The sequence below is a fragment of the Sander vitreus genome, unplaced genomic scaffold (assembly GCF_031162955.1).
Source record: "Sander vitreus isolate 19-12246 unplaced genomic scaffold, sanVit1 ctg270_0, whole genome shotgun sequence".
NCBI classification, from domain to species: Eukaryota; Metazoa; Chordata; class Actinopteri; order Perciformes; family Percidae; genus Sander; species Sander vitreus.
The window spans coordinates 6,227-78,315 of record NW_027595434.1 but is presented as its reverse complement, the minus strand read 5'-3'; the positions used below and the strand labels follow the sequence as shown (position 1 = coordinate 78,315).

Sequence of the window (72,089 nt, the reverse complement as noted above, 5' to 3'; positions counted from 1 at the left end):
TCTGGATGATTTCAGGAACTCACCAAAAGTCTTTTCACGCTACATTACATTTCCATGGACGCACCACCCTCTGAGAGCAACTGCTCGGCCGCGGCGCTGTAAGATGACATAGTATGAAAGGGAGCACAGGATGAGAAAGTCAGTGTAAAGAGGAAGGTTGGGGTGGTGAATGGCTCAAACAAACAGGACTTCCACCCGGTGTTCGTGTCCCAGGTTAAACTAAGCGTTATGTTGACTTTTTCTAAGTTAATTACTGTACGTAAGTTAACAGTCCCTATGCAAAGTTGGTAACTAACGCCATGAACGTAAGTTAATAAGTTAATTTAGTTATTTCAACCCAAACAATGGCCTTTTCCTAAACCTAACCAAGAAGTTTTGTTTCAATTTGTCATTGTTGCTCCACATTACCTTGCAGCCTAAAACAGTGCAGTAATTTTCAACTGCACCAGTTTACCACATGAGAGTGTGAACATAAGTTGTTATGGGCTTAACCCTGTTTAATTTACATTATGACTCATTTGGAATAATATTGTAGAGAGAGGTAACACAGCACATCTGTGACGGCAGTCTCATGATTTGGACTGTTTTTGTAATGAGGCTCAATTGCAAATAAAGGGGACAAATTTGCACCATATTACCTGTGCAAATAGCACAAGAGCACCGAGACGCCCTTTGCTTGGCAGAGCAGTTTGGGGTGAATGCAGCAGTCCAGAAGAAGCTCAGTCCTCCAAGTCAGGAAGTAAGCTGAGGGAGTCAACGAGTTCTAGGAAAGGGTTCCATGTCTCTAGGAATGTCAAGATAGAGCCTTTCAAAGAAGATCTAAGCTTCTCAAGCTTCAAATTACCGAGCACCTCTTTAATCCATCGGTTATGTGTGTGTGTGTGTGGGGGGGGGGGGAGCTTCCAGTTGAGCAAGATCAGTCTCCGAGCTAGCAAAGTAAACGCTAGGGCCCGCCTTAGTGCAACAGGGAGGTCAGCGTCAGGGGAAATGCAAAAAATGGCTGAGAAAGGGTTAGGGGGGATAATGTGCCCGTCATGGTGTCAAAAATCCACATCCAAAAAGTTGTTAATTTAGGGCAAGACCCGTGTGGGTTTTTTTCTGAATCTTAGAATCTTTTATATTTGAAGTTTTACTCTGGAAACATTTAATGTAGGATTTCATCAGGAATTCTGTTGGTACAGTGGAGACATCTCTGGGTTGGTCCTCTTGAAGTACCCTCATTAATGGTTTCTCCCAAAGCACTTTAAGTTATTTTTACATATTAATTAGGAAATTGGAGCACCATTCTTTCTTTCTTGTTTTTTAGATGTCAAAAAAAGAATCCATATACCAGAAATTGTTTCTCATCAAGGTCACAGCCCTATTTTTTTGGGGTTATTTCTTTGTAAAATTAGGAAGCAGCCCAGTGGGAAACCTGTACATGGCCAATCCTCCATCACCTCTCCCTCAACTAGACAAGTCAAGTCAATGTTATTTCTGTAGCCCAAAATCACCAATCACACATTGCTTGAGGGGTGAGTCTCCACTTTTAGAATAACTAATAACTAACTGAGATAAATAAATAGAAAACATGTAATAGTAAAATAAATAATGGAGAAACCTTAAACTTTATTAAAAAGTTTTTTCAAGGACACACATGACAAATAATCCCTAAACGCTATATGGACGGTAATATTTCCAGAACACTCTGGAGATACAGCTGTATGATGAGGACACCCTGTAGTGTGATGACATCATCTCCTCCCTGAAGAATGACATCAGCATCAGCATCAGCAGTCTGCCAGCATAGACCATGAGGTAAAATACTCCCACAGAACCTGTAGACATGTGCATGGTAACGCAGCTAAACATGTTGGTTGATTGGAAGTCTGCCAGACAACAACAGAGACGCGACCAGGATTACCAATCTGAAGTAAATTTGTCAATGTCGAGCTGAAACTATTAGTCAATGAATCAATTATTCGACGGACAGAAAATGAATCCGTCAGTCATCAAAAGCCAATTATTCTCAGGTTTGAGGATTTGCTGCTTTAGTCTTTGTTAAATCATGTTGATAGGTTGGATATTTCAGCATACATGTTTCAGATGTATTTCATATCTTGTATGTAGTGTACTACACAAGAAGGTTAGTCTGGGGACAACCTTCACCCACAGGAATAGATTGGAATGTGTGAATCTATTAGAGGCATAGGCCATAAAAGGTGTAGTTTGAAGTAACTGTTCCACTGAAATAGCTTGGATTGTGTGAGGAAAAAAAGTATATAAAGGAGGAGTTATTTTGATGTTTGTTGAGACACTATGGGTAGATGCTCTTAGGAGTGTGTACACAGGGTTATCTCCCTTTCTAGGAGAGAAACCTTGGCATATACATTTGGTGCATGTCAACTGTTCTCCTTTCATGACAGTTTGTTTGTTTGTTGTGTGGATAAAGCTGCATTAGTCTGAACTCATTGTACTCAGCATTTGTTAAAGTCTTCATCTCCTTTCCAGATAATGCCCCATATCAGCTGCTTTACTCTTTGTTAAAGCATGTAAATTCTGATTCTGTAAAGTCTGACATAAACAAATCATAAGTCATCACTAGGACAGTCATTTCCCCCAATTTTCTTACATTCTGTAGACTAAACCATTAATAGAAGTGAACTTAAAGTAAGGTGGCCAGATTTCTGAGACAAAATCCAGGGACATTTTCAGCTCAGAAGCGTAAATACTTCCAAAACAGGTATTCAATCAGGAGAGACTTATGCAGATACATATACTGCATATACTGATGCATATACTTTTGTTGCAGATATGCAAAGGTTTATTTGTACATATGCATAATATGAACTGTACAGAGTCTTTGGAGATTAGACTCCATCGTTATAAAATAATAATAACTTTTAAAGGGGTAGAGAAGCCAAGACATATTCCCCCTATGGAGTCTAGACACTGGTGGTGATGAAGGAGCCCAAAGACTGGTTTCTATGTGTGGAGTAGTTTTGGAGACATGCCTCTTTGTAATAATGACATATATTACATTTTTATTATGGCAAAAAATATTCCCAAAAATTATGCATATGCCTATTTTTGAAAAGTAAGTGGAGTACAACCAGCAGAACACTAATTATGTGTAGGTAAGTTCAGAGACACAACTCTATTTAATTATTAAAATATTAAATGTTTTTGGCAAAAAATAATCCCCAAAATTAGGCATATGCCTATTTTTGAAAAGTAAGTTATGTAGTATAACCAGCAGAAGACTAATTATATGTGAGTTAAGTTTAGAGACACATCTCTATTTAATTAATAAAATATTAAATGTTTTTGGCAAAAAATATTTACAGACTTTTTCTTTGACTCTGTATGCTCCCGCGAGGTAAATGCATGCCACAGATGAGACTGGGCATGTGCACAGCAGAACAGGAAAACAGAATTTTTGGTTTTGGTTTTCTTGTTTATTAGATTAGCCATTTCCAAACAAAAAAACAGAAATGTTTTTTTTTATAAGCCTCCTCTAAATATCATCACTATCTATTGTGAATGCTTCAGTTTTACAGGATTTTAACTTTTAACCACTCAGTCCCACATTGACATTTTTTTAAATCTTTGTTGTTCATGTGAAGTGAGTCAGTCCACTGCAGCTGGGTCAGTGTTAAAATAATGTTAAAGATACTTCCACAAAAACAATTCTATCAAGTCCTCTTCCATTAAGCAAAGAGTTCTGCTGCACTTTCAGCGAACACGGTCGACCCTGATAGGAGAGCGAGCTGTGCACGCCGCCGGTTTAGAAGGAAATCATTTGTGCTGTGCACGTTTCAGAATTACATTCAATCACTTTTCAAAATAATTCTCACCTGCTTTATTTTAAAGGTTTCACATTAAACTGACACATACAGTGCTTTATCATTGCATAGCTGAACGTGATACTGTAATGTTCCTGTCTCTGTGTTTCAGGGTCTGAATCAGACTGCTATGTCATTCTCTCTCTCCCCACGGCAACGGCAATAACATACCGCACAGCGACTGTGTCAAACACCAACAACCCGGAGTGGGATGAAACCTTTACCTTCAGGGTCCCCACCAATGTCAAAGTGAGTCAATGACGACTGCATCGCTGTTGTTCAGTTCACCCTCGAAAGAACCACTTCGCCCAATCTATCCTTTAATATTTAAATAATAATACAATCTATACTCACTGCTGTAGCAAGAACTTTAATATTCAAATATAATATACAAGCTGTCTCTTTTTCCTACATTTGTAACAGCCAACAGTTACAGTATAAACCATTGTGTGATGTCTTTTTGTTTTTACAGTTTATTTTTGATTGCTAAATGACAGTGGGCACAACTGAAGTCACATGTGCAAAACTCTAACTACAGTCTGCACAGCAGCAGTTCATGTGGACCAAACTCTAGTTTGTTTTTCGCTTGTACCCTGGATCTCGTTCTTTCGGTCATGACCCAGCCTTCATGACCATAGGTGAGGGTAGGAACGAAAATTGACCGGTAGAGAGCTCTCTTTTCGTCACAACGGTGCGATAAATTGAATGTAATACCGCCCCCGCTGCGCCGATTCGCCGACCAATCTCCTGCTCCATTGTTCCCTCACTCGCGAACAAGACCCCAAGGTACTTGAACTCCTTCACTTGGGGTAAGGACTCATTCCCTACCTGGAGAAGGCACTCCATCGGTTTCCTGCTGAGAACCATGGCCTCCGATTTAGAGGTGCTGATCCTCATCCCAGCCGCTTCACACTCAGCTGCGAACCGATCCAGTGAGTGCTGAAGGTCACAGGCCGATGATGCCATCAGGACCACATCATCAGCAAAAAGCAGCGATGAGATCTCCAGCCCACCAAACTGCAACCCCAGGGGTCTAAGGACTTAGTGAAAAGAAATGTTTTGAGGTGCTTTTTGGACATGGGCAGGGATGGGGCAGAGCGGACGTGGAGTGGTAGATTGTTCCAGAGTGTGGGAGCATTGGCAGAGAAAGCCCTGTCCCCAAAAGTCCGCAACCTGGTGCAAGGTTGTCCAGCAGGTCCTTGTCAGAGGACCGCAGGGAACATGATTGAGTGTAAGGGTGGAGGAGATCTGTGAGGTATTGTGGTGAGAGTCCATTGAGAGATTTGTAGGTGAGCAGGAGGATCTTGTAGGTGATGCGTGACTTGACTGGCAACCAGTGGAGCTGTTATGGTTGTGACAGTAGCAGTGTCCAACAATATAAACAAGTTTAAGAGAAAATAGCAAACTTACGGGAGCTTGAGTGATCTTGAAGCATGCATTAGAGCTGAAAGTTTGAAAATGTGGTCCTCAGGAATGTAGTTGACCTTTTAGTTGCCTGATTGTATTTCTTTTTATAAATATCTGACGAATGGTGACGAATATGTGGGACACATTTAAAAATGCCCTGTTTTCCTATTACAGTACCAACTGTACCTGGCCATAATCCTCTATGATACCATGATATCACTTCTTCTAATATTATGAATATCCAGTTTCATTTTCATTCTTATTCTGCCTCAAACTTGATTATGACTGATTGATTATGATGTCTGTTTTTGTTTGTTTTTTGTTGTTGTGTTTTAGTTGTTTTTTGTTTGTTTATTGTGTCTGTTTTCGTTTTGTATCTAATTATGATAGTACTGTTTATTTATTTATTTATTTATTGTTAAGGACCCCCTTGAAAACGAGATGCTGCATCTCAAGGGGTTACTCATAATAAAGAAATTTTCAACACATTTTCAACACATTTTGAGGAACCACAAAATAATAGTAAATATTGTTCAAAACTCACTGGTTGTAGTTTTTAATACATTCACAATACATTACCAGTGGCGGTTCTACATTGAATTACAGGCCGGGCGAGACCCCCTTCTTGGGGTAGATCTCTGATAGATCCTTAGCATGCATAACAGTGATAAGCTCAAGGAGGCTCATGGTCCCCCGTTCCCCCCCTTGTCCGGATTGTTCCATTTGGGAGACCAAGCAAAATAGGCGCCGATTTATGTTTTCCTCTGTGGGTGCTCACGGGCGCACGCCCTTTAAAAAAAAATAGTAAAAAAAGGTTTGCATTTCAGATGACCGACACAAACACACACGCCTATCAACTCAATAATAAAGCCGTGAAGTAGGCTCTCTTTCAACTCAGGATAGGATTGGAGATGAAAAGTTTAACTGACACATAACCATGATCAGCTTCGTGGGTGCTCAGTATTAGTGGAGCACCAACGGTATCAGCGCCTATGCCCAGCAACCCATTCGACCCGGAGGTCAACTGTCCCCCGCTCCCCCTTCTCACAGCTTCTCTGTGCAGTGTGCACGGTACCTTCTCAGCAAGCAGGGGTGCCAATTTGTCAATTGCCCACACGATAGGTAACACAGTAGAAAACCAGTTTGAGGATGGTGCTCGAAGTGCTCGTACCGCCCCCCATATGTCATGAAAAAATGCCGCCCCGGGCGGCTGCCCGCTTTGCCCATGCCAAAAACCGCTACTGCATGTTACAATGTACTCTTTCATGTGGTAAAGATTATTATTATAATTATTCAATTCAATTATTACGTTTAGTTTTTTTAATCAAGTTGAAATGAGGAATATCCGAGGACAACTGATTTTGTAGGCAATGGGCCAGCATATAATCATTAAATTAATAATAATTAAAAATAAACCTATAAAAGAACCGTACATATGTGCAAAGGACTAGTACCCGACGGGTTCGGTCGGGTTCGGTCTTAATTTCTATCATTTTACACGGGCTCGGGCTTGCGCTCTGGGTTGCGCGGTAAGGTAAGCGGTCAGGTGATGCGTTTCGATTAGCGTGAAAATGGATGCTGAGGAAGTGAAACAGAGGCTGGCCATGTGCATAATGAGAATAATGAGCCAGTGGGTGTGTGCGTGCGCACATTTGAATAATGTCAGGGCTGTAAACGGGTTCAGGCTTTTAAACAGCTGTCAATCATAATGTACTTGTCGGGCCCGGGCCGAATTCTGTCAGGCTCGGTCCTTTTCGGGCCTAATAACAGCTCTACAAAGAACCCCTGATTATAACCTTGATTCTTTTTTTTTCATGAAAATGTTACTAATTTCCAACAGAATTTGCACTTTTCTTAGTGGGACATGTTTTTACCAAAGTTTCAAGAATCAGTTTTGAACATTTTGATATGAAACACACGGGGATCAGTTATATGCAAATATCCTTAAAAGGAGAATTCAAGAAGATGTGTAAATATACCGTTAGACCTCAGAGAGTTAATGTGTTGATCAAATGATCATGGTTAAAGGTTATTCCATTCAGTGGTGGAAGAAGAAGTCAACTTACTTTTAACTGAGTAAAAGTAACAGCAGTGTAGAAAGAAAAAGTCCTGCATTCAAGTTGAAGTACAAAAGTACTCAGTACTCACTGTCTTTCCTCACGGCTCTGACTCTGTATATAAGAGATAATAGTTATTATTATTATAATAGTGTTTTAGGTAAACAAGAAGGAATATATGTTTTTATTTATGTATATGTTTTTATTTTGTATCTAGTAATTTATAGCATCACTGGAAAAACTAAAGGTACAGAACAGAATCAAAGAATTGTGTGACTAATACTGCCTCTCTACAGCATCATGAGGCAGGTTTTCTTCACCACATTGGATGTCTGCATCATCTCTAAATACAAATGAATGTTGCGTTTCCATTGCTTTCATCTCCATTACTTTCTGAAAAGTGTGCAGTTTTACAGTGTTTTCACATTTATTTTTTAGCTGTGTATGTAACCTCAGCCATCATACCTGGACACATTGGCATCGTAGCTCTTTTACCTCTTCCATGTGTAGTGGTGTGTGCAGTAAGCTTTGCACCCTGTTGGTTCTTGAACGCACCTCAACTAGATCAAATTAGCTCCAGCCCAGGCCAAACCCCCTTGTTAGCTGAGCTTATATAAAGCACCTGTATCATCATGGCTGCCTCTTGGCTTTGTCTCTGGCTGTTGGTTGCCACATGGGACCATCTCTGTGACTTTTAGGTAGGTAATTGTGTTAAGTCTGTTTTATGCTTTCAATCCATCCATCCATCCATCTTCATCCGCTTATCCGGGGTCGGGTCGCGGGGGTAGCAGCTCCAGCAGGGGACCCCAAACTTCCCTTTCCCGGGCCACATTAACCAGCTCCGACTGGGGGATCCCGAGGCGTTCCCAGGCCAGGTTAGAGATGTAATCCCTCCACCTAGTCCTGGGTCTCCCCCGAGGCCTCCTCCCAGCTGGACGTGCCTGGAAGACCTCCCTAGGGAGGCGCCCAGGGGGCATCCTTACCAGATGCCCGAACCACCTCAACTGGCTCCTTTCGACGCAAAGGAGCAGCGGCTCTACTCCGAGCTCCTCACGGATAACTGAGCTTCTCACCCTATCTCTAAGGGAGACGCCAGCTACCCTCCTGAGGAAACCCATTTCGGCCGCTTGTACCCTGGATCTTGTTCTTTCGGTCATGACCCAGCCTTCATGACCATAGGTGAGGGTAGGAACAAAACTGACCGGTAGATTGAGAGCTTTGCCTTCTGGCTCAGCTCTCTTTTCGTCACAACGGTGCGATAAATTGAATGTAATACCGCACCTGCTGTGCCGATTCTCCGACCAATCTCCCGCTCCATTGTCCCCTCACTCGCGAACAAGACCCCAAGGTACTTGAACTCCTTCACTTGGGGTAAGGACTCATTCCCTACCTGGAGAAGGCACTCCATCGGTTTCCTGCTGAGAACCATGGCCTCCGATTTAGAGGTGCTGATCCTCATCCCAGCCGCTCACACTCGGCTGCGAACCGATCCAGTGAGTGCTGAAGGTCACAGGCCGATGATGCCATCAGGACCACATCATCTGCAAAAGCAGCGATGAGATCCCCAGCCCACCGAACTGCAACCCCTCTCCACCCCGACTACGCCGATATCCTGTCCATAAATACTACAAACAGGATTGGTGACAAAGCTTTAGCCCTGGCGGAGGCCAACTCTCACCTGAAACGAGTCCGACTTACTGCCGAGAACCCGGACACAGCTCTCGCTTTGGTCGTACAGAGATTGGATGGCCCTGAGAAGGGACCCTCACCCCGTACTCCCGCAGCACCTCCCACAGTATCTCCCGGGCACCCGGTCATACGCCTTCTCCAGATCCACAAAACACATGTAGACTGGTTAGGGCATACTCCCAGGCTCCCTCCAGGATCCTTGCGAGAGTAAAGATCTGGTCCGTTGTTCCACGACCAGGACGGAATCCGCATTGTTCCTCTTCAACCTGAGATTCGACTATCGACCGAACCCTCCTTTCCAGCACCTTGGAGTAGACTTTACCGGGGAGGCTGAGAAGTGTGATACCCCTGTAATTGGCACACACCCTCTGGTCCCCCCTTTTTAAAAAGGGGAACCACCACCCCGGTCTGCCACTCCTAGGCACCGTCCCAGACTTCCACGCAATGTTGAAGAGGCGTGTCAACCAAGACAACCCCTCCACACCCAGAGCTTTAAGCATTTCTGGACGGATCTCATCAATTCCTGGGGCTTTGCCACTGTGGAGTTGTTTAACTACCTCAGCAACCTCCACCAGGGAAATTGATGCCAATCCCCCTCATCCTCCAGCTCTGCCTCTACCATAGAGGGCGTATTAGTCGGATTTAGGAGTTCCTCAAAGTGCTCCTTCCACCGCCTCTATTACCTCCTCAGTTGAGGTCAACAGCGTCCCATCCTTACTGTACACAGCTTGATGGTTCCACGCTTCCCTCCTGAGGTGGCGAACGGTTTTCCAGAAGTACCTTGGTGCTGACCGAAAGTCCTTCTCCATGTCTTCTCCGAACTTCTCCCACACACGCTGCTTTGCCTCTTTCACGGCAGAGGCTGCAGCCCTTCGGGCCCTTCGGTACCTTGCAACTGCCTCCGGAGTCGTCTGGGATAACATATCCCGGAAAGACTCCTTCTTCAGTCGGACGGCTTCCCTGACCACCGGTGTCCACCACGGTGTTCGTGGGTTACCGCCCCTTGAGGCACCTAAGACCCTAAGACCACAGCTCCTCACCGCAGCTTCAGCAATGGAAACTTTGAACATTGTCCACTCGGGTTCAATGCCCCCAGCCTCCACAGGGATGCACGAAAAAGCTCCGCCGGAGGTGTGAGTTGAAAGTCTGTCGGACAGGGGCCTCCTCCAGACGTTCCCACTTTACCCGCACTACCCGTTTGGGCTTACCAGGTCTATCCAGAGTCTTCCCCCCACCCCCTGACCCAACTCACCACCAGATGGTGATCGGTTGACAGCTCCGCCCCTCTCTTCACCCGAGTGTCCAAAACATATGGCCTCAGATCAGATGAAACGATTATAAAATCGATCATTGACCTTGGCCTAGGGTGCTCTGGTACCAAGTACACTTATGAGCATCCCTATGTTCGAACATGGTGTTCGTTATAGACAATCCATGACTAGCACAGAAGTCCAACAACAAACAACCACTCTGGTTTAGATCAGGGGGGCCGTTCCTCCCAATCACGCCTCTCCATGTGTCTCCATCATTACCCACGTGCGCGTTGAAGTCCCCCAGCAGAACTATGGAGTCCCCGACTGGAGCCCCATGCAGGACTCCACTCAAGGTCTCCAAGAAGGCCGAATACTCGGAACTCTTGTTTGGTGCATATGCACAAACAACAGTCAGAGTTTTCCCCCCCACAACCCGCAGGCGTAGGGAGGCGACCCTCTCGTCCACCGGGTTAAACTCCAACGTAGCAGCGCTCAGCCGGGGGCTTGTGAGTATCCCCACACCTGCCCGGCGCCTCACACCCTGGGCAACTCCGGAGAAGAAAAGAGTCCAAACCCCTATCCAGGAGTATGGTTCCAGAACCAAGACTGTGCGTAGAGGTAAGCCCCACCAGATCTAACCGGTAGCGCTCCACCTCCCGCACACGTTGCGGCTCCTTCCACCACAGAGAGGTGACATTCCACGTTCCCAGAGCCAGCCTCTGCTGCCCGGGTCTGGTCTGTCGAGGCCCCTGACCTTCACTGCCACCCATGTGGCAGCGCACCCGACCCCATCCTGGCCGTGGACTTTACCTTGCTGGAGCCATCCAAGAATGGTCAGGAACACGTGCTTGTTATGACAGATGTCTTCTCAAAGTATACCCAGGCAGTACCCAGTCATATCCACTCGGACCAGGGAAGAAATTTTGAGGGTGCACTGATCCAACAGCTTTGCAGCTTGTACGGCGTTGAAAAGTCCCATACTACTCCCTACCACCCTGCTGGGAATGGCCAGTGTGAACGATTCAATCGCACCTTACACAACCTTTTATGTACGTTTCCCACAACAAAGAAAAGAGATTGGTCATCCTGTCTACCTCAAGTAATCTTTTCATACAACACCACACCCCATCAATCTACTGGTGAGTCCCCTTTCTTCTTGATGTTTGGACAAGATCCCCTTTTACCGGTTGACTTCCTCCTAGGAAAGATCCAAGTCCCAGAAGCAGGCAGTACTCATGACTGGATTGTGGAGCACCAGGCCCAGCTCCAGATGGCATTTGAGGGAGCCACCAGACACCTGCAAGCAGCAGCCAACCGCCGAAAGGTAAATCATGATCAAAAGGTGAAGGACACTCCCCTGCAGGATGGACAGCTGGTTTACCTCAAACATGGGAGTGAGAGGCCGCAACAAAATACCAGATGTTTGGCGCTCAGAGGTATATAGGGTTCTTAGAGCCCCCGAAGGAGGATTTGTGTACAGGATCGCGCCGGTGGATGATCCTGGTAAAGCGAGGCATGTTCACCGCTTGCTTCTGAAAGGCCAGCCTGGTCGTATGGACCTGAATGCGACCATGGAAGCCTGCGCCCAACAACATGAAGAACCCTTTATTGGGGAGGAAGACTCGTTCGATGGTGATTTGTGTGTGGTATGCCCTGAAATTATCCAGACTGATGTGCCTGTAAATCCTCTATGCCCACAGATCAACACTTCTTCACACCCTGTCCAACTCCAACTGGCTCCTGCCACAGACACCACAGCTGAAGGGGCAGTAAGGAGGACTAGCCGTCCCACAGCAGGGAAGCACACAAACATTCACCATCTTCCCCAGGCAATGGGGAGCAGGGCGATTGGGGCTACTGTCTCCCAGGTACCTGTAGCTGAGACAGCTGTTTTTAGACCTTGGCAGTAAGTTAACCGTCAGGCCGACGATTAAAAAAAAAAAGTGGGTGGATTGTAGTGGTGTGTGTGCAGTAAGCTTTGCACCCTGTTGATTCTTGAACGCACCTCAACTAGATCAAATTAGCTCCACACAGGCCAAACCCCCTCGTCAGCTGAGCTTATATTAAGCACCTGTATCATCATGGCTGCCTCTTGGCTTTGTCTCTGGCTGTTGGTTGCCACATGGGACCATCTCTGTGACTTTTAGGTAGGTAATTGTGTTAAGTCTGTTTTATGCTTTCAATGTGTTTTTAAATACTTGGGTTGTATATTTTGCAGCAGTCTGCTGCCTGCCTGACTGTTGGGCCTGGAAGGGATTCCAAGCTCCCCTGCCTGCAGTGGTGTGATGAACTCTCCCTTAGCCTACTGAGTACATTTGAGTGAAGGTATGAGTAATTTAAAGCAGCAAGTCTGGTATGATCACTACCTGAGCTAAATGTTATCACACACAGCTTTTAAACTATACTTATAACTATACTGGAGTAATTTTTTTACAGCATACTTTTTACGTTGAAATGCTGACAGCTAAATGGTGTAAATGTGATTGTATTTCACTGTAGAGGATTGTAACACCAGACTGTAGCTGCCGTTGTGTCACCTTTTTCAGCCCTTCTGAGTTTGCAGGTATGATTTTAATATGACATTGTTATAGTCATTATGGCCTTTAGAAAAATGTTTTTTTGTGGAGGTGGGGTAGTGCACTATAAGCCCCTGTGGGGCCGCCTAAGCTTCTATCCTAATGGCATTTTTTCCTCCCTTACATTACTTTTACTTTTATACTTTAAGTAGTTTTGAAACCAGTACTTTTACACTTTTACTTGAGTAAGCTTGAGTTGATACTTCAACTTCTACAGAAGTCTTTTCAAACCCTAGTATCTATACTTCTACTTGAGTAATGAATGTGAATACTTTTGACACCTCTGGTTATAAGGAGCTGGAAACCTCACCCTGATCAGCACTGTGTCAACACTTGTCTTGTTTCTTTAGACCTTGTACCTGGTGCATGTGTGTGGACGTGTGTTCCGCTGTGAGATAGCTCTATGTTTTCACTCTGCATCTGTAGTCAGTGTCCCAAGAAGGACTGACATATTCTGGGTTTTCTTTATTTACTAAAACAAAAAAGGCTGAAAGACTAAAATCCATTCTGTTTTTGAGTGTGTGGTTAACCGTTTTGCCTGCAGTGTGTTAGCATTTGAACAAAGTGCTGTATGTCCAGTGTGTACATACTGTACTTACAGTTTTGCTTGAGGCCTCTTGAAGAGCACTTAGAGATGTTGTTAGAGCAGCTTCTTATACTTACAGATAACAGTAAAGATGTTATACTGTCAGCTATTCCATCAATCAATAGATAATCTCTCTAAGTTAATAAAAAAAAGTATTGGTCATGCATAATTCCTAAAATAATACTATAATAGTGATGTTGGGTTCTAAACATTTGAATTAGTTTTTTATTAAACTAATGCTGCACCACTGTAATGTCTAAGTATGATGCCCAACTGTTCTATGATTGTTTAAATCACATATTTGCATCCTTGGTTCCTCCACTTGCCTCCCTTCCTTGCGGGAAATCATGGGAGGAGACGAGGAAATGTGTTTTTAAAGAGATGAGACGTCCTTTCCTCTGAAGCGTCACATGAATTCGTCAGCTGTTTGGGCGGAGTTAGTAACTCCTTCAGCTGCACAGCTTCCAGGAAGGCTGCTCTCTGTATCCTTGCTTATAGTTCCTCAGAGATCCCTCCTCGATCGAGAAATAAGAGCTTTCAGACGGCCTTCACGGGGAAGGGACAACATAACTTCTGGTTCAGTCGAGGACTGAGGAGCTATCGGGAAAGGAACATGGGCTGCAGCCCAGAGCCTGGAGAGAGAGCTCGACACCAACAACACCAAAGACACGTGGCAGGCCATCCAGCAGCAGTGTCACACATACTCTCCTCCCATCTGGCAGACGCTATAGAGCCAGTAGGTGCAAAACTTTCATTTGTCCCCACATCTATAGCACTACTGAACAAGTAACCAGTCCAGTCCCCATCACTATAACACTGGGCTGGCTTTAACCTATGAAACTCACCATGTTCAATCTCTTATATCAGCAATTAGCATTCTTTTATTTGTGCAATTCCCTTTTTATGCATAATTTATTTGATAATAGGTCACGTACATTGTTGTCTTGTTATATATTGTCATGTACTGTACTGTCTGTGACAAACTGTGTGACTGATGACTAATGCATGTGTTTGTACGCAGCTGTTGTCAGCGCTTCTCGGCCAAGACAAATTCCCTACGGGACAATAAAGTTGATCTTATTTTATCTTATCTTAACTTATCTTATCTTTTCATGTGTGTTGCCAGATGAGCTCAACCAGGCACGTGCACGACACCAACATCATAAGGGGCTTGAGCACCTGCACTTTTTTTTTCCTGGAGAGAAAGTGCCCTTTCTTCTGGATGCATGTTTTTTTTATGACTGAATATAGCCTGTAGCCTATAGATTACTGTTTGCACACAGCTTCTCCACTAAACAAATGTATTTATTGAATTAAAAAAATTAGTCTCTGTCTCTCTGCTCTCGCTCTCTCGGCTCTCGCTGTCTGTCGCTGTGTCTCTCTCTCTCTCTCTCTCTCTCTCTCTCTCTTTCTCTCTCTCTCTCTGTGTGTCTCGCTCTGTCTCCTGCGTCTGTCTCTCTCTCTCTGAGCGGATGTCTGAGTGCTGAGTGAGTCTACGGAGCGTGTGAGTTTCTAGCTTTGTTTTTCTGTTTATTTGGGGTTTTTGTACGTGTTTATGTTGTGTAGTTAGTTATTAGTTGGTGGTGGGTTTGGTTGTCAGCCGGGCATTATGCCTGTGTTTGGCGGCCATGCGGTGCTGGAGAAGCGGACACGCCGACATGCGGTGAGGATTTCCCCGCATGTGGGCTGTTCAGTGGAGGAGGCCAGCTATGCTGTCGGGGAGGTGGTGGGGTTTGACAGTGTGAAGTCTGCCTCCCGTATGAACAAGGCAGTGGTTATTTTCTTGGATGATGTGGCGAAGGTTGAGACTGTGGTAGAAAGAGGAATTGTTATCCGTGATACTTTCACCCTGGTTCTCCCGCTGGTGAGCCCAGCTAAAAGAATCATGATTTCAAACGCACCTCCGTTTATTAAAAATGAGGATTTGGCCAAAGAGCTGTCACGGTACGGCCAGCTGATGTCTCCCATTAAAATGGTTGTGCTCGGATGTAAATCCCCGAAACTCAAGCACGTAGTGTGTCACAGAAGACAAGCCTTCATGATGCTGAAAGACAACGCGGCTGATCTAAATCTAGGCTAAGGCTTCAGCTATGTTGTTTTTGCGACTTCTGATTCCATTAAGTGTTTTGGATGTGGGGAGAAGGGTCATTTGGTCCGTTCCTGTCCGCGCTGGCCCGGCCCCCGAATCTGCGGGGCCGTGTGTTTCGGCCGAGACGGCTCCCGGTCCCGCTGGGTCGGGCGGTTCGGCCGACCGCGCCGCCGAGTCGCCTCCGGGGGGGCTCAGACTCAGATGTTGCGCCACCTGTGGCTGACTCAGACTCGGCAGGTGCGCAACAGTGTGCAGAAACTGCAGAGGTTACAGAGTTAGACAAGCAGGAAAAAGAGAATAATGTTGTACAACAGGAGTGTGGAAATACAACTGTTAATAAAGGAAATGCCCAGTCTAATGAGACAGCAGAAAATAACAGACAGGGAAAAAGAAAGGCAGTGCAAATAAGACAAGCTGCAGTCAGAATATTACAAATGTGGTTGATGATGCTCTGGCTGAAAATGTGTCTGAGATGGATGTAACTACAAGATCCAGCAAAAGAAGAAACAGTTCTAACAAAGAGCAGAATGATGCTAAAGCTAAAAAGCTGCTAGAGGGTCTGTGTGATGATGATGAGGAAGATTGTGAGTGGACAGCATCCCAGGTAGAGAAGTTAACTCTTTATCCTCTGGATAAGATCAAGAAGTTCCTGCAGGACACTAAAGGGATCAAGGCGGTGAAGACGGAGCAGTTCTTCCCTGATCTGAGAGGGTTTATCAGGTCTGTGGCCTGGCTGAGGAAAGATACAGAAGGGTTCACTATCCAAGAGGTTTACCGCCTCAAGAAACTGGTCACTAAAGTCAGAGCTCAACTCATTGAAGATGATGACTGGATTTAATGTTTCTTCACATACTTTTCTTTTTAATGGCAGATACCCTGCTGCCAAAGAAAGGAGACTTACAGGACATAAAGAACTGGAGACCTGTTTCTCTGCTGTGTGGGGACTATAAGATCTTGTCCAAAGCTCTCGCTTCTCGACTTCGGGAGGCGATGGATGAAGTGGTTCATGTCGACCAGACTTACTGTGTGCCCGGCAGGCTAATGAGTGATAATATCACTTTAATTCGGCATGTTTTGGACGTCTCAAGCTTTTGAAAGGCTTTTGACCGGGTTGAACATCAGTATTTGTGGCAGACGCTCAATGCTTTTGGCTTCAGCCCAGGTTTCATAGCTAAGATTCAGGTACTGTACCGTGATATTGCGAGTATATTGAAGGTTAATGGTGGCACCTTTTAATGTGCAGACAGGGGTACGGCAGGGATGCTCTCTGTCGGGGATGCTTTATTCCCTCGCTATTGAGCCTCTGCTCCATAAACTTAGGAATGAACTTTTAGGTGTGTATTTTCCTGGGTGTGCTTCAGCTGTTAAAATATCAGCTTACGCAGACGATGTCATGGTTGTTTTAAACAAGCAAACAGACATCAACACTTTGGTAGAGACTGTAAGTATTTTTAATTGTATCTCTTCTGCTAAAGTGAACTGGGCTAAGAGTGAAGCTGTGGTGGTGGGAGATAAGCTACAGTTCTCCAGTTCCTCCAGAGACTGCTGTTTGGCCCTAAAGACTTGGTCTGGAGACCTCTGGCCCATTGGGTGCTGAAAGACTTTAAGGGTTTTGGACTAAAAGACTCTTTGTTCCTGATGGATGTGAGGATGCTGAGTTTCCAGGATTTGCCTCCTTTCTATCGTGGCGTGTTTACAGTGTGGAAGCTGTTGACCAAGGAGACACGGGTGCAGGGTGACTCCCTACACTGGCTGCTACAGGAACCAGTGGTGTACAGAGACCGGTTGGATTACCCCTGCTGGGCTGGTTCTGCCATCTCGGACGTGTTCTGCAGAGCACGGGTGCTCACGCTGGGGAATGTGGTGGATATCGCCGGACAAAAACTGAACAATGCTGCTGCTTTGGCAGCTGTTCTGGGTGTGAGATCAGTCAGAACAATCTCAAAACTGTTGGACCACTGGAAGTACTATCTGTCTGGACATGAATCCATAATGTTGGAGGAATATAATGTTGGTCTGATTACACCTCAATGTGACGATTCCTTCCCTGGTTTATGTGTCCGTCCCAGTCTTGATAATTATGTTGGTTGTTTTTTAGATGTAAAGCACTGCACTTTAGACCTGAAAGAGGCAAAAGGAAATGCCTTTTATAAAATGATGGTGCTGTGTTTAAATAAGAGTAAACTCCATGAACGGGTTGACACACCGTGGCGAGGACATCTGGGTTTGGAGGTTGATGTCCAACCTGCGTGGAGGAGTTTATACAAACCACCATTAACTAAAAGAGTAGCTGACCTCCAGTGGAGAGTGTTACACGGGATAGTGGCAGTCAACGCCTTTCTGTCTGTCATCAGTCCTGGTGTTAGCAACAAATGTCCTTATTGTGATGAAAAAGAAACTGTGTTTCATTGTTATTGTGAGTGTGTGCGCCTGTCACCGTTGTTCTTGCTGCTAGAGAAACTGTTCAGTAAGGTAGGGGAGGTTTTCTCCAAACACATGTTCATCCTTGGGTTCAGGTACAGTAGGTTAGCTAAACATAAATGTCAGCTGTTCACTTTTCAACTTCATCCTGGGCCAATCAAAGATGGCTGTGTATGTGAGCAGGAAGAGGAAGGTGGATGAATCTGTTGATATTAATGTGACTCTGCTGTTTACTCGGATGGTGAAAGCCAGAATCAGGATTGACTTTAGTTATTATAAAGAGATGAAGGATGTGGATCAGTTCAGTGTGATCTGGGCCCATGGTGATGTGTTGTGCTCTGTTGAAGGAGAACAACTCATCTTTTCTCAGGAGATGATGTCATGTATTTAAGAGTATATGTATTTATTTATTGTTCTGTTGAAAAGAGATTATTTTTGTAGATAACGAGATGGAACATTGATAAAATAAAGTTCCTTTCAAAATCTGTCTCTCTCTGTCTCTCTGTGTCTCTCTCTCTGTGTGTCTCTCTCTGTGTGTCTCTCTCTCTCTCTCTCTCTCTCTCTCTCTTCTCTCTCTCTCTCTCTCTCTCTCTCTCTCTCTCTCTCTCTCTCTCTCTCAGCAGCAGTGTGCTGCAAACGGACACACGCACACAGAAAGGCAGCAGTGAGCACCTTGCATGTTAGCTCTTTGTGAGAACAATTTTGTTTTATTTGTGTGAGTGACTGTAATTTCACATTATTTTAGCTAAGTTGTGTTATAGAACTAGCTAGCTAGTCGCCAGCACGAGCTCAGTTTGCATGTTCTCTACATTCATTAACATTAACCCTCCTGAAGTATGGGGACTGGCCCATCTGTATTCTGAATAGTTAAAAAAAAAAAATTCTATTGGACCAAAAGCCCATAATGTTAGTCCGATGTCCCGGTACCCTGAAAACAAAAGCAGACTGCTTTGAATACCTGTTGTTCCGAAAATACGGTACGTCCAGTGACTTTCCAGACTCCCTTGAGTAGGGTGACCAGACGTCCCCGGTTTCCGGGGACAGTCCCCGGTTCCGGTGACCTGTCCCCGGAAATGTCCCCGGTTTTCACTGTGACTGACAGACCCGAAATTGGAATGAAAGAAAGAAAACATTGATCAAGCGTATAGTCCCACACCCTACACACGCAGGCTCAAGCTAGCTAGATTCCGGGATCAATTACTCTACAGCGAAATTTTATTAAATCACAAACAACGCAGCTTTCCTACCATAGTAAACGAGCTACAAACTCATTTTCATCAAAACGAGCCGTCCTCCAACCTGGAGAAATAACATTGGTCTCTACAAGCAGCCGGCGGTGAGACGGCAGTAAGACGAGTGCTTAGGGACTGTCTACAAACTACAACACCTTAGGGACAGTCTACAAACTACAACACTGAAAAGAGATACAACAAAAATATTTATTAATTAAATGATTAAATAAGGTAGTGTCTCCAAACTTACCTCAATTATAACTTGTCTCCTGCTAGTTGTACTACAACACTTAAGTTACAAAAATAAGCATATTCATAATTTTGGGGAATATATTTTGCCAAAAACATATTTTAATAATTAGAGTCGTGTCTCTAAACTTACCTCACAGATAATTAGTCTTCTGCTGGTTATACTACGTCACTTACTTTTCAAAAATAGGCATATGCCTTATTTTGGGGAATATTCTTTGCCAAAAAAAATGTAATAGCCTATGTGTCATAATTACAGAGAGTCAAAACTACTCCTCACATAGAAGCCCCCCTGCTGGTTGTACTACAGCACTTACCTTGCCAAAAACATTTAATATTTTAATAATTAAATAGAGTTGTGTCTCTAAACTTACCTCACACATAATTAGTGTTCTGCTGGTTCAAAAATGGGCATATGCATAATTTTGGGGAATGTTTTTTTTTTTTTTTTTCAATATATGTCATAATTACAAAGAGGCATGTCTCCAAAACTACTTCACACATAGAACCCCACCCCCCTGCTGGTTGTCTGAATTTCTTTTCAAAGTGAACCAGATTGATGCATTTAAACGTGAAAATAGACAACATTTTTCTTACAGTGGAGCATGCCCATGGACCCCCTAGGGGGGCTTGTGGCCCAGTGCAGCTCTAGGTCTAGTGACGCCCCTGGAGCAGTGTCCCTGTTTTAAGTTGACAAAGATAAAATCATTACCTGTTTTGGAGGTATTTATGCTTCTGAGCTGAAAATGTCCCCGGATATTATCTTAGAAATCTGGTCACCTTGCCCTTGAGATATTGCTCAATTTAACAGATAAATAATAATACAATGTATAAATCATAGCATTATCATAACGTTTGACTTTGTATGACTCTTTAAGAAATACTTGTAATGTTGGCTGACATTTAACTTCTACAGCTTTTCTGCAAAAAGTAAGTTACATAACGTTAGACAAGGTGGGCTTTTGATTTTGGGATAACAGGCCATTGGACTACGGGCTTTTCGGTCCAGTGGGAAGTTTTTTTAACGAATATTAATATATATATATATTAGCAGAGAGAGGTTGAGTCATCGCTGATATTAGATATTATACATTAACTCATGTTATACTAGACATTCATTAACGTTGGTTGTGGTTCTATGTTACACAACCTTATCGGTAACCGAATGTGACACTAATCTAACATTACCTGTGTTGTGCAATTTTGCATCATCTACAGGTGCAGAGGGAAACCATGATCAGTGAACGCCACAGCTGAAGGCCACAGTGATGACTATCACCTACACACAACGGTGAAGACGATTTTCAGGTAACTTTAAAACATTTGTAATTTATGTGATTGCTCTGCTGTGTATTCATTGTCTATGGCATTTTAAAAGTTGAAAGATTTTGCATGAACTTTATGCTAATTTTCATTCATTGCTGCACTATGTAACTGTAAAATCACATAAATAAAATGTTTAACTATCAGACTAAGGTAAGCCTTCATGTTGTGGCACAGCCATACACCTTTAGTTAAAGCTGCTGGGTTTGTTGTTTTTGGGTTGTTGTTGTTGTTGACACATGACCTTAATTCTTTTTTTTATGTTTTCTGTCTTTTCTTGAGAGAGTGCATTCTGGTGAAGTACAACAGAGAGAAAAGTGTGATCCATGCCCATGTGTGTGTTCTTCCTGCTTATGGCACACTTCAGAGAAACCTGAGGGACTCATTTTGATGTAAGTCTGAAATTATTATAGTTTGAGGCTTCTGAAAATTATATTGTATACATGATCTTGTTACCATCAACAGTTCAGGTATCCTCACGTAATATACTGTCATTTTCTACAGTAATTAACAGCACTTTTACCAGACTCTATTGGCAACTTTTTTGCCAGGTATTTACTGTAAAATCTACACTCAAATTCATTAGTGTAATAACGTCATCAAATCGCCACATTGATAGGCAAATTAGGCGTTAACTAATTAAAATGCACTAATATGCACACATTTGGCAAGCCTCTGCAGGTGAACAGGATAAACAAAATATATATAAAACATATCAGCACAGAACTTCCCCAGTTAAAGAGTTAAGAGTCTTTCCCCCTTAAATATTAGGTTCAAACATATAGATTAATTAAGAAATCTATAGATTCAGCCTAAATCAAATACCATCTAAATGTGTATTTTGTAAGTTTTATTTCCATTAGAGTAGAAGAAGACATGGAAGGAAAAGAGACCAAAATCTCTAAATTGACCACAACATGTAAAAAGTGTCCTGCATTCAACAGTAACTTCATTATTTATACTGTAGGCTTCTCATCTCATAATAACAGGGTTTTATTGTTGGTGCAGTGTTTTTTCCTGTAAAATGAACAGCCTTCTTCAGTTTAGTGTGAAGATTTTTGTTGAGATTTTTCAAAAAGATGTGATAAAGAAGTGTTATTTATTCCAATAACACCAAAAGATTTAAAATGATTTATTTCCATTTGCAAAATAAACATATTCTTAGTGAAACGATGTCCCTCTCCTTGGTGCAGTCACTTATTCTAAATATAAACTTGAAACTAGTAGCATAGAGAACATTGTGACAGTTTCCTTTGCTGTTTGTGATTAACCTGATGAAAACTAAAAACTCTCTGTAGGATCTGATTATTTAATAAATCTGTTAAACAATTGCGTAAGGGAAACAAGATGAATTGGTTGCATGGTTTTATACTGTAAAGGCAGTGAGATAAAAACATGTGGTCTTAATGGAAGTCAATGAGGCATTTTTGTCCACGAAGGTGTCCAGAGGGAGTATCTGGAACTACATAAAAAATACTAATGCAATCAAATCAGTTTTGTTGATAATCTTTGACATATCCAAGACTCTAATCACCACCAAAGCCCCATTCCCCTATGATTTATTTTATGGACAATAATTAATGTTCTGTTGGGTTTTCATGAATAATAATTACTTCAAAGAATTAAAACTGGCATTTAAAGGGTTAAAATCCTGAAAATGATATAATGGGTGGTAGTTTTGAGCAAGTTAGAAGTTGTTTAAGTGATTTATGAAAAAGAAAGTAGAAAAAAATATTGATATATGATCATTTAGTAGCAGTTTTTTGGACATGTACATTTTTGCCACGAAGGTGTCCAGAGGGTACAAAATCAATTAATCAAGTATAAAAACCATGTAAGACTAAAAAACACTGGATTTAAAAAATTTTGACCAAAAAAGGTTCTGAAGTGCTGACTTATGAGGGAATAGAGAGCAGGAAAGTCCAAAACAGAAGAAGCCTTTATATTATTAGCTGTGATGCACCATCTACCTTTATATAGTCTATATCCCAGGATAGCTCCAGTACCGAAGGAAATTCCGCCGGATGTCCTTCTTTTCGGCCGGATGCCCGTCCCCTTCCTCAGTCCTCACAAATCCACCAGAGGTTAAAACGCTAACACAGAGACAATGGTTAACTGCTCCCCAGATCTCTGCAGGGTAAATCCAGAAAACTAGCTAGACTATCTGTCCAATCTGAGTTTTCTGATTGAACTACTTTTGAACGTACACATGTTCCACCAAAACAAGTTCCTTCCTGAGACTATTTAGCAGAGGCACCGTGGCTCTGTCCGGAGCTTAGTACCACAAGGCAAGTATGTGAACAAGTATGTGTACAGCAACGCATTCTCATGAACGGGCCAGTATATCATATGAAAAATGCACACAAAAACCTATGATATCCTACAAAATTAGGAGAACGCCGGCTGGTCACGTGACGCCGGCTGGCTACGAGCTCCATGGCGCCAAGCGTCAGTTGATAAGTTGTTTAAGCCCCTACAGAGTTTCGTGACCCGGGCTACAGACCTCGCTTGCATCAGCAGTAGTTGGTTGTTCAGTTACCCGAAAATAGGTGACTTTGAGTGCGGTACAGAGCACCACGAGCTGGGACATTACGGTTAAATTTAGTCCACAAAATATGAGCATTTTGCTGCAACGAAAGTTAAGTTTAGGCACCAAAACGACTAGTTAAGATTAGGAAAAAGATGGTGGTTTGGATTAAAACACTCCTAAGGAACACACATTTCCTTGGTGAAAGGCTTTAGTTTTCCCCAGGAAGCGAACTCCGCTCTGGCTTGAAAGTCCTGTATGTTAACATCCACCCAAATAACTGACCAGTATGATGTGTGTTTTTTTTTTGTCAGCTTGGTACAACTGTCACCATTTCCAATGCATGCTTGTATTACAAAAAACTGGATACTAAATTCCAACACAGTGCCCCATTTAATCCCATGAATACCTGCTGCCTTCCATTGCTGTCAGGATTTTTGAGCTGCAAGCAGTTGTGGATGAGAAGTGCTGGTAAAAATCATATTAGTAATATGGCCACATCAGCTGTAGGCTACTCATTAAAGCAACACTAGAGAACGTTTCCCGCTTCGGTCCCACTACAGGTTGTCTCACTGGAACTACAGGTCGCGCTACCCAATCTGGCAAACTTGCATAATGTAATGGACAATTCCGCTTCCAACCTGTAGGGGGACCGAAGCGGGAAAAGTTCTTTAGTGTTGCTTTAATTTATAAAAACAGACAAGTAAAATATGAACAGAGGAGCTTTGCTGCACTTCGTGCTGTGCACCTTCATGAAAACAACGCCCACAGATTGGGATTGTTGAAGTTTTCTTCAAAAATATATACCATCAGAGAAATTTTATGCTCGATTATCACATACAAATTCTATACTTTGGGGCTTTATGCATATCCTATTATCTTCAACATCTAACCTAGTGGTGCTGGAAGTTCTTTGCCTGCTTTTTAAAATTATACACATTTAACACATCACACATAGAACCCTTCAAAAAGGCCACCCAGTATCACAGTTAAGGCCTACCACTGCCATCACATTGAAATGCAGTTATTGTGAAGCATACATGTGTTTTTAGGTTGATGTGCAAACAACACATTGTTTCCTTCATGTCTGTCTGGATGTACCCCTCTGGCTGAAGCACTCTGTTTGGACTGGTAGCTGGAGAGGTGCCAGTTCACCTCCTGGGCACTACTGAGTTGGCCTTAAGCAAGGCACTGAGCCCCCTCACTCTAACATCTCTACATTAGTGCATGTATAAGGTCCTGTTTTTGCATGTGTACCTGTGTGTTAAACAACAGAGTGTAAAAATTGGATTTCCAATTGGATTATTAAAGTATAACGTTTGTCTCCTTCTTCTTCTTTTAAGCCCCCCTCCTGAAAAAGCCCAGTCTGCTCTGATTGGCTTGCAAGAAAAATATGGCGCACCTTTGCAAAGGTAGTTCTCAAGCTGTGGATGGAGATACTCAGATGTGGGTGGTTTATTTTAATGAGCCTGCATGTGACCGAGGAAGGGAAGCCAAATCTGAATGGCTTGTTAAATAACATGTTTTCAGATCCAGACACTCCAGATATCCAAATGTATGCGCACAAGCACAGAAAAAGTACATTTTTCATGATATGTCCCCATAAAGTATTTAATGTGGATCGATACTCAATTCACATAATAGGGTCACAATCGGGCCAATCCTGATACGACTGATTGGAGCATCCCTAGTAAAAACTTGTGAAATGGCAGATTTAAAAAAGGCAAATACTGATGGAGGTAAAATGGCAGAGAAGATGAACACATGGTGGTAAATAGAGACAGAATGTAATGAGAGAGGGGATGAATGATGGCAGATGCTGCATGGAGACGAACAAATGGACATGAAGGCAGGATGGAGATATGCATGCAGCCGATTTATGTCCAATGATGGTAAGGTAATTCATGGTTTTTCTCCCGTCAATAAAGTCTGTAAAACATGAGACAATATGTGTTTCTGTAAAACTATAAACAGAAATGTTTTCATCCACATCAGACAAACTGGCAACTCCTTTATAAGAGTTATTTGCATGTGTTGTGTGAGATACACATATAAACCTCATGGAAGCTCTTTTTTTCTTGCATTGTCTTTGGAATCCAATATTATTTACTCAGGAGTTCCAACAGTGCAACAGTAGGGATTTACCTCAGTATTCATAGTAAAACAGTTAAATGTAGTTTATATCTCAACTTGTTAACTGTCACTCGATTGTGTCTAGCTGAAGTTATTAAAACAGAGGTATAATTTGTCATGATTTTCTCATGAAATAAATGAGGTAATTAAGCTCAATAACAAGTACTGAAATCAGTGCACGAACAATGGGTTTGGCTGGTTATGGAACTGAGCAAAATGGTGCTAAATGAACACCAGTGTCAAATGGCAAAATGACATTTGACTTTGCCCTAACCTATTAAAGCTGTGTACTGATGGCAACAACATAGTGATGCCTTTGCTAATCTTAACCATACTGCAGTTGTGATTGGCAAATCATGTAGAAATAAAAAACCTTTGCCTTGGACCTTAGCGAATGGTTTTATTGAACAAGTTTTTGCAGAATTGTTCAGTATCAAAATTCGTTAAATGCATACCTGCAAACTCAGAAGGGTTGAAAAAGGTGACAACCCTCTCCCCTCCAGCACAGCACTTACCTCAAAACTAATGTCAGTGATTGTGATTGGCCAAATGACTCGTGTGACGTATCACCAAAGATGTTTTATTGTGAAGAAGACCGCAGTAGGTTTTTGAAACTCCCGTTCATGGGAAATTGTAAAGAACATTTAAATTGCATAAGAAAAGAAAAGACGAGCCATATAGGTCTGTCCTTCAGTGTCCCATGCCCTAGGTCAGCCTGTGACGTGCACACAGTTCTTTTATTTTAACATTTTAATTTGGCCCGTTCTAACTTCTTAAAAGCAGACATGATTAGAAATAATATGCTTGAGTATAGAATGGGTGGACAGGATACTGGTTGTTTTCCAGCACAGTCTCTCTGCAGTTTTGACATGGATATGCCATTTATTGTATAGAATATACACTTTGGGACTTTGGGATGTTTCACGCACCTGTTTTAAGGCTTGTTTATGGAGCTACATGTCATTCAGACCTAGAGATAATGCAAGTAAAACTAGAACTGCAAGCAGTAATGACGGGGTCTGAGCTGTCCAGGCGAGTTCCTCCTGATAACCCGCGGAGCCCGCGAAAGTCAAACCCAAAGCACAACGGCAGCGAGGAAAAAGTCAGGAAATATTGCAACGTGTGAGCTGCAAGTAAATTGAAAATGCAAACTTCCTACTTACAGTTGTTTTATACATCGATTGGAACAGCATTAATGCATTTTTCTGGGGGGGTAATAGGCCATGCCCATTTTGACCAATCAGTACACCATTGTAGGCGTGGCCTCAGGAATGGCCCTAGATCGTACCCTCCAAATTTCATAAACATCGCATGAGCACTTAATGAAATATCAGCTCTTCATATCTGTAGCGCCCCCTAATGGCCAGTGTTAGCCAAGTTTTGCGTTGATAGCATTTACTTTGGACAACAAAAAAAAACTTTGTGTTTTGGTCGCTAGCTACAAAGATTTGTTTATTGGTAATTTGCACATTTTTTTAACTTTTTTGACAACTTTTAGTTTTTGTTGTATGTCTGAAGATGCTTTATGCAAAGTTTCAGGCAGATCGGATGAAAACCACAGTAAGATTTCGAAAAAGTAGGTTTTGCACATTTTGCGGGGAAATGGGCATATCCTATGTCATGTGATTCATCTTAATTCAAGAAAAGTGGAAATGTAAGGTTTTTAAATGAGCAACGTGTAATGTAGGAGTTATCGGCCAAAACCCGTCAACCTTGATTATAGAGGTACCTGTTGGTCCACATGGGTCATTTTTGATTTGTGAGGTATAACATTTTGTTGACCTTGCCTTCCAGGGCTTCCATATTTCTTTGTGTTTATAAAGGATTTCATTGACTGTATTTATGTGTGCTTTGAATCTTACAATTTTCTCTTCTTGTCCTGGTGGACTCCTGAGGAAGATGCAAAGAGGAGCAAAAATAATATCCACTATTCCAATGATGGTCATCAGCCAGGGGAAACCAATACTCTCAGCTATGGATCCTCCGATTGATGGACCTGCATCAGTCAGGGACAGATCACATACTCATTTAGTTTGGCTTGTTAGATTAGAGCAGAACTTTGCATTGCAACTCTGTACAGACATATAGTATTTGTAACAACAGGTTCATTTATGGTAAATACATGGTATAGAGGAAGTAATGTAGTAATGTTAACAAAAGGTTTATCGGCTCAGAATAATAGGAAAAACAATAAGGTAAATGTTCTATTATTTATTTATTTATTCTAATTTGTTGTTCTTTTGGTTTTTATTTTATGTAGTGGTAATGTTATTATCTCCTTTTATGTGTGTGTGTGTGTGTGTGTGTGTGTGTGTGTGTGTGTGTGTGTTTGTTTGTGTGTGTTTGTATGTGTGTATGTATCCCTTGACCTTGTGTATATAAAAATGGAATAATGTCATTTTAAAATCTTCGTGATTAGATAGTTGTATTTGGGGTAATATGGACCTGGGGTAGATGTATTTATTTTGTTTAATATTTCATTCCATTCCAAATATTCTGAGTCAATATTCTAGGTTAAATGCTGTGATTTGTTACATGGAAACACATACGGTACTTGCTGTGCAATAATCACAAATTAGTGCTAGCACCCATTTCTATTTAATGTCATGGTTAACCAAGAGACCAAGTACCACAACCATTAGCTGGAAACACATATGGTCATGTCCTAATAATAACTGAGTCAGGCCAAAATCAAGATGAGCCAAAGATTTCTAGGGCTTGGACACTTTCTGTTGCTTTTATTGGGAACCGAGCAGTGTGTTTAATCTTTTGGACAAAGATCTCAGAGCATCAGACCACTGAGACAAAGGAAACCACGTCTCCCACATGAGGCCTGTGTGCCCTTTTCAAACAAAGAGAATGCGGCCTCCATGCAACTGTAAAAGCCTAAAAGTCACACCTCCATGAGAAAAGATGGCCGGAGGTCTAGAAAACTACAGACGTTGTAGTTCACACCTACATGTCACCGTCAAGAACCCTTATTCCCTATTGGACGTTGTCCCTGAACGCAGCAGGGGTCCGTGCCCAGGTGACTGGGGATATAAATACACTGGAGTCCCCACTATCATCATCATTCCACTGCACGCAAAAGCGGCTACAGGATGCACGCAGTCAAACGTTTGTACTTTAATTAAAGTTTCATTTTCCAGACGAGTGGACTATATTTGGTATTCTGGCAACACCCTGGATCCTGTAGAAACATACATCAGTGTTCCACCTCTGCAGAAGAGAAAATAAGAACAGGGACACCGCTTATTCTTATCGAGTCGACTGTAACTTGTCCTCCACTGCCTTTGGAGAGAAACAAGTTTTTCCGTGAATCACTGACAAGTGTTCCGGACCCATTTGGTTTATCTATGGACCAAACAAATGAAAACACACATAGTAAGGAGGCTGACGTTTCTGGGCAGAGAAATATAGGTGTGTGTTATTATTGTCAGTAACCACTATTGCTGCAACTTGTTATGACATTGAATGTAATTAATTAGTAAGTGCTACTGTTGCAAATGTCTTACTGTTAATATGATTGTGACCACCAAGTCCAATTCATTGCTGTGAAAGTGCTGGATCACGGTACTTGTTGATATATGTTGTGTTTGATACAGTAACTTATTGAAACTGTAATGCTTCAATGCTGTCTCCCGCCGCATAGAAGTTAGTTTCTGTACAAGGGAGATAATAACCTTCCGTCCGTCACTCGAACCACAGCACCGCGACGTAACCAGACCGTTACCTCTTGGCCCCGTGTTGGACAAAGGGTTGGTTATTATCAATGCAAGAAATCAGCTGTTGGCCTACCAGAGGCTAAATAATAAACATCCCCTCATTAGACAACTTCTCAGGCCCTGCCATAACGTCAAGTTAGGTTGGAGTCCTGAGTGAATGAGAGGGTTGGTTATTATCATTTCCTCGCAAATCAAGATTTCAAGTCTCTTTTCTTTCTCTAAAGCGTCATATGCATATGACATATGCATGTGTTAGGTTAGTTTGTGAAGAGGAAAGCAAATTTCCTCTTCACAAACTAACCTAACACATGAATACACGTACATGGATCAGCTGACGGCCACCCCATAGTCACGTGGTATTGCAACCAGTCAAATGTTATGAAAGGGGGCGTGGCCTGAGTGCGTGGGCATGGTTAAAGTATAGGGGGCGGCTCAGTATCACATGTAGACCACACATTATAAGTTTCATGTAAATCGGATGATGTTTGTCATATAAGGCTGGTTTCCTGTTGCCAGTGTGGGGCACTATGACCAAAAGTCAATCTTGGCCTGTAGATGTCCTCAGGCCTGGACTCTTGTTGATTGTGGGAAATTTCAAGCAGATATGACAATGTACACTGTAGTTACAGCCACTTTCTCGTTCATCGCTAAACACTCAAAATGGCCGCCACGCCACGCCCCCAAAGTTTGACGAAAAGTTTTTCTTTTAATAACTTTTCATCTTTAAGGTGTTGAGATGGTACAGACCAAATTTGAAGTCCATCGGATGACATCTCTAGGAGGAGTTTGTTAAAGTACCTTGACTTTTAGGCCTACTTCCTGTTGCCAGTAGGGGGGCGCTATGACTTTGAGTCAATTTTGTCCGGTAAATGTCCTCAGAGTTAGAGTCTTATGAATCATGAAAAGCTTCGAGCCAATTGGACAATGTACACTCAAGTTACACCCATTTCCTGTTTCGATGGTGAAATGCACAAAATGGCCATCCCGCCACGGCCATGCCCCATGACGAAAAGTTTTTCTTTTAATAACTTTTCATCTCTAAGGTCTTAAGATGGCACGGACCAAATTTGAAGTTGATCGGATGAAATCTCTAGGAGGAGTTTGTTAAAGTACGACATGTGGAAATGGCCAAAATCGCACTAATTTCGAACTTTCAATTCAAAATGGCGGACTTCCTGTTGGATTTAGGGTATGGCTCCAATGACGTTTTTTGTACGACTTGAGATGCTACGTATGTGTACCAAGTTTCGTGAGTCTACGTTAAACGTACTGCAGGGGCTAAATTTCTTTTAATTTTGTAGGAGGAGCTAGTGAGCCATTTTGGTGCGCCTATTCCTGAAACCCTTAAAATACGTATATTTTCACCAGAATTGATACAACCGTTCCTGTTTTGACACCCACCTACAGGAAGTTGGTTCTCCATAACTTGCGCATTATTTTAGCTATCAAAATTCTTTTGATACCTATTTGTCATGAAGGTCCTCCGAGTCTATATGCAAGTTTTCGTGCCGATTGGACTCACGCCCCCAGGAGCAGTTAGACAAAGTAGGTTTCCCATATACAGTCGTGAACAAATTAGGACACCCATGCTAAAGTTGACTAAAAAGAGGAATACAAAAATCATCTTTAGGAAATTGATCTTAGGGACCGTTCGGTATTTATGGAATGGACCACCGGAGGAAAATTGGTGGGGCGTCATGTCTTATTATTTTTTGCTGAGGGGAGGGTCACCCAACTTTTTTATTCATGAAAAGAGCTAAATTTCAAAGTGGCTTGTTTGGTGCATATTTATCCATGTAGCTGTCAGTCTCGGCACCCCTACCAGATGGGTCTGACCGCATACGCAGAGTTTGCTGGGGGGGCAGGAGGAGCCCCCCTGGTATCTTAAATAACACAAAACAACTAAATGGTGGTAGGTAATACATCTGATTTCATATACTGCTTTAGTAAAAAAAAAGATTACCTGGCTGACGATGGGAGCAGCAGGACGCAAAAAACGAAAGTTACTGTTGCACTAGTCTGGACATCTGGCCGTGCCAACCTTGCAATAAAGGTTTCCTAAATGCCATGTATATAAATGTGATGTCAGCTTACTAATTGATTGCGGGTTTTGTGTAGATTTGGACTTTTATACGTTTATTCCACTTTGTTTAAACGGCGAAGTGGAGAGGTCTCGTTCACCTGTTTGGAGCTGGCTGGTGAATGTGACGCTCGTATAGGCCTTGCTGGATACACCGTGTCATTTACCTTTTTATGGATCTACTGATCGCCAAACACCAAAACCAAGGGCTCCATTGTGTTGCTGTCACGGAAATACGCACTCACCATAGACAAAAATAGTAAAGACCTATCAGGCAGGATATCTTATATATGTACCACGATAAGGAGTAGGAAAATAGCCTTTGTATCGGTGTATGCACCGTCTACATATGATGAAAGTTTTTTTCCCGTGCCTAACCAATGAATTGCTTTCTCTCAACGAATATTCACTAATTATAGGGGGAGACATAAATGCAGTACTAGATTCAGTTGTGGAACCCCACCATCTTACAGATATATGGAGGTTGCACAACCCTACTAGCAAGGATTACACCTTCTTTTCCACACGTCACCTCACCCACTCCCGCATTGATTTTATTTTGTGCTCCAGTGATCTTAAGGCAATGTTCCACACGATAGAAATAGAACCAGCAATTCTGTCTGATCACAATGTGAAGATAACCACATTCCATCGTGATATGTTAATCGTGTTATGATAGAAAAATCTAGGAGGTGGGAAGCTTTTGATGCAGAATTTAGAGCCAGACTGGCTGAGTTTATATCAATCAACACTGACTCAGTTTCTGACCCTGCGCTTATCTGGCAGGCAACTAAAGGATTTATTAGAGATTTCACATCTTCCTTTGCGGTCAACTTGAAGAGGAAAACAGAGGCAAGGCTTGCGGAGTTGGAAGAACGCTGCAAATCTTTTGAGCAGTCTCTTAAGACATGTTTTTCTAAATCTACACATACTCTTTTAGTCACAAGTCGAATAGAGCTGAATGATTTGCTAAGAAGGAGAGCTGAAGTCATAATGCACAGAGTGAGGCAAAATTATTTTTTTAATGGCTGGCCCATCAGCCTCATTGGGACTGATACTAAGCTCTATTCCAAAGTCTTGGCTCTCCGCCTAGAGCGCTTTATCGAGAAGCTAGTCCACCTCGATCAATCAGGTTTTATACCAAAGCGTCACGCTGCAGACAATGTACGCAGATTATTTCATGTAATAGAAGAAGCCAAAAACCTTCCAACAACAGCTCCAGTTTTATCAGTGGACACAGAAAAGGCTTTCGACCGCCTAGAGGGGAACTACTTGTGGCGAGTAATGGAGAGGCTTGGCTTGGGGGCCAAATTCATTGACATGGTGCATACTTTATATGCGAATCCCACAGCCATAGCCTCAACCAATGGCTTGCATTCTCAGCCATTTCCCATCGAGCGGGGCTCACGACAGGGATGCCCGTTTTCCCCCATGCTGTTTGCAATCTCGCTTGAACCGTTAGCCCAAGCTATAAGGCAAAATAAAATCTGTAATGTCCAGATTAAATCCAATAGCAGTTCAATATCATTATTTGCAGATGATATTCTGTTGTACATCTCTGATCTGGAGGACTCTATTCCAAAAATTCGTAAGCTCTTCAACGAATTTGGCTCAATCAAATGAACTGGAATAAATCTAATCTTCTTTTATTGAACAACAGGCAGGTGACATCAGCCATTATTGTTACAATACCAACCCAAAGCAAAATTACATATTTGGGCATGACCATACATGCATTGCTACAGCGAGTTGTCCAGGACAACTATGAAACTATATTAAGTAATGTTCAAAGGGATCTGGCATTGGTGGTCTGCGCTGCCAGCATCACTACGGTCCAGGATTGCTGTTGTTAAAATGAACATAGTTTCTCGTGTGAATTTCTTAAGTACAATGATCCCCTTACTCCTACCAATACATTTCTGGAAGAAACTTGATACTTTAATTCGGCAGTACATTTGGAACAATAAACAACCTAGGCTAAAATACTCTACCCTGCAATGTACCACAAACACGGGAGGCATGGCCCTCCCCAACATTAAAATGTTTCACAGAGCCTTTCATCTACGGGCCCTCAGAGTGTGGATGGACCCCTCTTCTACAGTTCCATGGAGAGAAATAGAGCAAAACCTCCCTAGAAAGTCTAAAACTGCAAGACCTTGCCTTTGCAGGTGTGTGTCCAAAAAGTGTGTTAACCTATGGCTCTATTATCACCAACAGATTGACCAACTTTAAACAGGTGGAGGAGCAACTACGCTATACCAATAAGTGGCATTTGAATACCCCAATATGGCACAATACGCAAGCAATGTCTGGTAACAAACTCTTTGCTTGTAAGCAGTGAAGTGACAGAGGTATTTATACTTTAGACCAGCTATTCAATGAGAAAGGTATGTTGAGTTTTGAAGACCTGAGAGCTAGTTTTGAGGTCTCCAGGACATCCTTCTTCTTTTATCTTCACTTAAGATCAGCCCTAAAATGTTATGGAGTGCCATGGGGAAACAGTCTTGAGGCGCACCCAGTCATTAAATGTTTTTTAGATTTTCCTGTGTGAAGATTAGTGTCCAAGATTTATGCTAAACTGATGCAAGTATCCATAGGATAACTCCCAATAGTAAAGTAACATCAATAATATCTGATGTGATAGGATGTCGAATTCCTATTGACCCGATTGTTTTGTTACTTAATGATAACTCTAAATTACACCTGCTTGAGAGACAGGGGAAGATCTGGCTAGCTGGCTCAACTGCAACCAAGAAAATGATAGCTCAACGCTGGCTCCCCCCTCACTCACTTTGTATAAAACAGTGGTTGGCGTATTTTCTGGACATGGTTATGCTTGAGCTCTCTACAGCAAGGATTAACAAAGCCAAATCATCAACTATCAACCTATGGAAAAGCACAGCAGCACAAATATCAGACCTAATTAGCTCAGCATCACAAGAACTAGAGGAGAGTGACTAGGCAAGGTCTGATTTCTGTTTGTTTGTTTTGTTTTCCTCGAGACTACAGAGGGTGGGGGGTGGGAGAGGGTTTTTGTTCTTGTTCAATTTGTGTTTCTCTGTTCTGTATGCCTAATGATAAAAAAACAACAAAAAATGTATCTTAAAAAAAAAGAAAAGAGAACAACACCTATGAGACTTTCAAAGTTCAGTTATTGGTCCCTGATTCCAGGGTGGTGCCCCGTTTTGATTGTTTGTCAATTTGGTAAAGTTATGAATACACATATTCATAACTTTATTAATATTGATAAAACAAATTTGATAAATTGCCAATGAATTGAATCTGTACCTCCCCAATTCCCAACACAATTTTCAAATTCAAGGTCACTTTAGAGGTATCATAATAGTCTATAATATTGCTAAGGTTTCATGGCTCCTTCTTACCTAAAGCAAATCCCATGCAGAAAGCCACATCAGCAATGGCATACACACTTCCATAAACAGACACATGACGCAGGTCCACCAGGTAACCCATGATAGGCATCATAGACGAGTCCACCATGCCTGTAACACAGCACAGATGATACAGCTCTTACACACTCAGCCATGGGAACACTTGTACTTGATAAGCATAGTATTACATTTATGACTTACCAATAGCAAAACCAACACCTAAGTTTGGAACAATCAGACCATAGATGTTTTTGGCAAATGGAACCTAGAACAGAGCAGATTTATGAAAATGTATATTTATGTTTAATCAATTTGAATTTATTCATTTATATTGGAGTGTAAAGAACAAACATTTTCCATTTGGGAGCGATGCTGGCTGCTTTTTGATATAAGCATTGAAATCACTGTGAATTCAGACTCCCATTGGCAGAATGAGGGATGAATGAATTTGGAGAGTCATGAGATATAGAACAGGTGGATAATCTGGATCATTTGGACAATCTGGATGTTTTCTACCCTAGAAAAACAGTTCCAACCCTCTCTATGCTTTTTTGTACATTAAAATCCTAACCTGGCTTTGAGAATATAAACCTTTTAGACTTAGTGTACATATAATGCTTTACATTCTGCATGTAGTGAATCTACTGTTGTGTTTCTACTGGCTGAAAAATGTAAAATATTACAGGACTGATGCATCTTAATATGTATATGAATTATTAGATATTATACAACAAGTAGAGCCAGGCAATCTGATTGGTCAACTAGACATTTAGAACATGATCAAATCAGCATGTGCTCATCACTAAAAATATTACTCCGCCATTTCCATGGCAACATTGTAACTTCCAGAGCGGAGTCAGAAACCAGTAGGCTACAATATTGATTCATTGACCATTTTGTTCATTTTGATTCATATAGTGGATCTAGATGGTTTTGACGAATGGTTGGAGGAGGATGAGAAGAAGACAAAAGCAAAAAAACGACAGATATGTCACATTGTCATTGCTCTATAACTGTTATTGGAAATGTTTGGATCACATCAGCTGTGCCGGTGAGTGTTTGCAGTGTGAAGTTGGCGGACGTAGGAGCTAAATCTGTCCAGGGAACAATGATTATAGTCAGCAGATATCTTAGTTACAACAAGAATGAGCTAGCAAGGCAGTTACGTGTTTGTGTTATTCAGTTTGAGAAATCCCACAATCTCTCTACAAAGCAATAACATTAGCTCAAGTTGGCTGACTCAACAGGGACTACAAATTCTCTGTTGCTAGGTTGTTTGGGTCGGCCTACTTGCTGGAGTAGTAAAAATGGTTTCATTAATATCTTTTATTCTGTTGGTAACCGTTGTATAATGGCAATATTACACGACATGGGTGAGCTTTACCGTCCTTGGCCCTTCAGTGATGCGGCCGGGTGCTAATAACAATGGTAAAGCTCACCCTGTCGTGTAATATTATAGCGCGTTCCATTTGTACTCAGAAGTCGAATTTTCCGATGTCAAAGTCAGAAACACGCTCCCTGACCTCGAACTTCCGAGCTCGGAACTTGGACAACCCCAAGCTAAAAATCCAACATTGCTGCTCCGTGGACCAACAGTTGTGAAAACTGTGGTAATATACAGTTATATGCACTTCTGTCTTATTTGTGTCTCACTAAATAAGTCGTACATACAGTCCTGTAACTTCTATCTGTGGACTTGTTGCTACGCTGTTTGTATGCACAAAAAAACAGCCTGATGTGTTGTTATAAACTGGCAGTGCTAACACTGGCTAACCTGGCTAGAGCTAATGAAAACAATGAAAATCTGACTCGTAAATGGAACACATTCAACTCGGGTCTAGTCTATATCCTTATCCACGACGTTCCACTTTAGGGATTGCTCTGGTGCCGCTGGAAATTCTGCCGGATTTCAGTCTTTTCAGCTGGATGTCTGTCCCCTTACTCTGTCTTTGTGTTGGCGTTCTAACCTCCGGTGGATTTCTGAGGACTATGGTTAACTGCTCCTCAGATCTCTGCAGGGTAAATCCAGACAGCTAGCTAGACTATCTGTCCAATCTGAGTTTTCTGTTGCACGACTAAAACTACTTTTGAACGTACATGTTCCACCAAAACAAGTTCCTTCCTGAGGCTATTTTTCAGCAACATGGGGCCTGCTGCCGAAGCTTAGTGCCACCCAAGACAATTGTGATTGGTTTAAAGAAATGGCAATAAACCACAGCACATTTTTCTCCTATCCCATAATGTTGTGTGGACTAGCGAGACCTTCCTCCGCAGCGATGTAGAGGAAGGTCTGGCAAAGCGAGACTATCTCGAGGGCGACGTCACTCCCAGCTTCTGCTTCAGAGTTCCGAGGTAAATGGAACACATTATTATTACACACCACACAAATCCTCTTTAGAGTTCAGTTTATTTTAAGCAGCATTTCTGCTAGTGACCCTCCAGTGCTGAAATATCTGATATCTGAATTCCCACTAATGATGTAGTTGTCAGCCTTATACTTACACATATTACACTGACTCCAATCAGCACCATTCCAATGAGAGCACAAAGCCATCTGTCAGGGAGAGAAGCCAGGGTCAGTGTTATCAAAATGAAAACACTTTTACAAAGATCAACTACAATAGTCTTTGCTTACTTTTCTAACTAGAAAACAATGTATGTTTTTCATGTACATAACACATATGTACATAAATATCTTTATTATATTTTACCTCATTGCTTAGTGTACATGAATATAACTCATGAAATACTGTAAATCACTTTTTCATAACAGAGTTATGTACACTCCCCCACCCAATATCACCAATATATCACAGATGTTGCTTAATAGCCAGGGATGAACAGTGTAACAAATCTCTATAAGCATAGTGTGTATTTATTATTTTGGCCAGTAGTTTTTATTGGCAGCCCATGGTAAATGAACTTATTTTCCATGGGGGTAATGTGGAGATGGTGTAATATTTTGATGAAAAAGAGTTGGGATAAGGCTCTAATGTATGGTGCACGTTCATGGAAGACTTGTAACATGTGGACGCGCCGTCAGTTTTGTTGTCATTACTTAGAATTCCTCATGGGGGCGGCAGATACTACGTGCTATAGCTTTAACGCAATAAGGTAATTTATTCTATTTGATGGTCTTTGAACCTATTCACGTACTATGCATTCATACATTCTCGCTTCCTCTTCCCTCTCTCTCACAAGACACCTTCATTATATATACAAAACTCCCCCAACGCTGTATCGTCAAGGCCTCAATAAAGCCAGCCTCTCAAACACTAAAAACTCATTTAGAGGGGCCTAAACAGATATCACATCCACAGAGAGCAAGAAAGAGAGATAGAGAGAGAGAGAGAGAGAGAGAGAGAGAGAGAGAGAGAGAGAGAGAGAGAGAGAGAGAGAGAGAGAGAGAGAGCGATAGATAAGGATAATTTCTCTCCTTACCTCCCCATCTTGCGTGCCAACTTGCCGAAGATGTAGGTTCCAATAAGGTAGGAGATGGACGCTGGTAAGAAAGCGACGCCTGGACCACAGACAGACACATACACAGAGAGAGCGAGAGAGAGAGAGAGAGAGAGAGAGAGAGAGAGAGAGAGAGAGAGACATGAGAGACTGAAGGTGTGGGCTGGCTTTCCAAGATAAGCAGATCTCTATCACTGAGCCTCCGTACATCTTCCATTGTCTGTAATAAAGACTTGTGCTTTCCACCTGCCAGCACATGACACCCTAATATCCTGTTCCCCACTTATCCTTTTTATCTGACCTAGACTTCATACACAACCAACTGGAACAAACTAATAACACCAAAGACTGCAGGAAGTCTCTGTATAGAAAATATCTAGCAGGATAGAGGAGAGACACTTTTGCACTATGGCAAGTCTGTAAGTAAAAGATGTATGTCTATAATGTAAATGAGAAACTGTGGAGCAATGACTGATATTATTTTGTAAAAATGTAAAAAATAGTAACCAGAGAAACTGATTATCACTGGATGGAGAGCCAATGTGTTGTTGCATTATAGGTTTTTAAATACATTTTTCTGAAAAGTGAAACATGATAATTTGGGGTTTCTGTTTGTATTATAAGATAAATATGTATGTACCGCCACTTTAAAACCGTCGGGCTGCAGCAGAAAAGCTGCAACCTGACCTCACAGAATTCCATGAAATGAACATGGCCCTTTAACTCAAAATCTGTGGCAGTTTCACGGAATCGTTGAAAATTCTGGGTTTAGGAAAACAATAACGGGACGCGGGACAACAACGGGACGGTTGGGTTTAGGAACAGAAAATGGGATGGTTGGGTTTAGTAAAAGAAGAAAGCAACGGTTGGGTTTAAGAAACGTGACACGCGGGACACAATCTCCGGTCTCCTGGGTGAAAGTCCTGTGTTGTTTGACCCATCCACCACGCCAACCAACCTCCCTATGCGGATTTTGTGAATTGGCGTGATCGCGACATCGCGAAATCCTGGAGGGACTGCTTAGTGAGTACTGAAGAGAGCATTGTAAATACCTAGCTGCCATTCACTGGGACACATGGTCTCCATCATCCAGATTGGCAGCGTTGGCTCCATCATGGCAACGGCCATATTTCCAAAACAAATGGCACCTGGGGAGGAAGATTGAGCATAAGTGGACAAAGTGTCAATTATACTCTGTTTTTGTTCTTTGGTCCCTATTTGTTACCCTTTCCTTCCAACCTCCAGCCGCCTACACACACACACACACACACACACACACACACACACACACACACACACACACACACCCTGCTCTCTTTGTTTCTGTGTTGTCACAGAAGAGAACCATGTAATGACCACGTTTTTTCTCTAATTCCTAGCCATAGCCGGAAAAAGACACGTCTTAAATCTTGTGATTCTGTCCCTCTGGTGATCTGAGACTTTAAGACAGTCTTTGTGGCAAGTCATGGATGTAAGCCTCTGCAGGGAGAGTGAGTAAATTTGTGTTACTGTTTAAAGGTGATTGTTGTCAATAAAGAGAAGTCTGCAATCATTTGTGTGATATAACATGATACAGTAAATGTAACCTCAAGACTGTTTTCTGCTGCATAGTCAAGTTGTTTTCCAATGCAGAAAGCAGTAGGAATGAGATCATGGCTTGATGAGTTTAGCCTTGGTAGACTCCGTGGGTAGAGTCCCATTGACCTGCTAGGATTGTGAAACTTGTTGTGTTTCTCCACTGTTTGACATTTTGTTCATAATGACTGATGGCCTGTGTTCATATCATGCCTGTCTGTCTCTGCAGAAGATCACCACCTTGTCACAGTGAGAAGGCTTGTGTTTCCCTGTGTTGTCACTCCTGGCAACAGCTTAAACTTGGAGGCACATGAAAGGAAGGAATGGTCAGTCTAAACTTAACCCAGGTAGTGTGTTGTTACTGGGCACCTGTAGTCATGGCCTCCCCTCGATCCCGGCCTCCTCTGGCCACATGTCAAAGTGTCCTTGAACAAGACACTGAACGCAAGTTGTTCCCTGGGCACTGTACATGTCCATTGCAAACTCAAATCTTGAATGGGCATTAAATGAATGGGATTTAAAAAAATTAAAATTTACTATATTGTACTGTATGATTGTAGGGTGACCAGTAATAATAAAAGTGACAAATAAAGACATAGAAAAGGTCTGAAAAATCACCACTGATCAGAACACGTAGGCAGTACAATCGGATTAGCAATCAACTGTAGTTTTTTCGTCAGATCTGCGATCATATGTCTTGGACAGCAGCCAAACCCCAGACGGCTAGACAAATGTTAAACTCAAACATGCAGTGAGGGTGAATTGAGAAAATCTAGAAGAGGGCCCCTGTTCGCAAGGTGCAATCCCCCCATCTCCTGTGAAAAGGCTGGGAACATGGAATCTGAGCGGGGCATGTTCTACTTGGATGCTCTACATGTCCTACTTCTGTCATGTCAGCTCATTGTTGCATGTGGCTGTAGTAATCCAACAACACAACAGTTGTAAAAGAAGCCATCATGATGAAAGAGAAGGCCTTTCAGGCTCGCCTAGCCTGGGTAACTTCTGAATCAGTACACAGGTATCTGGATGCAAGGAGGACTGTAGCTTCTGTGGCTGCAGAAGAGGGCAGAGAGGCCATGGAGGAGAACTTTCTGTTGGCCTCAAAGAGTTTCTGCCAAACCATCAGACAAGTCAGGAGTAGAAACAATGGCTTACGGTGCATTCAGACCAAAAAAAACGATCCGGTGATTCTCCGCAGGGGGCAGGGGGAGTGTCAATGAAACGGCCCATTTGTGTGAGGTCCTGTTGTGTTCTTAACCCCCCCCAACAAAGCACAAGTAGACTTTATATTTCACAGTTATTGTTTTCCATCAGATCGTTTATAGATAATGACTTTTCCAACCCCACTTGAAGACTTCAGCTTCATTTCACAGGAGAGAGAGAAAGAAAAGAGAGGAGCAAGACACATCGAGTGCCTTGTTGTTGCAGGAAACATTCAGCTATTACACAAACTCCCGGGCAGTTCAGTGCTCGTCTTTCATTTTTTACCCTCAAAGTGTTTTTAATCTTTCTTGTGGCAGCGATAAAAGCAGTGATGTTTCCTTTTCACTGTACAGGATTCTCAAAACAGGTGGGTTTGCGTTTCGCCAAAAGTTGAGTCGGCCACCTGCGTTTTTTTGAGATTCCCCCCTGCTGCAACCCCTGCCACAGTCTAAACACACTACCCCCATTTGATTGTCGTGGACAGAATTTGAGCAGCTAAGTACTGGGGAAGCATCCAGTTTTGTGATCTAAGGACTGCACTGTTTTGCTGATGATGTAGTTCTGCCTTCTTAATCGACCTGTGACCTCCAGTGCACACTGGGGCAGTTTGCAGCTGTGTGTGAAATGGATGTGCTAAGAGTCAGCTCTGTACTGTGCTAGAAAAGAGTGGATTGGGCCCTTTGGCAATGCTCTCAATTTAAAAGCCGTGTTCCAAACGCTGCTCCGTGGTCTTGATCTTTGGGTGGTGACTGAATGTGCAGACAAACAGTCAAAATGAGTTCAGAGTGTCTGAGTTCAACCTAAATTATTTTACTGGGCTCTATTTAGAATTGAATTGTGCTTGATAAATATACTGTATGGACTGTAGCTTAAGGAAGGTACATGAATTAAATATAAGGAAATAATGGAACACACTGAACAAAGTGTTGGTGACAGCGTTTTTTCTGATGGATAGATAACTCTCTTTAACATGCCAAACCCACTTCACAACACAAGTCCAAGCCAAGCAAAGTGCTTTAGACAAAATGAAGATGCAAGTCAATTTCTCTCCCTGCTCTTCTCCCAGCCCCATTATGAAAGGCAATATTCCACTGATGCTTCTCTTAAGTGGGGTGACATTAGGTTTCTTCATAATACTGTGCTGCTATTATTTTCTTACCAGCTGCGATCAGAATGTATGGATCCTTCATTAGCGTCAATAGCGGGGTCCCCTTCTGACTCTGTGAAGGACAAAGGCACAAGAACAACATTCTATATTAAATACAAAAAGCTTATACCATAGCCCTCAACCCAACCCACTTGTAAAAGACTCAGGTTACAAATCTCAGTGATAAAAAACATTGTTATACTTCCTTTGTATGTTTGCACAAACTGACAACATCACCTCGCTTTGCCAGACCTTCTTCCACAGCGCTGCGGAAGAAGGTCTGGCTAGTCCACACAGCATTCCAGGATGGGAGAAAAACGTGCATTGGTTAATTGCCATTTCTTTAAACCAATCACAATCGTCTTGGGCGGTGCTAAGCGCCAGACGGAGCCACGGTGCCTCTGCTAAATAGTCTCAGGAAGAAACTTGTTTTGGTTGAACGTGTACGTTCAAAAGTAGTTTTAGTCGTGCAACAGAAACCTCAGATTGGACAGATAGTCTAGCTAGCTGTCTGGATTTACCCTGCAGAGATCTGAGGAGCAGTTAACCATAGTTAACAAACAAATAACAAACAAAACGTAAAAGAATGAAATCTGGCGGAATTTCCTGCGGCACCGGAGCAATCCTGGAAGAGGAAGGTTGTGGATATAGACTACCTTTAAGTTAACCTCCTCCTCCCAGTGAAATATAACCTTTGAGAACTACTCTAGGTCATAGCACTGACTGAATTCATTTATGGATAATATTTGCAACAATATTTAAAATGTAATACTGTAATACCCTTGGATACACAAACTCTCCAATGACATTCTTTTCAGTGGGCAGATATGCAAGGCAAAGTAACCAAACACCTGTTAAATACATGGAAACTGGCTGACAGTACTACCTTGGTTTAAAAAAGGTATGAATAAATAATTAAAAACAAATCAAATATAAGAAGAAAATAGAATTCAGTCAGTATTACAAAGACAGAATCAACCCTTTGTAATATTTGGTGGGGAGGGGCTTCAAATTACTGTTAATTTTTGAAAGTCTTAACATGAATCCAACATATTATTAACAAATATAAATCCCCACTGCTTACTGGCCTATAGGTAAGGTAGTCACCATCCATCCACAGATACAGTTCATCCTGAGGAGTTTCTGTGACACATGTATGTTTACCATCAAAACACAATTCATAAAATCATGGCAACAATTATTAGGCTATTTAAATAGATTATTATTCTATGCAAAAAAAAAGGTATGTATAAAGGCTTTAGGCTGCCCTACAAGTTGTTGTAGGCCCAGTTTAATATGCAACTTAATTTTATACAATATATGTAGTAGGGGGTCCCTGCTCCATCTCTCCTTCAGTTCAGGCTTAAAAAACATTGAAGACCCCTGCCTTAAAGTAATAATCTTGAAGATTTTCCTTTAAATAAACGTCTGTTAAGTCACTATCTATTGTTGAATGAGGTAACACAATGGTGATTACCATTATGGCCCACTGATGAAAAGCCCATGAATTTTCAATATTACAAACTGGGTGTCTGTGGCATCATGCCTGGAAAATATCATATGGCGCACAGTTAGTGGCATCATTTCCATCACCCTGCAGAGGTTGGTCCACCAGAGAGGGTAGGCGGAGCTAGCGCAACAGACTTGCTCTTCAGCTGCCAACTGACTGACGTCACACAGGCGACACTGTTTAGATCTCTGGGAAGTGAGATCCCAAAACACACCTACAATTCCCGCTTAGCACCATAGGTGAACGGAGATCTTCCAGATTGTAACTTTTAAGAATTGGCATGTTATTTGGAGCAAATGAAAAGTCAAACACGTTATACATGTAAAACGGAGAATGTGATATACTGCTAAATATAAGCAGAATAACACTATCAGAGCCTAATAGGACTAATGTAGGTACCGTTCACATTTTAACCGGTACCTGAAATATGGTGCCGGTACCCAATGATAGAGCCCTGCACGGGTTTAAAATCTAGACCCTAGCCCGGCCCTGGTCCGAGATGCTCAGGCCCTAGCCTTGTTAAATTAATGGTTATGTTTGACATTGGTAGTGATGACCAATTAGCCAGCGGCTGACAAAGAGTTGACCAAATGTTTGATCAATTTAGCCTCTCGAATCAACACTTGACTTGCCTTCAATAAAATCCATAGATATAAAACACTTCAAGCATATAACAATGTTAGTTTAAATGTCTATTATCACCACTATTGTGAAAAGGCATTTTTGACAGGCGGAGGCAGGCTGCTGCTGCTCGCAACGACGTGCAGGAAAACAAACGGGCGATACAATCTGAACAAATCAATGCTACAACCAGATGCCCAGTCTCTTACAGAGCATGGTGGAGTAAAGAGCACAGCATCCACAGTGGAGGGTTTAAGTCCAGTATTCATTTCTAAGTCTTCCAGCTTTGCTGAAGACACGCTCACTGAAACGTAAATTTTGTAACTAGTGCTGTCAGTTAAACGCGTTATTAACGGCGTCAATTTTTTTTGGTGCGAGATTAACGTTCTTTTTGGCCTAGCAAACTTTGTAGTTTTTTTCACATGCTGTTGCAACAACTAGTAACGTTAGAAAAACTACAACACCACTAGCTAGCTAGACCGGGACCACAACAACAGGCACGCTGCACACACTAGTTTGGACTTGCGAGCCGGCCAAAGAGTAGTAGGCTAACGTTACGTTTTGAGTGGATGGCGAGCGCGAGTCGCCAAAATGGATGCCAATAAGATTCTGAATAGAAAGTTTACTTTTAAAAAGTTGCCAAATGGTTCCATTGACAAGACCAAAGTGATCTTTGTGTTTTCTCGTTGTGAACTGAGCTATCATCGCAGCACGTCCAGTCTGAAAGACCACTTGATGGCCAAGCGTACAGCTGATGGCCAAGCGCACGGCTGATGGCCAAGCGCACAGCTGATGGCCAAGCGCACGGCTGATGGCCAAGCACACAGCTGATGCGAATTCTCCCCTCGTCAAAGCCAGGCGACAATGGCTGACTTCAGACAGAAGCACATCTGCACAAAGCAAGCCAATCCACTTTTCCATGCTGATAAAAGCACTAAAAAGAGAGAAAATAATTGGACAAAAAGAAATCAAGGGACATTTAGAATTGATAAAAATGTGCGATTAATTGCGATTAATTGCGAGTTAACTATGACATTAATGCGATTAATCGCAATTAAATATTTTAATCGTTTGACAGCACTATTTGTAACCCCACCCACCATCTTTACCTAAACCTAACCCATTATTGTCCCGCATGTCAGTTAAGCGTAAGCCAATCCTTCCGAGTTTTTTTGTGATTGTTGCGGGCAAAAATCCTTGATTATGCTGCACGTTTTCTTAAAAAATGCAATGGAATATGCAGGATATTTATGCAATTTTATGCGATGAAATTGCGGGATCTTGCAATTTTTTTTTTCATCATGGCTTCATCGCAGGGTTTGCAGCTTTTCGATGATGTTCACGTCGCGTAATTACGTCACTTCATAACGTTCCCATGGCAACAGGGGAAAATGGCTGCTCTTGTGTGAAGTAAACGCAACATTTTTCAACTTTCTGCTTAGATATATGTGACTTTTTTGCAATAAAATTGCAGGGATTATGAAATCATGCAAGCGCTGCATATTTTGCATGGAAATCGGCAATTTATGCAGCGAAAGTGCGGCGTATTTGAAAAAATGCGGCCCCCGCATAAATATACAGACTTTGGCTGATTATGCATTAAATTATGCGATCGCATAATCATGTTTGTCTGGAGGGACTGGTAAGCCAAGGGTCCCAACCAAAGGCATCTAAATATGATGCCAAAAGACTAGATGCTAAAGGAGACTTTTGCATCAGTAACAATCGCCAAATGCCCCTGACCAAACGTTGCTTTTGACGCGTAAGAATGTGTTGAACATGCACGTTTTCTTTCAGTCGGTACCCTAAAAACTATCACATTCGGCAAGCCTCTGTGGAACCTAATTGAAAGGCCCCTGGGCATATTTTTAGAAATGCATTAAATGAAGAATACTGAAAAGGTGAACGCATCTGCTAATGACCCGCAACAGATTATCTTGTTGGCTTTGCTTCCATCAGTAGATCTGTTTGGTTAGTATCTCCGCTAATATATCAGATCATGTGTCATCCTGAAAAGAAGCAGCAGAGCACTCTTTCTCTCGTTTCTGAAGCAGTCATTAATTAGTGTTCAAAAACTATTTCTAATGAGTTCATTGAAGCCACTGTGAAGTGCTTTTCACTCTCTTTAATCCTAATTGCCCCATACTGTTGTATCTACCCTGCCCCAATCACCTTGCTACAATTATAAAACTCCATGCAGAGGAATAAGCATGAATGTTAAATCAGCCTTGAGTCACGGATCGGATCAATCGGATACATTTTCCGATCAGCACCAAAAAAGGGGTGACGATATATATTTGTAAATGCTTTGCATTTATTACTTAATGAATTGTCATAAAACACACCTTCAAGCTGGGGAGTCGTTTTGCGCCTAAACTTAGCTGTCGTTGCCGCATGAAGCTTACTTTTTGTTGCTTAAACTCAACCGTAGTGTCCGCCGAAACATAGACGTAGACATAGACATAGACGTACTATGTAGCTGGGTACAGCTCTTAGTGCCCTGTACCTGGCTCAAAGCCCCCTATTCTCGGGTGACTCAACTACCAACTTCCGCTGATACGACAGAGGTCTGTAGCCGGCGTCATGGCTTTTTGAGTTCTTCCACTCCTCCAGTAGCCATGACCGTCTTCGTCAACTGCTTTTAACATGCTCTGTTCACGTGAAAAGAAAATTGCGTTGCCTGTATCTTTTCACGGCAATCCATTACACCACTACTCCTTTCCTTGTACTTCTTTTCCAAATAGCCTTCTAATTGGCTGTTGCCTGGTGCCTCTTGGCAGCCATTGTTAAAGACACCCATTGACTCCACAGATCAAAGAAAAGAGCCAGTAATGGTCTGACGAAAGATTACTTTAAATACTTCCAGTTCCCTTTGTTGCTCTCATTCAGGTCATGTGGGCTTATACAGGTTTAAGTCAGTCATTTTTACTTTAGCTTAAAAATGTTTAAGCTCAGAGTTGAAGTTTGGATCCTGAATTTTAAATTGTCCCTGAGTGTCCTTGTTTGCTTGGGTGAATGGCACTGTAAAGTATTTTTGCACTAGTGTCAGGTTAAAGGTTCTATATACAGTAAGTGCAGTCCATTTACCATTTACCAAAGGCCATGGATGTTTTGTTGCATGTCATCCACCTTCTCTGTTTCTCTCCACACTTCCTGTATGTATGATCCAATTTAGAAAAAAATGCCATAAAAAAATTCTTTGAAATGTTCTGCAGCTGTAAAGGTCATCCTAATGAAGTAATAAGCTTTAGGAAATGAATGATCATGCAAACAAACTCACCTCTGGTTCCACCTTGGTGGGCTGACGAACAACAAGCTGCAGAGCTGTAAAGACTTGAATTAACTCAATGTAAGCCTTTGATATATAAGAGAATACGTAATATTCTAAAAATGTATGGACTTGTGTTCAACAATGTTGAGCTCACACATTATCTTTAACATTGCTTCTACAGTGACTATTCTTGGTTTGGATGTACAGTAAGAGACAATGTAACTGTACCTCCATCAAACAAAGCCAGGAAAGCCAGAATAAGGAAAGGAGCCGTCTTCCCAACAAACTCATACATCACACTGCCGAATGGGGGTCCAACTGTGGAGAAAACACTGCATGGTCAGTTATGGAGAGATCAACTTTAATATCACTGCAGTTAATGCAGCTTTTTAACCTAGCTTTTTAAGACAGCTCACGTTGCAACAAGTGTTTCAGGTTAGTTTTGAAAAACGTACCAGGAAAAACACGTTTTAAAATGAGATATTTGTATGGAATGAATACTAAAACCATGAAATATATGTTTTCACTTGTGTACTAAAAATGTTGGGGTGACAAGTTTCATGAAATGGCCCCATTAAACCCCAAACAGTTTTTACTAGCTTAGACTTTGACTGGTTTTAAATGATGAGTTTGTATGTCTTTGGTCACAGCTTTATGGTTTCTTGAAGTTTTGATTGATTATTCACAGAGGATGGGAATGTTTTTTTTCTGTTCAGAACAGATGTGGATGTGTTAAGCTAAGAATCTTGCCTAGTGCAGCTGTAGACAATATGTTATGGCTGTGTTTTTTTTTCTTCCAAAAATGTTATTAATAAGGACACAGCATTAATGGTACACACTCAACCCATCCATCCATCCATCCATCCATCTTCATCCGCTTATCCGGGGTCGGGTCGCGGGGGTAGCAGCTCCAGCAGGGGACCCCAAACTTCCCTTTCCCGGGCCACATTAACCAGCTCCGACTGGGGGATCCCGAGGCGTTCCCAGGCCAGGTTGGAGATATAATCCCTCCACCTAGTCCTGGGTCTCCCCCGAGGCCTCCTCCCAGCTGGACGTGCCTGGAACACCTCCCTAGGGAGGCGCCCAGGGGGCATCCTTACCAGATGCCCGAACCACCTCAACCCGCGCTCCATGTTTAGTCTGTTGGCAGCTTTACAGAAATGTCTCTTTGTTGGACTACGCTTGTTTACATACCTAACACTCCCATTGCCAGCCCCCCCAGGGCGATCCCGATAGCGTGGCCTCTCTCCTCATCATCGGTGTACACACTCGCAAGCATTCCCATTCCTGAAAACACACAGACGTAAAGATCCTGCATGAATTATCACTTGTTCATACAGGTTTTAAACAACGAAACCATTACTGATACAGCAAGTCCTATAAGAGTTATTGTCAGCGTGTTCGTTTGTTGAGAAGAAGGTAAAAAGTCACTCCAACATCAGATAAAACGTCTAAAACTTCTCTCCTTCTGTTCAAGATTTATTTCCAAGCAATAAGGCAGAAAAAGGGTACAGGAATACACAGCTGTGGGCAACAGTTTGCTTCGTTCTGAAAACTCCGCAAACTGAGCCCCGAATTCTTTGTCTAAACAGTTTAAATACTATTCTACTCCGGCGCGTTCTTCTCTCATTGGTCCCGGCAGGTGTCAGGTCTGTTTTGTGCGTCCAATGGCTTTTCCAGACGTCTCCTGAGGGGAGGGATTCTCCTTGAAACATGATATGCCTAGTTTTTAAATGTTGTATTAAATGTGTCAAAACTGGTTAAAAGTTCAAACTAAAAGCAAAGATATGATGTATGTTCCCTTAATATTTGACTGGCATGTTTATCATCTGTCAAGGAGCATCCCTGATCTTCGCACCTCTCCCAGTCGCACATCCTCTCTCTGGACAAGGGGCTGGCAACGGGCCAGCCTGTAGCGCCTTGGGCGCACAGCAGGAGACTGCTGACTTGACACAAGGATAGCTGAGTTCAATAGTTCAGATGGCGTCATCTCTTGTAACTTTCCATTCAGGGCTGTGCTTGAAATTAAACCCTCCCATCAGACACCCTATCAACAGGTTCTGAAAATCCTCATTGGATGATCTCCTTCTGTGCTGTATTAACCCTTTATCTGCATTATGAGTACACTGAAGTCAATTTGAAACATTCCATTACACAGAAAGAAAGTTATTAAAACTGATTGATCATATAATCCAGAAAGTCATTATTACTAATTGTTTATATTATTATAATATGATATTGAAAGTCATTATACATGACTGTTTACTCAGGGCCTTGGTGTGACTTATTTAGTTGAACTTAGGCACATAACTTTTATTATTTCTTCACATTATACAGGAAATACTTTTTGTGATTGACATGAGTGCCACTGTAACTAGTTCAATGATGATGATGACTTTCTTATAATATGCACCTCAATTGTATGCAGTATATATAATAGGGGGTTCCTACTCTTTTTCTCTTTCAGCTAAAGGGCCTGTAATTGTTGCAATTACATTATAATAATGTATAATTTGTTGTGTGAGAATTTATATAAGTTGCATTTGGTATTAATACATGATTTTTATTTGGTAAAAGGAAAGTACTTTTGAAGTCTCCGCGCAAGGCCCGTTGGGATGAGCACGCGTGAGAAAGTCACAGCAAGCTTACAGAAAGCACGGACAATTTAATACTCTGATGAAAGTTTTACAATTGTTACAACGAATGTCAGCGATCACAGGGAAACCTCTTCAGACTAACTAACTTACTAACCAACTAGGTATGTTGTTTTGTACAGTATGTCTGTATTTTACTTTGGTGAATGTCATTCTACATGCTGTGCATGTCATTCTATTAAGCTAGTCTATATTAACAAGGTTCCACTTGGTGCCGCCGGAAATTCCCCTGAATGACTCTTTTTAGGCCGGATGTCCATTACCTTCCTCTTCCTTTGTGTTGGCGTTCTAACCTCCGGTGGATTTCTGGTTAACTGCTCCTCAGATCTCTGCAGGTTAAATCCAGACAGCTAGCTAGACTATCTGTCCAATCTGAGGTTTCCGGTTGCACGACTAAAACTACTTCTGAACGTACACGTTCCACCAAAACAAGTTCCTTCCTATTTAGCAGAGGCACGGCGGCTCCGTCCAGCGCTTAGCATCGCCCAAGAGGATTGTGATTGGTTTAAAGAAATGCCAATAAACTAGAGCGTGTTTTTCTCCAATCCAGGAATGCTGTGTGGACTAGCCAGACCCTCTTCTGCAGGAAGGTCTGGCAATGCAAGACTAATATTAAGCTAATGTGTTCTTTATATTTTATCGTTATACTGTGTGTTTAGTTTTCACGCTGGATTTGGAGAGATACTTTGAATAAACCAGTAGCAAGAAAGCCACTTGTGTCTACCTGTTCTTCGAGGGAATTATAGGGCGCAAAAAAACATTGGCGACCCGTGCCCTACACTCTTTCCATTGCATGACAGAACCGGGGTCTTCACCCCCTGTCTAGTATTGCAACATTTAGGCTACAAACAATAATGCAACACTAATTTAAATAACAGGCTCAGTCAATAACACGAGCCAATATTTATTTATTGTCTATTTTAATTAATATGAATGTATTCAGATGAATAGCTGAACAGATGACGAACTGGATATGAGCATCACAGGGAATTAGAGGGGGGTCTTACCAGCCACAGAGGAGCAGGACGAGCCCACACCCTGCAGGGATCTGGCCACAAACAGCAGAGTGTAGCTCGATGAGAAGGCAAACACTTCACAGTAGCAGGAACAAGAGAAATACAGACAGAAACATCAGGCATGATGCAAGCATTCAGATTTCTGATAATGACGAGACGTTGGATGGAACTTACTGATAGTAGAGAGGAACATGATACAGAAGCCAGCGAACAGGGGAAGCTGGTATCCTATTCTAAAGGGACAAAGAGAAAAAAAGACTACATTTAAGCTTATAAATAGTTTGAGGTGTCTACACACAAATAAATGGCTTCATTGAAAGGGGAAATTCATTCTTTTCAGCATATTGTCCCTCTCTAAAGCAGTGAGACCTAAACAGATTCAATGTAGAAGTTATGGAGGACTGCTAATTATTTAAATGGGAAATGCTTCAACCAGTTAAGGTTATATTGCTGTACATATGCATACGAATTACAGTTAAAATCCACTGTCAGTTTGAATACATTATTGAATACATTATTGCAGGTATGGAGGATGTAGATCGTCTCCAACTGTGTATGAAGTATCAAAATGGAAGACACAACCAGTATGGATTCATTACCTGAGAGCCAAAATGATTCAAATAAACTGCATAAATAGTGTCTTTTTAACACCATAGACACAAAGCATTTGAAGAAATTCTGAATATTCACTGAACATTTATCTCACATTCTGCTCAAATCTTCGGACTGGCTCTGTTCTGGTAGCTTTGATTCTTCAGAATTTTCTTGAACCATTGTTATAATAATATGTATAATATAAAGTTATCCTCTAGATTTTAGGTGCCACTCAACTTGCAGCAAAAAAGAATGAAAAATGTGAAGAAGTAAAAATCAAACCTAAAATCCACGATAATGGCTCCTCCTTGCAAATTTTAGTCCAAAAGAATCTAGCGACAGTACTATCGAAGCTAAATTGGCCTTCTATGATAGCAGCAGTCTCTAAGCTGCTGGCTGAATGGCTAACAGATGCAGACAGGTAGTTCATTAAAGCAAAGCCATTATTATTTAAAAGATGTGGCCATTGGGTGGCAACAAACCAACATATTACCTGACATATTTGCATAAAGTTGTTATGGCTTTCATTTATAAGCATTCATTTGAAGTCATGTTTCTGGTAGCTTAACAAAAGAAAGTCCATAATTCACATGTTAGCTCTGTTTTGGTCTCAATAACAAATTCAATTTATAATGTCTGCATTGGTGGTGATCATGAGAATAGTGTTCTCCTTAATGGAGTTTAAGTACGAGTACATTTTGAAAGGCTATTTGTTGATTGGCTGCCTGACATTTGAGTAACTCATCCAGCTATCCATGCAGGAAAAAAGACAATGCACATGCACACATAATCGGGAATTCCGCCGTTTTTGATTCAGTTTGACTGGATCTGGAGCTGACATGACATTCACACTCAAAACCAACATGACATTAAACTGACAGGGTTTCAATATGCAGCATTAGATTTCCCTCTCTAAAACTTGAAAAGGGAGTCTGTTGCTGCTTTTTCTCTTCAATTTCTGTTGGATGTTGAATTAGATAAGAGTATGTTATTCTGTGTTGCTCTCTGGCTGCCTTTCCAAAAACAAAGTAGAATTTGGCCCTGGGCTAGCAGGAAGCCTCTGTGGCCTGAAAGGAAAGCTGTCATACTGTGATTGTCTTGCTCTGTCCTTTGTTATTCGGCTTTAAATGAAATAATTTCCTCTCCAATGTTTTTTGTGTGTCTTTAACAGTTCTTGCATCATGTCATAAAATGTCACATAGAGCACCATTGTAGTTATTGCAAATATGTTCTTTACATGTATTTAAATGAGCCAAACACTAAGTTGTAGACGTATTGCATTTGTTACAATTGGCAATTTCTAAAGTAACCAGTAGGAAAGAGTGTGATGGTGGTCACTGAAAAGTCAGTGTTTAACACATAATACGGTGACAGCAACAAACCGAGTCTAGTACGAAGCAGAAAGTTAGATCTATCCTCATGTTGATTGTTACTGAATGATTAAGAAAGTAAAGGGAATTATATGCTAGGATGAATGGCAACTTGTGGCTTTCTGTTCATTATGTGACAACTACATGAATTTCGATTGCTTCAACGGATTTTGTGACAGTAATTTCCAGGCTGCTATTACAAAAGCAACAATAATGTTCCAGGTTGCCTGTGAAAACCCTTAACCAGCTAATTCCCCTGCTGTAAATGCTACATATTAAATGTATCCACACAGAGACACAAAGAGAAAAACCTACCTGTTTGTGAGAGGGCCTATGAAGGGGTTGATAATCAGCTGTACGGTGGCCTTGGAGGCGAACAGCAATCCCACTTTGACATTCTCATTGAGCAGCCTGCTGGCAGACTGGGGGCAGTCAGAGGAGTTGTGTGGCAGCTCTGTGGCAGCAGGGGCCGTAGGGACCAGGTCCAGAGACCTGGCTGTGGCGTTGGAACCTGATGACCTCACGGTGTTGTCGTATAAGGACACAATGCTGTGAAAGGTTCCTGGAGCTGCCGGCTGCGACGCGGTGCTGTTCTTCAACACCACGTCTGTTGACTCATCCAGAGTGTACAGGTAGCTGGGGATGATGGGAACTAGAGGGCATAAAGAGGTGAGAGGAGATCGAGGCAATGAAAAATGACACGACCACTGACAGACTGCATAATGCTGTTCCAGATATTACGGCAACATTTGTCAGCAGAGAACAAGAGGGCTAATCACAAGCACTAACCTAAAGAAAGAAAGAGACCTCCATGACCACATCACCAAAAATGACATTAAAGAAAAGAAAAAAGAATTAAATTCAACTTTATGTGTCAAATAATACCAGCAGTCATCTCAAGACACTTTACAGATAGAGTAGGTCTAGACCACACTCTTAATTTACAAAGACCCAACAATTCCCCCCAAGAGCAAGCATTTGGTGTGACAGTGGTGAGGAAAAACTTCCTTTAAACGGGCAGAAAAATCAAACAGAACCTGACTCTTGGTGGGCGGCCATCTGCTGCTGCCAGTTGGGACACAGAGACACTGATTCAGATATACAGAAATATGATGCATAATAATTATAGCAGTTGGTATGATGAACAGTGGCAGTTACAATAACAATTAAAGCTGCAAGCAGCGATGAATGGGCCCTGGCTTTCTTGCAGTCGGGGGTACTGGCAGACGCAACATCACATGTAGACCACACATTCTAAGTTTCATGTAAATCGGAATAACTTTTGCCAAGATACAACCGTCCATGTTTTAACAGCCACCTACAGGAAGTTGTTCCTACATAACTTGCGCATTATTTTAGCTATCAAAATTCTTTTGAAAACTTTTGGTCACGAGGGTCCACCGAGTCTATATCCAAGTTTTCGTGCAGATTGGACTCATGGCCCAGGAGAAGTTAGACAAAGTATGTTTCCCATATATCGCGATGTGGCTAATTAATTAAAGAAATTCTAACAGCGCCATCTAATGGCTGATTCACTCTAAATTTGGCATGGATGCTCAAGCCTCTATGCGGAACAACTGTGTCATGTTTGGTGTCAATCGGAATAAATCTTGGTAACAGACGCAACTTCCTGTTTCGACAGCCCCCTACAAGAAGTTGGTCCTCTGTAACTTGTGCATTGTGCTAGCTATCAAAATTCTTTTGATAACTTTTTGTCATGAGGGTCCACTGAGTTTACGTGTACATTTTTGTGCAGATGGGACTCACGCTCTAGGAGGAGTTAAAAAAAAGTAGATTTTGTTCAAAGCGAATTTGCTAATTAATTTTCAAAAATTAGAGCAGCGCCATCTAAAGGCCGATTGATGCCATATTTGGCACACAGCCTCATTGGAACATGAGGAACAACTATTCTAAGTTTTGTGTCCATTGGAATAGCTGTTGGCAAGATACAACCGTTCCTGTTTCCACACCCACCTACAGGAAGTTGGTCCTCTGTAACTTGCGCATTGTGTTAGCTATCAATATTCTTTTGATAACTTTTTGTCAACAGGGCCCACTGTGCCTATCGGACTCACGTCCCAGGAGTAGTTAGACAAAGTAGGGCTCCCATATGTCAATATTTTGCTGATTAATTAAAAAAAAATTAAAACAGCGCCATCTAATGGCCGATTGCCGCCAACTTTGGCACAGATGCTAAACCGGCTATGAGGAACAACCTTGTCAAGTTTTGGGGCAATCGGAATAATTGTTGCCAAGATAACTTGCACATTTTTTCAACTATCAAAATTCTTTGGATAACTTCTCGTCATGAGCGTCAACAGATACTACCTGCAAAGATTCAAGAAGATTGAAATCACAGCCTAGGACGAGTTTGAAAGAATGTAAAACATATGAAAAATGCATAATTAAAAATGGCCGCCTTCCAGTTGGGCAGAGCTAATGAAGGTAAATGGGAAATATGTCCGCAATGATTAGAGAAATATGGGTATTAAATCTGGTGAAGATCAGAGCAACTATGTCCAAGTTAAGGCCTTCCAGGCATTAGGGAGCGCTATGGAGCCCACTTACAGGTTTGGGCCAAATCGCTGTACGGTCTCGCAAAGCTCCCAGGTGTTTATGTGGGCGGCAATTTTTGTGAGTTTTCGTATATATTGGGGCCGTCAAAAATGTGCCCAAGTGCTAAAACCATTTAGGGGGCGCTATAGAGCAACCATACCACTCCCAAGCCTAAATGTGAATTCAGATAAAAGAGTTTACTATTGTGCACATGGCTGCAAAATCTTGAGAGTTTTCGTGCATCCTAAAGTCCTCAAACAAGTGTTCGTAAAATGAGATATTTACACAAAAAACAACATTTCGGAAATTATAGAATTTTGTAATTTTTTTCTAAAAATAGCATCATGGACTTGAAGATGACCAATCACTACAGAACATTGCAATTTTCACCAGTTGTGACGTGTGCAATTTTTTTGAGTTTTCATGCATGCTAACCCCCTAAAAAATGCGACGAGGAATTGGGAATAATAATAATCTGACCAAAAACAATAGGTTCCTTCACACTTTCGTGCTCGGGCCCTAATAATTCCTTCAGTTCCAATAGGGCCTTCGCCGCTGTCGGCGCTCGGGCCCTAATTAAAGCTGCAAGCAGCGATGGACTGGCCCTCGCGCCTCTGCACACGTTGGGGTTACAGGCGGTTGCCGCTCCTTGCAACCGTGCATTTGTGCGGCACTCAGACATTGCAAATCGTCACCAATGAAAAGGTGACTCTCTGCTGAGTTCAATGATACCTCACACAAGACTCTACGTCATACAGTTCATTAGCCAAAGTTCGTGGCCAAAGTATAGGGGTCGGGGCAAACCTTTACCAATAAAAAAGTAAGTCTCTGCTGAGTTCATTGATACCTCACGTAAGACTCTACCCTAAACGGGTCACCAGTTAGGAAAGGTGGCGTGGCTTAAGCATAGAGGGGCGGGCCAAACCATTACCAATGAATAAGGAACTTTCTGCTGAGTTCAATGACACCTCACACAAGACTGTACCTTAAACAGTTCAAATGTTATGACAGGGGGCGTGGCTTGAGTAAGTGGGCGTGGTTAAAGTATAGGGGGTGGCTCAGTATCACATGTAGACCACACATAAGTTTCATGTAAATCAGATGATGTTTGTCATATAAGGCGCATTTCCTGTTGCCAGCGGGGGGCGCTATGACCAAAAGTCAATATTGTCAATCGTGAGAAATTTCGGGCAGATACGACAACGTACACTCAAGTTACAACAACTTCTTTGTTCATCGCTAAACACTCAAAATGGCCACCATGCCACACCCACACTGTTTGACGAAAAGTTTTTCTTTTAATAACTTTTCATCTTTAAGGTGTTGAGATGGTACAGACCAAATTTGAAGTCAGATGAAATCTCTAGGAGGAGTTCGTTAAAGTATAGCACGTAGAGTTTTGGGCATACTTCCTGTTGCCACCAGGGGGCGCTATGACTTTGAGTCAATTTTGCCTGGTAAATGTCCTCAAAGTTAGAGTCTTATGAATCCTGAAAAGTTTCGAGCCAATTGGACCATGTACACTCAAGTTACACAGGGCCATGCCCTATGACGAAAAGTTTTTCTTTTAATAACTTGTCATCTGTAACATCTTAAGATGGCACAGACCGAATTTGAAGTTGATCGGATGAAATCTCTAGGAGGAGTTCGTTAAAGTACGACGTGGAAATCGCACTAATTTTGAACTTTCAATTCAAAATGGCGGACTTCCTGTTGGGTTTAGGGTATGGCTCCAATGAGCTTTTTTGTACGTCTTGACATGCTACATATGTGTACCCAGTTTCGTTAGTCTGCGTTAAACGTACTGCAGGGGCTCAATTTTTTTAACTTTGTAGTGGGCGCTAGCGAGCCACTTTTGTGCGCCTATTCCCGAATCCCATAAAATACGTAAATCTTCACCAGGATTGATGCGACCGCCAATTTTGTCTGTCGGCGCTCGGGTCCTAATAATTTCTTCAGTTTCAATAGGAGCTTCGCCGCTGTCACTCTAGAACTATGACTAGTATTAATAGTAGTAACAATGCAGGGCGTGGAGCAGGATTACGGCAGCAGCTGCAACCACGATTTAGGTGCCACCACAATCCAAGGAAATCTGCGATTTATTTATAATTATGCCCACATTTCTCACTTAGCCCTGATGGTATCTATTCTTACATCTAGTCTCAGATATCAGCCCTTCTTCTGCCACCACCTAATAAAATATAAGTGAATGGAATTCTTTTGTGGTGCTCAAAGCACCAAAGTTTTTTTTTCGTCTTTTCTGACCTATAAATGTTGTTATAATGTTCTATAGTCATGTTAAACGATACCAAAGTGTAAAATAATTAGGTAAATGCATTAAGACTTGAGTCCTGCAGGCAACTTGTCTCAGTGGGCTCTTTCAATTTCCTGGATTTGTCTATGTCAATGAAACGGACTTCCCTACATGGTCATGCTGCTCCAGCTCAGACCCGGGAAGATGACCAATTACAACAGAGTGGGCTTGGCTGGAGGGGGGGAGGTGGCGAGGGAGAGCAAAGGGGAGGAGGAACTTAAACCAAGCTTTCAGAGGAGCTGTAGATGACCCTAAGAAGTTTCCCGACAATCTACAAAGTTTGTTGTGAGGTGAATCATGACAGGCTGCTCTATAGTAGTCCTGAACCAAAAACTAATACCAGAAAAGATGTATAATAGCTGCTCTTTAACATTTGAATGAATGCAGAAAAACATCATGGCTTTCCAGAAACAATGTCCCGCCTCCTCTACAATCATCCTTGCTATTCACAGTAATCATAGGAATGGTTGACAGTGAGCCCTGTGGATTATGTTGCTGGTAAAAAAAACGGTATATGACATTTCACAGCTTCGACCACCACGAAAGATTCAATTCACCTCCATTGTATTGGGTGGTGGGAGAAGTTTCAGAAGTTCAGGCTGAATTTGGGGGAAACAATACAGATTACATCTAAATCATTTCCTTTTGATGGAATGGTGTGGCCATAAGTGTAGCCATAGGGCTGATCATTCAGTGTTTCAGACTAGGGGTGCACGATATATCGACTCAATATCGTTATCGCGATATCACGTTGCGCAATATTATACCGAAAGTCTTGAGATAATTACGTGATATTTTGTTTGCGTTGTATCCCGCCCGACACCTACCCATAGAGTATAGAAGCAACAAGAGGCAAAACTCAATAGAACGTTGTGTTACATTCAGTCCAAGATGGCGGAGCTGCAGTTCCATTGAGTTTCCCCTCTTGTTACTATACTCTTTGATGCACCTCTCGAAAAATACACATCACTTGGTAGCGTTGTATTTCCCCCCACTCATGTCCTGGTTCTCCTTTCTCCATCAACAACATGACATCAAGGAGAGGGTTAACTTCTCCTGCTCCAGATTTCCTACTGTGGTCAGAAAGAACAGAGGAGACACCTTGTTTCTCTCACTATGACTCTAGAGTCGCTACTCACTCCGAAGAAAATCGCCGTCACTCTCTCACTTCTTCCTCGCTCTACCACACACACACACACATGCCGGCTCAACCATGGCCTCCTCGCACACACCACAGCACGTATAAACATCAGCTGCGTGGAGCCTCCGCAGAACCATAAAACGAAGCGAAAGAAAAGAAAGGAGCTAAAGAGAGAGCAAAGAGTGGAGCAAAAAGAACACAAAAGTAAGAAAATGAGTGTTGCTCTGGGAGACGACGAAATAACAGAGATTGGAAGGAAAGTTTAGCGGCCAAAAGTAACCTACAGTCACATTAGCTACAAAAGAGAGTGACATGCACTCACTTGTGGGAGCTCCTGGGCATGCCTAGCCTACCCCTGGTTGCTTGGCAACAGTAAACAGAAATTCTCCGGTGCTACCTTAAACCACATCTTAAAAGTTACTTCAGAAGTATTGTTAAGTCACAAGAACAATGTTTTTGGATTTAAAAGTATTTATTTCTCGATAAAAGTAACACAATATATGAGATTAAATGCCAAACATATCAGATATATACATAAATACGTTGTCCTGAAGCATTTTCCGCCATCTTGAATTATTTTCTTTGACTCGCTCGAGCCACTGACATACGTCACGTTGCCCTCACGCTGCCTTCACTCTGATTGGCTGTCGCTCGTGGCCAAACGGCCACTCCCAGAGTGATAGAGAAAGACATTATATATTTATAATCTCTATGACATTTATATCTCTATGGCTCTGGCCACTCCCATTGAAAATGAATGGTAGCCTGTTGCTTTGTCTCTGTCTCTTGTAGCTAATGTGACTGTAGGGTAATGCCTCCTCCTTGGTAGCTTGGAAATACTTTGGCTTTAAGCCAACAGATGTACATTGCATTGTTTTTTATACTGTAGTGTATATACAACAAGTACAACATGTCCTGTTCTATAGACATGCTCTTTATTTATTTTATACTGTCCAACCAGTACAACATGTCCTGTTCTGTAGACATGCTCTTTATTTATTTTATACTGTCCAACCAGTAAAACATGTCCTGTTCTGTAGAGACATGTTGGACGAGTCCAATATGACCGTCAGTTGAAATAAACCTTTTTTTTGTTATAAATCTATTTTGATGCGTTTGCCCATAACTTTGGTAATTTTACCTATGTTTAAAAATATCGAAATTAACATCGATATCGCAATATTCATTATCGATATCGCAATATCACATTTTTTCAATATCGCGCACCCCTATTTCAGACTAAATGTTTCATATATTCATCTTCTACTGTGCAAAAAGCTGGCACTCTGTTTTTATGGCATTTCTGTGAATTTTATGGCTTTATTAGGGAGTTTTAAGAAGAGAGGTGACAGGAAATGAGAGTAGGAAGAAGCTCAGAACAACATGCAACAAAGGTTCCCGGTTTGCTTTTCATGTTCAGCACCCAAAACCCCAATGCCACGGGGCGACCCCACACCCTGACATTCTATTATATTGCTGAGTGGAACTTTATGTAGGAGAGTAATATAGCACTGCTCATGACGTGATGCAGGCAGGCAGAAATACGCTCACGGTCGAATGTTGCTGCTGGTAACAGAAAATAAAGACATTTGTACAGCAAGACTCTTCAGAGTGAATCAGTGAGACAAACCAGGTTGAGGGAACTGGTATTAAAAAAAACAATCTACCTTTTTTGATTCTTCATGGAAACATGTTCTATTTTCTCACATGACAGACATTGAATAACAAACACATCAACAAAATTGTTGGCCCATTGTGTTCTGCTGCTGCTTCTGGACACGCTTTGTCTGTTTGGCTATTTGCCCTCTTTATGATGCAACACCCTTAAACAAATGTCAATCAACACATAGTTAACACGGTCCGTTGGTAAACCCTCTTTAAAATATGAGTTTCTGTGATTGGTTACTAATAGAGTTAAGCCTTGAGATTATAAAGTATTAGCCAGACAGAAACTGTTGGCATTGGCAGTGTAGAACTAAAGCTACAAAAATATATAAGCTATATAACTTTACATCATTTTTACATTTTGTAACAGAAAGAAAGGAATTATAAAAAATATGAATAATATATTCATATATTGAATTTGCATGGATGGCACTCTCATCCATACAATGTCCAAATAGTATAAATGATTGTGATAGTGGACATGAAATATGATCTACGATTTTGAATACTGCAGTGATTGAACATTAATGTGGGTTAGACTTTAAAGGCTGCATGTAACCAACAGATGTCATTTTCTCTCTTTAGGTTATTTTCAATGATTCAATTCAACCATTTCAATAATTGTGCATCACGTGCCAAGGTCTGCTTCATACTAGTGGAGCGATCTGCTTTAACAGCCTTAATTCAAGATCCTGTCTCTATAAAGTTCTATGAATAGATGAGAATGGTTCCAGCTGTCAGAAACAGATGCAGAGTGTTTGGAAGCTGCAGGTCTGACTCAGTGATCCAACAAAGACGTATCTGATTGCCTACAGACGTAACACAAATTGTCAAAAACCTTTAAACTATTATTTTATACCTATTAGTAATGATGTAAACTATATTTTTAAGGAAGAATCAATAGAAATGTTTATTATATATTAGATGCATTTTATATCATCAAAATACCTAAAATAGGATATTTTAGAAAAGTATGAAACGTATTTCAAAGGGTGCTGTGGAAATGATTGGGATGATAATGACACACACACACACACACACACACACACACACACACACACACACACACACACACACACACACAGAGGGTTGAGTCCGCACACTGCGCTGATCTGCTGGCTGACTGACTGACTGGAGCTAAAGACACTGGGCATCTCTGGACAGACCTGGGGAACTGGACTACCTGTTGCAAAGAAGAAAACGAGAAAAGTAGGAGTGTACCTACCGACTACAGTCAGCAGCATGTTATCCAAGAGCAGAGCAACGAAAACAATGAAGAGACTCAGTTTCCTCGACTGGCTCTCCTCTCGGAGCCATTTGATCAAACTAAACTGCCGAAGCGCATCCAGTCTCCCCATGGTGTTAGTCCCGAAAAGAGCAGGGCAATAGAACGGACGACAGAACCTCCTGGAGAGAGACAAGTGCCAATGATTGGTCAGTAACTTTAACAAATAACCCTCCCAGTCTATGTGGAGCGGTGGATAAACTGCTGAGAATGTGAGGCAGAGCGCTGCAGAGCATCTTACCTGGGATGCGCAGGGGCCAACAGCAGCGGAAGCAGCGCGGCTGGGAGGACGGGATGCTGTCTTTCTACTGACTGGAGCCACCGCTGACGTCACTCAACCTTTATGTGTGTGGGTCCCCGTCAGACCTACCTTCACACATTCAAACCGCAACTCGATTAGATCAGCCCAAACAATGGACAACACACACAACGCCTAACACTCGGCTGTAATGATGATGGATCAATACTGAGCTGATGCCACCGTGTGAGCTTTCACACTGCTCGCTTGATCAGAAACAGGGCTCAACGCAACTCTTCTTATTAACAACAGCATTTTATAAAGTCAGAACAGACAATACTAATACTACTACTACTACTAATAATAATAATAATAATAATAATAATAATAATAATAATAATAATAATAATAATAATAAGAAGAAGAAGAAGAAGAAGAAGAAGAAGAATCATCATCATCATCATAATAATAATCATCATAATACTAATACTGATGTTTTGTACATTTTCATTAAAGATTTCAATAATTGCCAAAAGCCCAATCACTAACAGGTTTGCATAAAAGATCAAATATAGATGTAGGCTATGTGTTTCACAATTTACACAGTTGAACATTAAATTTTAATCCACACGTGTGCAACCACAAAAAGCCAAAAACCTCCATCCCTATATTCCATAATAACACAAAAAAAATAGTCTATATCAACCATGTTCCACTTCTGGGATTGCTCCATTGCCGCAGGGAATTCCGCTGGATGTCCCTGTTTTCAGCCGGATGTCCGTCCCCTTCCTCTTTCTTTGTGTTGGTGTTCTAACCTCTGGTGGATTTGTGAGGACTATGGTTAACTGCTCCTCAGATCTCTGCAGGGTAAATCCAGACAGCTAGCTAGACTATCTGTCCAATCTGAGGTTTCTGTTGCACAACTAAAACTACTTCTGAACGTACACATGTTCCACCAAAACAAGTTCCTTCCTGAGACTATTTAGCAGAGGCACCGTGGCTCCGTCCAGAGCTTAGCACCGCCCAAGACGATTGTGATTGGTTTAAAGAAATGCCAATAAACCAGAGCACGTTTTTCCAATGTTGTGTGGACTAGCCAGACCTTCCTTTGCAGCGCTGTGGAGGAAGGTCTGACAATGCGAGACTAGGCAGTGTCCCACTTTAGGACAAGTCACCCTATTTGAGGTGAACTGTGCATGAAATTAGTGACATTGGGTAAAACTGTTGAATTAGATATATACCGAACCAAAAGTAAAGCCATAAATGTTTGATTAAGGACTTTAACAAGTTAAGTTAAAGCTGCATTAATGTTTTTAGACGTGTTAGAAATTGGAACCATAACTATAAAAATAAAGGATGAAGGGTATGAAAAGTGAAGCCAATGTGGAAGTGCCTTAAAGCTTCATTCACCCAGGCCTATAGACATTCACAGCAGGCGTTGCAGGACCAAATGGTACAATCATAACGCATGACAGTCATCTGACGATGGCCTGTCTGAACTGTGGGGGAGGGAGGAAAGCTCTAATATGAATTTATTGTGTAATGTTAAGTAATTTCATCACGTCCAGGATACCTGATTTTAGACTGCAACTTGATTTCTTAAAGCTAGTATTATGTAAAAGTATTAGGGACTGTTGGTTATTTAATTAAGGGGCCACTGGAGGAGTTTTGTGGCCTCTAACCTAAAACGACTTGACCCTCCCCTCGTCAGTAATAATTTTCCTATGAAACTCCAAAATTTGAAAAAGAGGCATGAACGCAATAGACAGACGCTTAAATTCAACTAAAATGTAACAATCAGTGTTGGACCTACAGTCTGTTGAGATGCCTCTCCAAACGCAGAAACCAAGCGCAGTCACACCATAAAACGTTAAGACACGTTGAGAAAAAAGATCCGTAGGCTATTTTGCCATAATCCAATGACGGGAAAAAAAGTAATCCACAGCGATCAGTAGATCCACAAAACGGTAAATGACATGGTGTATCCAGCAAGGCCTATATGAGCGTCACATTCACCAGCCAGCTCCAAACAGGTGAACAAGGCCTCTCCACTTCACCGTTTAAACAAAGTGGAATAAACGTATAAAAGTCCAAATCTACACAAAACCCGCAATCAATTAGTAAGCTGACATCACATGTATATACATGGCATTTAGGAAACCTTTATTGCAACGTTGGCACGGTAAGATGTCCAGACTAGTGCAACAGTAACTTTCGTTTTTTGCGTCCTGCTGCTCCCATCGTCAGCCAGGTAATCTTTTTTTTTACTAAAGCAGTATATGAAATCAGATGTATTACCTACCACCATTTAGTTGTTTTGTGTTATTTAAGATATTTATAAAATATCTGGTCATGCCAGATGTAATTATTCCACTCATTTTTTAAACAATGCAATTACCTTTGTGAGCCACCAGGGGGGCAGTGCTCCTCCTGCCCCCCCCCCAGCAAACTCCGCGTATGCGGTCAGACCCATCTGGTAGGGGGCCGAGACTGACAGCTACATGGATAAATATGCACCAAACAAGCCCAGACTAAAAAATGTTGGATGACCCTCCCCTCAGCAAAAAATAAGAAGACATGACCCTCCCCTATTTTCCTCCGGTGGTCCATTCCATAAATACCAAACGGTCCCTTATGTAACTTTAAGGCAATTTCATCATGTCCCTGGTACCCGAGTGGGGTCTCTAAATCTAACATGATTTGTTAAAGTTAACTCTATCCAAATGTATTGTAGCCATCAGTTCCTTGTTGTGTGTAAATACAGCTGTATGTTGAAATGATTTGCATTGACAAAATAGGCAGAGTCAGAGTTCTGTACTCAAAATTGTCTATATTGAGTATTAAAACTTAGAACGTACCAAAACGAATGACTCCGTGCAGTTGCCATAAACAGATTTCACAGAGAGATCAAAAATCTTAACCTCTACATCAACAGCAGTGGATTCAACCACACAACTACGCAAACCACAATGTTTTGAAATCGTTGTAAATTCTGCATACAGTGCAATGGTTTTAAATATAAAGTAACCGCGCACTAACCATCTTCACAGTGTAACAATAGGAGCACATACATACTTCAAACATATCTTCATAGTGGACTTCGACCAGCAAAGACATTTATAATACTTAAAACATATCTTCAGTGGACATGGCAAAGACAATTATAGTACTCTTTTCACATTAGATTTAAAAGTGTAAATACAAAATACTGTGAACTGTTATCACAAACAGTGCTCTCCCGAGAGCAAATAAAAAAAGAATAACACCATTTCCCTGAAATAGTCTAAATCAAACATGGCACAAAATGAATAAGGCAAAATAAGAGATAGTGCTTTGTTATTAAGTTTACTCCTGAACTTGAAGGGTAACTTCAGTTCTTTTCAACTTGGACCCTATTTTCCTATGTTTTTGTGTGTAAGTGACTGATGTGAAAAACAATCTTTGAAAATGTGTCCAGCATTGAGCAAGATCGCTGTGAACCGGGCTGCAATGTTATGTAGGGCAACTGTGTATGGTCAGTCAGCGTCCACTTAGAGTTCTGTTGTTGCTGCTGACAGACTCAGATTATTATTCTAAGTGTCTGACAACACTATGGAAAGGATCCCTACAGATATAGACCTTTTAGTTAAAGAGGAAGATCCTAAACAGTACTTTTAGTCTGGTGGGTTTGGTGATGGTGATTTCGGGGCTGTTTCATGTTAAACCAAAAAGGATCTTACTCTTTAACAAAAAGGTTTATCTCTGTAATGTTCTACGACAATTAGAATATTAATCTGAGACTGTCAGTGGAAAGAAACAGCACTTTGTGGACGTAAATTGAAGGTGTGCAATTGTCCTATAATTTACATTGAAGCTTGTTTGGCAGCTGCCCACTGCAGCGATCTCACTTTACACTGGACCAATGTCGAAGATTGTTGTTCCCATCAGTAACAACAACATAGGAAAATAGGCTCCAGGTGGAAAAACCCAAAGTTACTCTTTAAATTGTGTACTCTGTTTTCAAAGTAGTTTTACAAATGATGAAAAAAAAAAAAAAAAAATTAAATATCAGCCCTGTGTACATTTTTTTCCTGAGGAATAAACACAAAGAGGAAAATGTTTTCAAAAACTCTTAAAATTATTTTCATAATGGCTTCACAAGGGAAAAAGCGGTCCATCTGGTATAGCAGTACCAAAGATGCCTGTTGGTTTATCGCTGACAGCTCAGTCTTTACTAAAAGAGCCTGTTTTCAGAGAGCAAACTTTTGTTTTGTTTGCAAAAGGTCATTTCCATGCAGTTCCATGCAAATCCTGTCTAGTTAATTCAAACAAACAACAGTCCAAACGGAACAGCCATACCAACGATGCCTTTGGGAACAACTGTCAAGAGCCTGTTTTTTAGAGTGCTTTGTTGGAAAGTTTCCCTCCATCAAGTTCCATGAAAATATTTTGGATTACCTCAAAGGTATAACAAAGGTCAGCATGGTAGCTGAAGTTCAGGGCATACATTAGTCCAAACAGCATAGCAACAGCTAATGCTACATTATCAAGATCTTGCAACACCTTGATGCCTTCAAGGACAATTCCGATGTCCTCTGGTTCATCACATCACTTTTGCTTCATTTTGAATTCAACTACTGGTGTACACTGTCATATGGGTACATATTTTTCTAAGAATATTACAACATGGTTCCTACAATGGTACTAGCCTTGCTGTCAGCTCCAAATCACGTAGGAAATAGATTTACAGTAAAGACAAAGAAAGACACAAATACGAAGATAAGTAAGAAAATAAATAAATAGAGGAAAGTTTAAAACTGAGACAAAAAGATGAATATACTGTAGTGGGAGAAAGATGAAAAGTAAATAGACGTAGGACCTCCTTTGCTTTCTGTACAATTTGTATGCCGTTCTTGCCAATAAATTGTAAGTAAAATGTTTTACCATTTTACACAACCTTTCCACAATTGTAAAATCTTAATGTTTTTCAATAACACGGCCATAATTCTTAAGATATCTAGGTTTTCTGGCCTGGGGGCCCCTAGAAACTACTTACATCAGGCATTTGTGCAATGATTGTTTTGAGCCTTTCCCCTAGCTGTCCTCCTCACTTTTTGAACAGCTTCATCAGGTCGTCAGAGTGGAGGTCAAGCTGAGACAGAAACATGGATTGAAGTGGAACGGTGGTGAGTCTCTTGAATGAATTACAAGTTTGGGTTAAAATTTAGACCTTATAAATTAATTATTATTTATAAAATTGAATTTCAGACATGTTTAGGATCTGCGGACACCCTGTGATATAATTAAGAAATATAGTAGGTTAGAACAAGTATTGCATTAGATATGCAGGAAGACTATAAGAAGCTGCACAACCCCATAACCATATTTACTAACGTAGACATAAGCAAATCATCATACCCCTCCAATTCCAGCTCCAGCTCACCTTGTATTTCAATATGCCTTTGTAAAGTCACCATGCAGGCTGATCCAATCTTGTAGTCAACAAGTGAATAAGGATCCCCGAGTTCACTGGGTGCCACAAAAGTGAGTGTACTGATGTGTGGTTGGCTGAGTTCAAAGGCTCTATAATGCTCTTTGTACCAACCACTGAGCCCTTTCACAATGTAAAATACACTTTCATGTAAAATACATATTTGGTTAATTTCACTAAATTCAGGCAATCCGCCTGCTGCTCTGTGGGCCAGTATCATTCCCTTCCTATAGGTTATGCCCTTAGTTGTCACACACTGTGCAAGGTGAACCGCAGGTGTGTCTGGGAACTTTTGCCTGATGGCTTGTGCTATCATCTCTTTGAGTAAGTCTACTGGTAGTGGATACAGCTGAGACCTCCAGGTCAGGCTTGCTCAGACATGGAGAGCTCAGACAGTAAGCAATCATCATCTGATGCTTTGAGGCTAATGAGAGGGGCACATTCTTGAAGCAGTTTGTGTGTATGATAACCTGCTTGAAAAATCTATGCTTAGCCTCAAAGCGCATTGTCCACTGGCTGACAACTGGACCAAACAGCCTAATCATCTGAGGGTAGTGTTCCAAATAATGGTGTTTTGGTCGCAGCCTGCTGTCAGGGAACAACTCTTTGTATCTCTGCCGGTGCACTATGCACAGGGGCAACAACAAGCTCTGTGATGTTCTTCAGGTCCATGAGAACAAGCCACGCAGGCTCATCTTCGGGTACAAATGATCCAACCAAAAAAGGTAAAAACCGGAGCAGGCTCCAGTTTTCATGAGCATTTCCCCCCACTGTTTTTCTGCTGGAGAAACTTTGTGACACTACATTAGGTTTGTTAGTCTTGTCAACCCATTTGTAGGAAAAACTTCAGAATGGCATTGTTCTGGTCACCTAATGTAAAAAGCTTTCTGGACATAAGCACCGTTAAGCATTGAGCTAGCTCGACTGGGATTATACCCTCAAAAACATTGTGGGCAAGATCAGGTGGATAGCCAAAGATGACATGAAAATGAGACAGGTGTTTTGTGAAGACACATTCTTTTTTCACCCCACAACAATGTTTACCTGTATCTTGGGCTTCTTTGACATGGGCTTGATGAAGCTCCTTTGTTCTCAGATTGAACGCACCAGATGCAATAGAATGTAGCTGAAAATCTGTGATTTTTCCTGTGCAAAATCTGCAACTGTGTTCCACTGAAAAACTCCCCAAAACTCCTGCAACGCTGTGCGCTCCCAGGTTGTCAGCTACTACACTGAGTACAGTACCTTTAACTGACTCACCTAACAGTGGGACATAAACACCCAGCTCCTCCAGAGTTTTCAGAGCTTGTGGAAGAGTTTCAAAGACTTTATCATAACCATAGGTTTTAACATCATCCGATTTGCACAAAACTGACAAGTAGATAGATGATAACGAGGAATGAGATCCTGGAAGCAAGTTAGCCAATACCCAATATACCGCATAAAGCTTGTGTTTTTTCTGCGAGGTGCCAAGGGGGTTACAAGTTTCAAAGTCATCCAAATAAAAATGTAGGATGATTCTTGGCTTTTCTCCAGAGAAGAAACTATTTTCCTTAAATAGGGAACCATCTCTTGAGGACCAGTACTTATATGACACGCCAGATTATGTGCCCGCCTGTCTTTGATGGCCCTCAACAATTGTATCAATAGTATCCCCTCTACTTAACAGCTGCTGTAAGGACTTCAATATTGGGACATATTGGAAACTGCGTTTGTTTTTTGCATCAAGAATGTATTCAACTGGCTCTACAACACAGAAGTTCTCCTTGTAATACTGCTTACGTTGATATGGTACTTAGAGGCCCACCTTTTTGTATGGACCTTTGCACAGGATTACCAGAACAAATTGCATTAACAGTTTCTGTCATTATAAGTTCATCGACAGGGATGATTCGCTGATGAAATATTTCACTTACAATGTCACAAGATAACGAAACAGGTGCAGTACCAATCAAATGATGGAGTTCCCCTAAAAAAAAAACATCGACAGCTGAGCGTGGCACATGGACCAAATGCTCTAACTTTAACAAAGCAGCTGCAAATCTTTGCTCCATGACCTTCTGCAAGTCCTCAATATGATAATGACAATTTGAAGGAATGGCAGTATCTGACTGTTCTACACACTCCTGACTATTTGCCTCCAATTCATTCACAGATGATATCCTAGTAGTAATAACTACTCCAGGTTTAAAATCAACCAATGTATGATGGCAGTGTTTTCGGTTTTGTGTGATTTAAAGCAACACGAGAGAACTAGTGGGGGAGGGCCAGGGTGGCACCCGCCCTCCCTGAAATATGATTGCCCCCCCAATGCACTTTATATCTGTTCTGTTTCCAGTTATCTGAAAACTGTGTACAGCAAGGTTTTCTTTGTTGAAGTTTGAGGCAACTTTAAGTGTATTCAATTCAATTCAATTCAATTTTATTTATAGTGTCAAATCATAACAGGAATTATCTCAGGACACTTTACAGATAGAGTAGGTCTAGACCACACTCTATAATTTACATGGACCCAACAATTCCAGTGATTCCCCCAAGAGCACGCATGAATGCATAAGTGCGACAGTGGCAAGGAAAAACTCCCTTTTAGGAAGAAAGCTCGGACAGACCCAGGCTCTTGGTAGGCGGTGTCTGACGGTATGATGAACAATGGCAATAATAGTCACAATAAAGATATTGTAATAGTTATAATCGTTAACGGTGTCGTAGAGCACAGCAGGGCGTGGCAGGGCATTGGCCGGACATAGCAAGTCGAAACCGGGCATTGCAGTGCGTAGCAGGGTGTAATAGGGCACAGCAGGGCGTAGGGCATGACCACAGCGACAGCTGCCACCATGATGTAGGTGCCATCATGATCCAAGATGATGATGCTGGGCAGAAAAAGAACATAAGGACTCCGGGGAATAAGCTCCCCGGAGCTATGTTAGTAACAAGCATTTCTGGGACATGGATGCACACAAATGGAAAGAGAGAGCAGAGAGAAGCTCAGTGTGTCCAAGGAGGTACCCCGGTAGTCTAGAACTATAACCGCATAACTAAGAGCTACAGAGAAGGGGAGATAGGGAGGCTGTGTTCCCTGATTGTGGCTACACACCTTCCCTCGCCAGTCTAGGCTAACGCTGTGACTCATTACTCCCTAAGTATACAGTGGTGTGAAAAAGTGTTTGCCCCCTTCCTCATTTCCTGTTCCTTTGCATGTTTGTCACACTTAAGTGTTTCGGAACATCAAACCAATTTAAACAATAGTCAAGGACAACACAAGTAAACACAAAATGCAATTTGTAAATGAAGGTGTTAATTTTTAAAGGTGAAAAAAAATCCAAACCATCATGGCCCTGTGTGAAAAAGTGATTGCCCCCTAAACCTAATAACTGGTTGGGCCACCCTTAGCAGCAACAACTGCAACCAAGCGTTTGCGATAACGTGCAATGAGGCTTTTACAGCGTCCTGGAGGAATTTTGGCCCACTCATCTTTGCAGAATTGTCCTAATTCAGTTACATTAGAGGGTTTTCGAGCATGAACAGCCTTTTTAAGGTCATACCACAACATCTCAATAGGATTCAGGTCAGGACTTTGGCTAGGCCACTCCAAAGTCTTCATTTAGTTTTTCTTCAGCCATTCGGTGGTGGACTTGCTGGTGTGTTTAGGATCATTGTCCTGCTGCAGAACCCAAGTTCGTTTCAGCTTGAGTACACGAATAGATGGTCGGACATTCTCCTTCAGGATCTCTTGGTAGACAGCAGAATTCATAGTTCCTTTTATCACGGCAAGTCTTCCAGGTCCTGAAGCAGCAAAACAGCCCCAGACCATCACACTACCACCACCATATTTTACAGTTGGTATAATGTTCTTTTTATGAAATGCAGTGTTCCTTCTACGCCAGATATACTTGGACACACACCTTCCAAAGAGTTCCACTTTTGTCTCATCGGTCCACAGAATGTTGTCCCAAAAGTCTTGGGGATCATCAAGATGTGTTCTGGAGAAATTGAGACAAGCTTTGATGTTCTTTTTTGCTCAGCAGTGGTTTTCTCCTTGGAACTCTGCCATGCAGGCCATTTTTGCCCAGTCTTTTCCTGATGGTGGAGGCATGAGCGCTGACCTTAACTGAGGCAAGTGAGGCCTGCAGTTCTTTGGACGTTGTTGTGGGGTCTTTTGTGACCTCTTGGATGAGTCGTCGCTGCGCTCTTGGGAGTAATTTTGGGCGGCCGGCCACTCCTGGGAAGGTTCACCACTGTTCCATGTCTTCGCCATTTGTGGATAATGGCTCTCACTGTGGTTCGCTGGATTCCCAAAGCTTTGGAAATGGCTTTATAACCCTTTCCAGACTGATAGATCTCAATTACTTTCTTTCTCAATTGTTCCTGAATTTCTTTGGGTCTCGGCATGATGTGTAGCTTTTAAGGATCTTCTGGTGGACCTTACTGTGTCAAGCA

At 41.8% G+C, this 72,089-nt stretch overlaps 1 protein-coding gene across 2 annotated transcripts; it reads right to left on the bottom strand.

The window, feature by feature from the left end:
• Positions 1–26,298: 26,298 nt before the first annotated feature.
• LOC144513526 (synaptic vesicular amine transporter-like) lies at positions 26,299–62,340 on the bottom strand. 2 transcript variants are annotated; one of them, XM_078244623.1, is made up of 15 exons: positions 62,186–62,340; positions 61,885–62,066; positions 53,299–53,635; positions 51,194–51,252; positions 51,011–51,094; positions 48,544–48,636; positions 47,578–47,667; positions 47,359–47,402; positions 41,960–42,014; positions 39,075–39,170; positions 38,005–38,083; positions 37,066–37,117; positions 34,765–34,828; positions 34,555–34,674; positions 26,299–27,362 (listed from the first exon to the last, which is right to left on the bottom strand). In XM_078244623.1, the coding sequence occupies exons 2-15, from the start codon at positions 62,015–62,017 to the stop codon at positions 27,004–27,006; spliced, it is 1,665 nt and encodes a 554-aa protein (XP_078100749.1). In that variant the 5' UTR covers positions 62,018–62,066; positions 62,186–62,340; the 3' UTR covers positions 26,299–27,003. The 2 variants fall into 2 exon arrangements, with proteins under 2 accessions (XP_078100749.1, XP_078100748.1); XM_078244622.1 differs by having other exon boundaries at positions 41,960–42,020; positions 62,186–62,339.
• Between the last annotated feature and the right edge of the window lie 9,749 nt (positions 62,341–72,089).

Excerpts from the sequence above, each read along its gene's own strand:
- LOC144513526 (XM_078244622.1), bottom strand. The coding sequence starts at position 62,017 with ATGGGGAGACTGGATGCGCTTCGGCAGTTTAGTTTGATCAAATGGCTC. Across the intron at positions 42,021-47,358 it reads CCACCAAGGTGGAACCAGAG|AGTCAGAAGGGGACCCCGCT; the intron begins GTGAGTTTGTTT and ends TGTCCTTCACAG. Across the intron at positions 34,829-37,065 it reads TTGGAGTCAGTGTAATATGT|GTTCCATTTGCCAAAAACAT; the intron begins GTAAGTATAAGG and ends GCTCTGTTCTAG.